At 44.3% G+C, this 66,267-nt stretch overlaps 1 protein-coding gene across 6 annotated transcripts; it reads left to right on the top strand.

Annotated features, from left to right (window-relative positions):
* Window positions 1–6,100: 6,100 nt before the first annotated feature.
* LOC134448884 (platelet-derived growth factor subunit A-like) lies at window positions 6,101–34,638 on the top strand. Of its 6 annotated transcripts, none has more exons than XM_063198582.1 (7): window positions 6,101–6,833; window positions 7,393–7,489; window positions 13,053–13,166; window positions 23,298–23,485; window positions 31,358–31,481; window positions 33,525–33,637; window positions 33,880–34,638. In XM_063198582.1, the coding sequence occupies exons 1-6, from the start codon at window positions 6,768–6,770 to the stop codon at window positions 33,608–33,610; spliced, it is 675 nt and encodes a 224-aa protein (XP_063054652.1). In that variant the 5' UTR covers window positions 6,101–6,767; the 3' UTR covers window positions 33,611–33,637; window positions 33,880–34,638. The 6 variants fall into 6 exon arrangements, with proteins under 6 accessions (XP_063054652.1, XP_063054636.1, XP_063054645.1 ...); XM_063198566.1 differs by lacking the exon at window positions 33,525–33,637 and adding an exon at window positions 32,382–32,540; XM_063198575.1 differs by lacking the exon at window positions 33,880–34,638 and adding an exon at window positions 32,382–32,540 and having other exon boundaries at window positions 33,525–33,610.
* The last annotated feature ends 31,629 nt before the right edge of the window (window positions 34,639–66,267 follow it).

Genomic DNA, 66,267 nt, shown 5'->3' with positions numbered 1-66,267 from the left:
TCATCTTGGTGATCGCACTCCAGAGAGAGAATAAGGTATGTGTGTGTGTGTGAGAGAGAGAGAGAGAGAGAGAGAGAGAGAGAGAGAGAGAGAGAGAGAGAGAGAGAGAGAGAGAGAGAGAGAGAGAGAGAGAGAGAGAGAAACCAAGCCCTAGCTCCTCTCTAATCAAGATCTTCTCCTCAAGTGTAAGCCATTAATTGACTGAGCAGTGAGCAGTGAGCATGTATCCCAAAGTGCAGGTTTCAGGGGGAGAGTTAACTTACAAACTCACTGGCATTTAGCACTCCTTCACCTCCCTCCAAACCAGTGATTCGCAAAGTGTAGTCCGGGGACCACTGGTGGTCCGCGCCAGAGCTCAGGTGGTCCGCAAGGGGATTTCTCCTTTTGCAAGACAAGCTAGCAGTAGGCTATATTTATACAAAATACATTATTACAAAGCCAAACATGTCTGAAGTCACATTTTCACCACAATAAGATGTGAATAAATGTGAATAAAAAGTAAGTGATCTGCATCAAAATTAACAGTGTCGAATTAGCACACCCCAACTGTCAATTCAGTTGACAGGTGGTCCCTGAACATTTTTGGGGGGACAAATTGGTCCTCGGTCTGACAAAGTTTGAGAATCACTGCTCGAAAACACCCCACCCTCCACCCCTCCATGCCTCCCTCTCTTCATCCATCTTCCCAACATCTTGATACCTTGCCTTCAAACCATCCATCAGGGTGAGCACTTTTCTAAACAACCCCTCCTCTCCTCCCAACCACTCTCAAATCTTGATACTTCCCTTCCCCACAGCATTCGGAACTGGAAGTGAGCAATGTTGAAATGACTTTGGGTGGATATTTCTTCAGGTTTCCCCTGCCAGAAATAATTTATGTATACTTGTTTTACTCACCGGCTTTCGCACTGCCAAAGGAAGTGACTATGTAAACACTGAAGGGAGAATTGTACGGACACTATCTTTTAATGTATGTATCCTCAAAGCCTTAATAAAGAAAAAACGACTAAAAAGAACAGGAATTGGAACCACCTTCTGTATGAAAGTGAAAGCTCAACATGAGAAACCAAGGGAATCCTGTTGTCATTCTGACACCGCATTCCACAGCACACAAGTGCATACTGCACAAAATTAAATTGCATTTATGCCCTCACCCATGCAAGGGGGCAGCCCCCAATGGTGCCCCCAATGGAGCAGTGTGGCGGGATAGTACCATGCTCAGGGTACCTCAGTCATGGAGGCGGATGGGGGAGAGCACTGGTTAATTACCCACCAACCTGGTGGGTCGGGAGTCGAACCGACAACCTTTGGGCTACAAGTTTGATGCCCTAACCCCAGGTGGATCTGGCCATTTTAGGGCCCTAGGCGAAATATAAACATGGGGCCCTCAAAAGTCATTCTGTGCCATTAAACACGGCACTAACTGGCATGGAAGGAATGAAGGTGCAATTTTAGTGTTATATACACATAAGCGAGTAATTCAGATCAGGCCTACTTTTGCCTTGATTTGCCAAATGTAAAGTCCGCCTTTGCTAACCCCTTCCCATGACTGCCCTGCTATGGTGTATGCAACCACATCTTGATACTTCCCTTCAAACCCTTCCCATACCTGCCTCCCCATCCTTAGACATATCAATGCTTCTTTTAAACCTATTCCCCACAGTCTGCCTCCCCACCCCACCGTGCCACATCTAGAGACACTCAGCCGTCATAAAGCTGATAACTGAATTACTGAAACGTTGTGGCTATTGTTTGCTACAACAGTTAAACAGATTTGAAATTTGAGTACATACGGTACACCTGAATATAAGCAGATTCATCACATGTCCCTTAAGGGGCATTTACAGTGGCACCTCAACTGAGGTGCAGTACAGAACAGCAGCCACCACGCCCCCCTGTGCAGCGATAAAACAACCCCTGGATGCAGTACACGCATGGTTCTCCCAGGCTGAAATGTCCGTGAGCTGACACTATGCTCTTGGACTGTGATTGGTCAACGTGCTTGCAGCAGTGCAGTGAGTACTTGGCCCTGATAGGTCAGTGGTGTTCTATTATTTTACACTACCGCGGAGGTTTGAATAAGGAAAAGGAAAAACACAATGCGGTTGACTTAGCACGAAATCACTGGAGTTTACTTGACACTAGCTCCTAAAACAGGGTTCGCTAATATCCTGTAGAGTTTGAATGGGTTTGGCTGACAGTTGCATTAGATGTACCTATTGTATTTCAAAACAGCTTTTGTTTGGCATTTTAACCACCTGGACTGTAAAACATGAATAAAGAAAGAATCTTGTATGCTATCATTCATGTCTAATTACGCCACAACTTTTTAAATTAGAAGCAAGAAGCATCTTTGTTAGTGGTAGAATTACGTTTCAGGTGGCTAGTCAACTAGCTTCGTTGTAATAACTGATTTAGCTGGCTAGCTACTTCTAGGCCCCAGGTGTGAATGGCCATTCAGGCTGTCCATTGTCTTTTAAAAAGGCATTTGTTTGGCATTTAATCTCATGGACTGTAATACTTGACTAAAAAGAAACTGATGTTGCATAGGCCTATGGACCAACTTTTAGAAGTAGGCTAGTAGTAGCCAAGAATATTACGATTTAGATGGCCAGCTGGCTAGCTTCGTGATTCATTGAAGGGACTGGGCTCAACTGAATGAGTTAGTTCGCCCCCTGTTGTCACGGAGGTGAATTGACGTCATCGCCGTCTTTGAATTCTCGGCAGGAAAAAAAACACCACGCCCTTTGTCCTGCATTGTAGGACCGCTATGAGGGAATACCCCCCGCTGACAGTACGTCTATGCTTTACCCCGAAGTCAGCACAGTATGACTATGTATTACCCTTTAGTCCTGTTACTATCAAGAAGCCCATGTTTCCACTAAGCCAGGTTCACATCAACATTAGCATCATCTCAACTTTATGTTATACTTTGCCGTAGTCCATTTACAAAAACTCCAATTTAGTTCAATTTTACTAAGGTGTACGTATACCGGTACATGGATTTTAAAACACAGACGTTACACTAAGAGTAACGTGGTATTGCAAATTTCGCTAAGTGTGTGTTAAACATACCAACTGAACTGACCCAGCCATGCAACTTTTCAACGGCATCAGTTTCCATTCAACAAATATGTTGACTTTACAAATTAGTAAGCAGAGAGAGGGCAATATATATCAGCATTTGGAGCAAAAATTATGATGTTGAGCTGAATCATTAGCCTATGGTTAGATAATAGATTTCTTGCATTTAAAGGATTGCTTGACAGCAGCCAAGGTTTCAGCTGAAATTTTACCACCAATACGCCCATGGTGAGAAAGAATACTGACCCATGTACTGAGAATTCTACCAACAATGCTTAGCCTACCTGTAGATAACTGGGCCTATTTATATATGAAGTTTCATTGCATTTTTTTTCCACATTTTATTATATGTCCTATCATCTATGTGTGAATTCATGCCATTCAAATATTTTGAGAACATACTTTTTGAACCTGTTCAAAGGAGAGAGACAGAGAGAGAGAGAGAGAGAGAGAGAGATAGAGAGAGAGAGAGAGAGAGAGAGAGAGAGAGAGAGAGAGAGAGAGAGTTGCACATGCCTAAATTCTTTACAAAGAGTGAATCGAGTCTGGTCCACAAGGTATGGCCTTTGCTGCGTTATCCTCTACAGTAATACAGTACCAGAGAGAGTAGATAAGAGAGAGGTTCCGCTGGCCCATTGTTTCCGGGTTCTACTGTCGCAAGGGGGAGGGGGGGGATCCCCCTTTCGGCAGACCTAAGGACTGTCCTATTCATTCTAGGAGCATTAATGGTGCATTCCAGTCCCGAACCATCCTAGTAGGAGATTGCACTTACCCTACATCCTACTACGAAAAATGCTCTGGAACGCCTGTTGAAGTGGGACATCCAACTAGCGAAGTCGGGGTGACTCGCACTACTCCCACCTCAACAAATTGAAGTCGGATGATAATGGCGGCCCCCATGGAGCCGTTATTTTAAAATGTCAATAAATAGTGAAACTCCATTTCTCTTTTGTGCAGCTGTTCCAAACACAGCCATTTTTACTCAACATAATATTCGTGTTATTACATGATATTGTGTCAGCATAAATGTACCATATGACAGAGTAAAAACTATTACGGCTCTTTTGGCTCGTATCAAAACACTTCGCTAAAGTCAGCTCAACCGCGGCGGTTGCCATGGATGTAGAACTTCCACTAAAATTGTCAGGAACGGCAGCTGAAATATCCAGGTAGGATAAGTGCGATCTCCTACTAGGATGATTTGGGACTGGAATGCACCATATGACATGGCCCTTTAGGCAGACCAGAACCTGGTCACGTTAGGTGCCCATAGAAACCTATTATGTTGGCACATCTCTATATTAAAGAATCTCTGGTAATACTGTGGTGGTGCGGATATTGTCTCTTGTGGAAGAAAGCAATCAAATACAGGAAGTCGCAGAAGGAACAGTGTCAACAAGTAATTATCTGTGAGTGTCAGAGGTTATCTTAATTACCTGAGCAATAAAAGCTGACAGTTTCGGGTCTGTGTGGGCGTATGTTGTTGTATGTTTTTTCAGCCAACAAACCTGACAGACTGTGCAATGCATTGGCCTGCATGCCATGCGGTTAGCCTCAGTAAATATGTCAGGGAAGTGAAAGTAACTTTGCGCATACAATAATGTGCATGCACGCAAACAGACGTACGCACGCGCGCTCACGCACACACACACACACGCATACACACACACGCATACACACAATGCACAAACCCATACACAGTGCATATACCCATACACACAAACAAAAATGTCAAATATGCACACACGCACGCACGCGCACACACACACACACACACACACACACACACACACACACACACACACACACACACACACACACACACACACACACGCGCGTAATACGCATAAACATCTGTCAGATGCATGCAATCCAAACAATACTTTCTGACTGATATGAGATTTTTCAAAACCTCAGTATATTCCTGAGGATTATTTATGACTCTGTCACACCCACACCAATTATATTATATCACCTAATCTCTCTCTCTCTCTCTCTCTCTCTCTCTCTCTCTCTCTCTCTCTCTCTCTCTCTCTCCTCAAGGTGCTAAACAGTTAGAGCTCATGAAGTGATTTCCATCGTAATAAAAATGTAATTGCCGGCGCAATAATGAGGTGCTATCTATCAAAGCATTTATTACAGCTCAGTCATTTACTGTCTGTAACCGATTAACAGCAACTCATAACCCAATAAAGGCTGCCGTTAACACCAACACTGTTGGGATACAGGCAGGGGTGCCGACAGGGGCGAGGGTTCCAAAGGGGAGAGTTGACCCGGGCCCAGGGGAAAAAGGGGGGCCCGCAATCGGTTGCTCATTACATTGTTTATATTGGGTTGGGGGGGCTTTTCAGATTACTTTGTCCTGGGCCCATGCATGGCCAAAACTGCCAGGGGCCCTGGATACAGGGGTTACCGCAGATTCTCCACAGATGACAAATAAGCATAATTTACTTGTGATTCAGGTGTTGAATTCCTCACCACATGTGCTTTCTGCACACACACACACACACACACACACACAGGGCTGTTTCACAGGGCTGCCGTATAACCAGCCCCGGACTTAACCTTCTCTCAGACAAGAAACCCCATGTGTGCATGCAAAGCAGTACTGTAAACCTCCTTGCTTCTTTTCAGTCCATGCCAACTGTAGACTGCAGTAGTGTACACACAGTAAAATCTGCAGTGTTCGATAAACATTTAGAAAGTGTTACCGACAGTGTGAGGTTTACATTCAACTGTGCCAGTGATGAATTGACAGCCAAATTTTATGTGCAGATTTGAGATGGCCCTTAATAATCTGGAGGTATAGCTTAGTACTCTTCCTATGCGCGCTGGGGCGGGGGGGGGCGTTCGTCCTCGTTGCAGCAGCGCACACGTGAAGCAGGCGACATCTGCTCCGCGCGCTCTGTGAATACGCGCTGTGATTTGTTGGAAGATTAGTGTGGGTGTGGGGGACGCTCCCTGCAACGCAACTCGGTCAAGTAAATGCAGTGACTTGTAGCTGCCTCAACTTCATTCAACAGTTTAGTTAGGTCCCACGACGCCGGGGAGTCGGGGCTTGCTTGCGGGTCCCTGCGCTTTCTTTCAATAGCCTGGATTAAGACACGTCAGATTTATAGAACCCGACTTCTTTTTTTACTATCTCCCCTGGGGTACCCAAACGGATATTAATTTTTCTTTCTTTTTTACTTTTTTGTCTTTTCTTCTCTGAAGTTATGATGCTGATGCCAACTGGATCACCTGACTCGTGATTTTTTGTATTATTATTTGAACGGGATTTTCGCAAAATTACGCACCGGCTAAATTGTTCTCCAACACTTTAACGGATTCCAATTTGAAGATACCGTACCAAAAGTTTTTCTCACTTCTGAAATTTCTGTCAGACCTTGTGATACATACTAATTAAGCTTCAAGAGCAAAGTGGTTGGAGATTTTTAATGATGCAACACGCAGTGGCAGAAATATTGCTCACACTGCGTCTAAACTGTCCGGAATACCAGTGTCAAATGTAATTTCTGTAATCGCCGAACAGCAATCTGTCCTTGTTTGAAAAATTACGAGATTGAATGTAGATAAAGCGAGGAATGGTACATGGATCCCACTCGTTTGGGAGCAGAAGAGCCCCAGCTCCAACCGGATGACTGCTGCTTCTTATTCTGGGACAACGAGAGTTGCAAGCGGAGATGATGGCTGCTGCACTTTACCGTTTCCTTATCTGTTCCATGTGCCTGCTTCACACTGTTGCTGAGGTAATTTACTGCGCCATTGAAACTGCTGTGCAGTTCTCCTCTCACCTGCTCTCCCTCACCTGCAGTCCGCTACAATTTAGACAAGTGCGGCTGTAGTTTGGAACGCACTTAGCACTGTGACCGGTCGTAATATCATTTAAGGTTTGTAAACTGACACATTAAGATAGGGATTGCCCTCATTTCTTGATCGCGCCCAAGGGAGATAAGGGTTTATGCATACCTCACACAATTATATTTCCATGTGACTTGGGCTGCTGTGCTAAATGTTATGGTGCTTTAATAGTAGCACAGTAGACTAGAACTACACCTGCTACTCCTTCGCGCTGCTTGTGGTTTGTAAAGCTCTTCAAAGTGAGGCTGTATGTCTGCGACAACGTGCAGCAAATCTGTAACAAGTGCAACAGTAGACATCTGCGCCTAGTGTTTAGTCTCATCCCATTAGCCCAGTGCCATCGACAGAGCCAAGATGTGTGTTTTTTATTATGATATTTGAATGTGTGGCAATATGAGTCATCTCGGAACATTTTGTAACATTTACCTTTACTTTTTTTCTGCCAAGGACGTTCAAATACCACAGGAGCTCATCGACAGACTTTCCAACAGTGAAATACGCAGCATTAGTGACCTCCAGCGGCTATTGGAGATGGATTCCGTAGGTAGGCCTAAAGACAGCGCTCTTTTATCTTCCCTCTCTCCTCTCTTCCTGAAAATGAAAAGTTGCTATCCATTTTACGCAAGGAGGTGCCGTGGAATCACCTTAGGCCCTACACGACCATGGGAACACTATCGTAAATGCGCACGAGACACTCCAGGACATCACATCCGGTTTCTTTTGAATTATTGAAATAATAATGGGTTAGATGAAGAAATCCCCCAATATTTGGTGGTATTACGTCTACAAAGAGATGCGAACTCAAAGGAAATGCTTCTTTTCCATGTGTCCATGTTCACCAAACACGCGTAGCAAAATCAGAGCCCCAGCAAGCAACTTGCAATCAGTCTTCCTGGTGCCAAATTCTTTACCGCCTGTTACTAGGAGACGGGTTTCCCCATTACTCTGCATACTATTTGGCACGTACGCCTTCAACCCCGGTGAACTTGGTGATGAATGACACGGTTTGGCCGATTACACCGATATACTCCCACACTGTTGTGTTATTTTTAGGGAAACGTGGTGCAACCAGACGGGGGAAAGAAAGTTAAACTGTCTCCCAGCATCACGGGATCCGCTTTTTAGTGGTAGGCTATCTCCCAGGAGGCTGATATCCTGCTGTGTGGACAAGGGCATGTGAACGGCAAGACAAGGGTTAGGCTACAAGTGTTTCCCACTTAACAGCTGCTACCGTTAGGAGATTCTTTATCCGTCTTGAACGTATTTATCGTCAAAACTTTCAAGAAGACATTCATTACAGAAATAATTCAGTGTCCGAGGATATAATTGAAATGCAAATAGCTGTGTTCCATGGCTGGCATTTTTAGGTGAGGATGGGGGGGGTCAAGTGGCTAACTTCATTATACTGTTGTCATCCTGGCTATTATGGTGAGAGAGGAGGGTCCTGAAAGGCTGTTATGTTGGTAATGTATAATTCATGTCCGGATTCCAGTTTAGCAGCAGTGAGGTGTGTTTGAGATATGTGCAGTGTTTAGGGCTCGGCCACACTCTTGCAAACACACACATGCACATGCACATGCACACACACACACACACACACGCGCACGCACACACACACACACACACACACACACACACACACACACACACACACACACACACACACACGGACATGTCTGCTCTTTTTTTTTAATTCTTGTCAATTTTGACAAAATTACACACACTCTGACATGCATAACAACCGGTATATACCGCCCACACTACTCTATCTCTCCACACACACACACACACACACACACACACACACACACACACACACACACACACACACACACACACACACACACACACACACACACACACTTTGAAAGAGCCGGGCCGTGCACTACTAAGCATGAGGACACGCTGGTTAAAGCTGAATGGGATGCCACCACTCCTCGGACAGTTCGGGGCCGGTTTCCGGAAAGTTCCATGCACATCACACATCCCCCACCCATGCACACACACACACACACACACACACACACACACACACACACACACACACACACACACACACACACACACACACACACACACACACACACACACACACACACACACACACACATCCGTGCACATACACACATACACAGGCAGGTACACACACAGATACTACCGCACACATTCACTCCCCAACACACACGCTACACTCACACCGCACGCACACACACACACACACACACACACACATACACACACATCCTGAGGGCCATCCAGCTCTGCTTTCATGCCTACCCGCTCTGTAAGAGTCAACCACCAGACTGTGACATGTCCCCCCCATGAGGTCGCTTTCTGCTTTGTGTGTGTGTGTGTGTGTGTGTGTGTGTGTGTGTGTGTGTGTGTGTGTGTGTGTGTATGCAGGGAAGCCGACAGGGTGGGGGGGCAAAGGGGTCACTTGTCCGGTGCCCAGAGAGGAAATTAAATCCTCATTTCATTGGATGTATTGGGTGTGGGGCCTTTTCAGATGTCTTTTTTGTCCAGGGCCTAGACACAGCTGCCAGCGGCCCTGTGTGTGTGTGTGTGTGTGTGTGTGTGTGTGTGTGTGTGTGTGTGTGTGTGTGTGTGTGTGTGTGTGTGTGTGTGTCTGCTTTGTGACTGAGGTTCGTTTAAAAGCAAAAGGGCAGCGCTGCTGCAGACTCAACCCTTAAGAGGTGGCACTGAAGGATTGAATTCACTCGGACCTTGCACCCAAAGATACACAAAGATTGTTGCATTTTGCAGTCAATTGTCTGCACGTAGATTGGGAAAGACAAAAGTAGATGTTGGATTGTAATGATGCAGAGACGCACTGAGGGATTGCATTCACTCCATCTTGCACCCAAAGATGGACAAATAGTGTTGCATTTTGCAGTCAATTGGCCCCAAGTAGATTGGGAAAGACAAAAGTAGACGATGGATTGCAATGATGCAGACCCCACCCCTAAGAGATGGGATCAAATTCACTTTGTCTTGCACCCGAGGACACACAAAGATGCTTGCATTTGTAGTCAGCAGACTGTACACTGTAAAAACTTGCAGCCAGTTAAATTTAAAAAAGCAAGTTGCCCTGCTGCCTTAAGTTTGTAAGTTAAAGGATTTATCCGGAGTTGGAACAAGTTTGCCTCATTTTTGCATGTTTGGGATGAAATACAGTCACTCTAGAGCAAAAGGATGCGTTTTGAGAAAGTTTGATAATATCACGTTAGCCTCGTTAGCCATATCAGCTATGCAATATGATAGGTTTCTCGCCGGTTACACACATTTCAAAAACACAACATTTTAAAGTCTTGCACAGCTCAAAACAACGTCACACGTACCTCGTAATATGTTGAGGGTATCCACACATAAACCGAAGTGTCCAAAGCCCTTCATGTATTCTTGAAAGGTCTGCAGAATGTGTTTTGTGAAGCTACTACCTTGAGAATATCTACAGTTACGGACAAGCCAACTATTTGACACTAAAATCCACAACAGTAGATTGCCGAGTGCGTCGCATCATCAGCTGTGGTTACTCGCTATGGAAATAATCATAGCTAATGATGCGACGCACTCGGCAATCTACTTTTGTGGACTTAAGTATCAAATAGTTGGCTTGACCGTAACTGTAGATATTCTCAAGGTAGTAGCTTCACAAAACATATCCTGCAGACCTTTCAAGAATACATGAAGGGCTTTGGACACTTCGGTTTATGTGTGGATACCCTCAACATATTACGAGGTACGTGTGACGTTGTTTTGAGCTGTGCAAGACTTTAAAATGTTGTGTTTTTGAAATGTGTGTAACCGCCGAGAAACGATGCCCGCAATCTATCATATTGCATAGCTGATATGGCTAACGAGGCTAACGTGATATTATCAAACTTTCTCAAAACGCATCCTTTTGCCTTGATTTTGCTCTAGAGTGACTGTATTTCATCCCAAACATGCAAAAATGAGGCAAACTTGTTCCAACTCAAGATAAATCCTTTAACTCAAGCTGAGTTACCTTACAAGCTTATGCCAGAAGGGAAACTACGCAAATCTTGCCATGTTAGGCAGTGTACTAGGTCAGCCTGATCTCCAAAATTCCATGCTCCTGGACACGTATGTTAAGGAGACGAAATCCGTGTCCAGGAGCACGGATTTTGCCAAAATTCTGTGCTCCTGGACAAGGAAATGTTTTCCGTGATGGGCACACGGAAGTGCTTTCTATATTCCCACAGCACCGTGTTAACTCTATCATTAGAAAATACATACCAAATGCTAATCCTAAACAAAGTAATGCTATAGAAATTTAAGTTGTGCCCTGACCAAAACAATCCCTAACCTTAACCTGACATTAAAGACATATTTTTGAGAAATACCTTTTCCAGTTCGTTGATAGGCTATGAAATTCATATAATGAATGAAAGAATACTAGCTGTGCCCAGACCAAAACAATCTCTAACACTAACCTGTCAGTAATTTTTTTTTTTTTTTGAGAAATGGAATGAGAGTTAGAAAAATCCAGAGAAAACACAAGGTTGTGGAAACATAGAGCTGTTCGAGTATAGAGAGAGCCCTTCTGTGTGTCCATCACGGAAAACAATTCCGTGTCCAGGAGCACGGAATTTTGGCAAAATCCGTGCTGCTGGACACAGATTTCGTGTCCTTAACATCCGTGTCCAGGAGCACGGAATTCTGGAGATCATGTTGACTAGGTAGGTTGAAGAAAGTCAGAATTACTGTAGATGTAAGATTGTACTGCTGCAAACTGAACTCTTGCAAGACAGGACTGGAGAATTCAATTCACTCTCGCTTGCACCCAAAGATGGTTGTGTTTTATAGTCAACTGGCTCTTGAAAGGTTGGGAAAATTCGAGAGAAGATTGGAGACAGTCAAAAGGGAAAGTGGGGTTGGAAAGTAAAGGGTTTCATCTTGCATCACATTACGAGCAAAAATTCTTCCTCTTGAGAATAACTATAATTTTATACTTAGGGGGGTGGGCTATAAACATGGCAAGAGACCGCCCACGGAATGTGGCAAACGGACTTTCCCAGATTTACCAACTCGTCTTTCTTGTTAACTGTGTCTTATTCATTCACACTGTGCCTCAAATCCTCTCCCCGAGGGCTTTTTTCTGTTCGCTTCCTATTGCAGAGGGAGCGCCCCATGGGGCTTTTGCTGAATAGTTCCTAAAGTTAGTTTTGTTAGTGAGCAGCCAGTGATGTCACACAGTGTCCCAATGGTAGGCCTACTTAGTGAGTTACTGCAAACAGTCAGGTGAATGGTCCAAAATGTCCTCCAGAATCATCTATCTTTCTATCTATCTATCTATCTATCTATCTATCTATCTATCTATCTATCTATCTATCTATCTATCTATCTATCTATCTATCTATCTATCTATCTATCTATCTATCTATCTATATCTGCCTATCTATTGTTAGCCAGCTAGCTAGCCAAACTAACGAGAGAGAGAGAGAGAGAGAGAGAGAGAGAGAGAGAGAGAGAGAGAGAGAGAGAGAGAGAGAGAGAGAGAGAGAGAGAGCAAGCATCGGGGGATGGTCACATAGCACTTGCCTGGTGATGCTCCTGACAAATTGTAATGTCACACACTCCCTCTGCATCCTAAATTCCCTCCCCTTTGCTCTAACTCGGCTTATTGTTGAGAAGGTTAGGAGCAGATGAGACAAGATACCAACTGGCAGCTATTATACTAAGGGGCCAATGGCATCTCTCAAACAGGGTTGCCAGATGGTGATTTACAGCCCAAAATCCCTAAAAAGTGCTGATTTGTATGCTCATGTGTCACATCCCAATAGGTAATTTATTTTGTTAGCTGCAGACAATCATTGTAAAACAGTCCAGTTTGGATAGGAAACCACTTCATCTGGCAACCTTGGTCTCAAAGTTTTTCAAGCAAACAATTCTAGAAATGTTACGTGTTATGTAAATATATGTTTTCCCTCTGTTGTTCACCGAAATTCTACACCCACTTATTATTCCCAATGGAAATAGAATATTCATTTATGTATGTATGTATGTATTTATTTATGTATGTATGTATGTGTGTATGTATGTATGTATTTATTTATGTATTTATTTATTTATTTATTTGCTTGCAGAGAATGAGGTCGTTCAGGAGACGAAGAGGAGGTACCACAAAGATGCATATCACGGTTACCATGGCAACGACATGAAGAGCTACCAGATTCTGTCTAGACGCAAGAGAAGTATTGGTAAGTAGCATCATATTCACCAATCTACACATACACTTTCCAGGATTCTCAAACAAACTGGTCCCTAACAGACCTTCAAGGACTGTGGTTCTCTTCATCAACACAAACAAAATGTACTTTTTCAAACACCTTGAAAGACCCAATAAGACCCAAACACAACGTTCTCCCGCACACAACTTTAAGGACCTTTACAAAACCTAGTGCCTTATACTGTGTATATACCATATAGAGAGGATATGGAAATTGTCGATTTTGTCCCTCCCTGGATCAAAGGAACATTTAAAATTGAAGAGATAAGCCTAATTTATGCCGAGAAGCCAAATTGTGTGCGCATTGTCGCAGATGCCTCGCAGAGATTTTGTACCCCGTTGCAGAGACTTTGAGCGCCCCTCCAAAAAAAGGGACAGTCTCTGCAAAGCTTCACTGCAGTTTGGTCCTGTCGACCAGACAAACCTCTCTTCTCTCGAGAGCTAGCAACTGCTTTCTTGTTCTGACCTTCACTGCATTGGAAGATTGTGATAGGAAAATGCTTAGTATTCGTTACCTCCGCCAAGGAGGATATGTTTTCAGTTGCGTTGGTTTGTCTGTCTGTCAATAATATAAAAAAGTTATGAACGGATGAAATTGGTGGTGATCCGAATTTTTAAAAAGATTTCAGTTTCTGACTCCACAAAAACAAGGCAGAAAGACTTGGAAAAAAAACTCAAATGTTCTATCAAACAGCTGCCTTGGTGGAGGTCTGCACTGTCTGAGTGTATTTCTAGTTAAATATCTTGTCCATGCTGTGTCTTGGCGTGTATGTAAATAAATTAACCTGCTTGTTGCAAGCTACAATGCTGAAATTATACTCGTGATTGTTGAACTGAGTCTCTACAGAAACATTCCACTTCATGCAATTGGCATTTTGAACTTTCAATTGTCTTATAGGCTTATAGAGGCTATACTATATATTATGTCTGGGCATTATTGCAACATGCATTTGATTGTGAAGCATTTGAAGATGATCCTGCCAACGTGGACCGCAGTCCGTTGTGACAAAAAACTTTCAAAAAATGTTTTTCAAAAAGGGCCTTTTGTGTCCAGTAGGGCAAAGGGGCAGGTGCTTTAGCACCACCTCTTACAGTACAGTATCTGTGCATGCCTATGGATCAGTCACTTCTTTCTTGCATTATGTAATCTAGTGTGTTCCCGGAAGGCAAAGAGAGCGGTCAAATTGGAAACAAAATGTAACTGTAATAAGGTATAATAAAGGCTTACTACAGCAGTCTACTGGCCGCATATCACAATTTAGCGTAGCTTAGCCATTCTAAGAAAAAATGGCGTTCCAATCTGCATATTGGTGCAATACAGTGTTCGTGTCCTGGTAGGTTGACATCATTGCCATTGCCATTGCCATTGGCCGACTAAGCAATGTGAAATCTGTTCCTTGTTGACACACTTACATTGCCAGATAAGAACTACGCCAGATTGCCAGATACGCTGTTGTTATGGAGGTAGTGTTTATGTAGAGAGGGGAAACTTAGAAAATGATTAATGTTTGGCTTTACTTTGCTGTTTTACAGTAGATTGCCTGTTGTACTGCTTTATCTTCAATAACGTCACTGCTGTGCTCAGAGAGGGTCAATTTCACGGACTCCAAGGTCTACGCTCTCTAGATTAGCATTCTGGTCTTACACAATGCACATGGCATTTTATTCCAATCAACTCTTTTTGTCTATGGTGAAGCTCAATTAGCTGCTGATAGTCAATAATGAATCCAAGATTCAAGATTCAATAAGCTTATTGTTATGTCAACACAGTTTATATGAATTTGCGGCAGTACAATGGACAGAAAAACACAACAACAGGCACATACATAAGGACAGGTAGCCATGCGTACAGAGACATCAATGAACAGTGAAAGTGAAAGCGAAGTGAAAGCCCAACTGGGAAACTCCAAATCCCATTGTCATTGTGACACAGCACTCCACAGCACTCAAGTCAATACTGCACACTACACAATTGCATTTATGCCTCACCCGTGCAAGCGGGCAGCCCCAAATGGCGCCCAAAAGGGAGCAGTGCGGGGTGACGGTACCATGATTAGGGTACCTCAGTCATGGAAGAGGATGGGGGAGAGCACTGGTTAATTACTTTCCCCCACCAACCTGTCGGGTCGGGAGTCGAACCGGCAACCTTTGGGCAACAAGTCTGACGCCCTTACGGCTTACCTGACTGCCCTAACGGTTTACCGATTACTGACATGAACAGTGGGTACCTATAAAGTGCAATTTTCTCAGTCATATTGAATACTTAGAATTTGATGGTGGTGGTAAGTATTTGTTAAAAAGGTAACATTTGTGAATGAGCAGCATGGATTCTGGAAATGAACTACTAAAAATATTACACGGTCCACAATAGCAGGCATTTAGCTGTCGATCGTTAAGAATGTTTCCAGCACTGCTTGACCGAATGAATGACTTTATGACTGGCTGACTGACTGACTGACTATGTCCACATAAGTAGCGTGGTGTACCAGGCCAAGAAGTGGCAACTAAGGACACCGACGCGTGGTAGGCTACACAGTACTGTACATACACGTTGAGGAGGATTCCATACGTACCCATTCCCATGCTGTGGCTTGTCAGACACCTGGTGAGAGAGAGAGAGACAGAGAGAGAGAGAAAGAGACAGAAAGAGACAGACTGATATACAAACAGACATAGAGAGAAAGAAAGAGACATGGACAGTGTGCGTGTGCCTGTGCGTGTGCGTGAGTGCGTCAGAGAGAGAGAGAGAGAGAGAGCTGTGACAGATACCTGGCAAGAGAGAGGAGAAAGTGGGGGGAAGAGAGAGAGAGAGACAGAGAGAGAGAAAGAGAGAGCACTGTGGCTTGTCAGAGACCTGGCAAGAAAGAGGAGACAAAGAGAGAGAGAGTGGGAGGGACGAGAGAGAGATTGGGAGATTGGGAGGGAGGGAGGGAGAGGGGGTGCGACTTCGCCTCATTAGTGCGCCTATTAAGCTGTCGCTCCACAAAATGACAAGGCGGCTGAGTTGAGTTCCACCGTGTGGCAGCAGTTGACTTGAGGTCCCCACAGCCAAGCCCAGCACTCAACGCCAAGACCAGCACCACACACGTGTTACTGAATGAGAGAGAGAGAGAGAGAGAGAGAGAGAGAGAGAGAGAGAGAGAGAGAGTCTAAGGCAACAATAATGAAAGTCAGAAAGCTTGATATGTAAGACTACGGAAGGAGAGTCATAACAATATGTGTGCAGGGCAGACATCATAGAGTACAGTAAATGATACAGTAAATGCAGACATGCACAGCAGAGAGAGAGAGAGAGGGAGAGAGATAAGACATACGACATATGACATATGACATACATCGATCAAGGCTTTGTAAAACACATTGTGTTGCATTATATAACCCCTCACCAGAATTGCAATGACCATTTCGTAATGTATTACTAAAGGCCCTGTGCATTGTCATACTGGTGTAGTACTATGGTAGTGACGTTTTTTCATGTACTATTACAACGTCCCAGTGCCAGAACGGTGTCTGTTAAGGGGCTACGACTCTTGCAAAGTACAGGTCTAAGTCAGCCATAATGATATTCAACGAACAATTGCAAGCGTGCCATAGGAGCTCCGCCTGAGGCCTGAACATTTACAACAACAAGAACAAGAACAAAATTGCACCAGCTGCGTCAAGCCAAGAGTCGACTGGACGGGTTTTTCATGCCTCACAGTATGCGGGAGGTTGGAAATGATAAACAAGTGTTTATAAATGTGTTTATGGGCCAGTGAATGTTCTGTTAAAGGCCACTGTGCCCCAAAGTGGAGGCTAATTGGGTGCACCTCTCGTCAAAGTTTTGTGCAAATTGCTCCTGGTGGTGTTTCTGTGGTGTAGCCTACGGGCTTGGCTCTGTAAAGAGAGGAAAAAAAGGTAATGTGTCTCGGACCGAGTGGTGCACGTATGAAGAGCTGTTTTCCAAAATGCTATCTATACAGGCCATTTAAATTCAAAATGTTTAAAGGTATATTATTTTTTGCTTTGAGCAGGCGTCACTCTTTCTTAAAGGGGTATGCCACTATTTTGGGGCTTAATACAGTTAAAATCGTTGGCTGGGGTTTATAAAGGTGGTAAAGTGTCTTATTTTTCATGTTAAGCTTTGTCTTGCTTTAAGACAAGTTAAAAGAGGGAGTATGTAGCTAAGCTAGTGAAAGTCAATGGATCACTACACGGATCCATTGACTTTCACTAGCTTAGCGACATGCTCCCTCTTTTAACTTGTCTTAAAGCAAGACAACTGCTAACATGAAAAATAAGACACTTTACCACCTTTATAAACCCTGGCCAATGATTTTAACTGTATTAAGCCCCAAAATAGTGGCATATCCCTTTAATTCTTTCAACTCTGAGGGTGCTGGCCCAAATATCCAATTGAGTATTTAAAGAAGGATGCCGCACCTTGCATATGCAGTGTTTTTATTGCATAAACGCGTTTCGGCGTGTGCCTTCTTCAGTGTGCCCTATCTAAAGGCGGATTATGTAATAATTTTGTATAAGTTGACTTCCAAAATGTATGCAAAGTGCCTTGAATGCAATGTTGCGTGTTCCATGTATCCTATAATATGCACTGAACAGTCAGTAAAACACTTAACAGTTTGTTGAAAAAACAATTACTAGTACACTACTACAACATTGCACAGAATGCAGCCTTTTGTCAAGGACAGAGAAATCCTAGCAACTTAGACAAACTCACCTACCATTATAAAATATTTTATACATTTTATGTTATAGTCTGACTTTCCAGGCTATTGGACATTGCTATTCTGTAAACAACAAACGTAACAGGGTCGTGGCAAAACCCATCTTAATCAACACATAGCCCCAGGGCCATAAAAGGGGGAGGTAGGTTAGGGGAGGGGAAGAATGAACAGCCTTTCACCACAATCACACTCCAGACATTTATGGGCAGGGCAGGGCAGGCAGTGATGGAAAAGACAGCAAGAATCAAAGACTTTTTTTAATGTGTTGGGAATGTTGGAAAAAAGCTCACCTGTCTTAAGAGATAAGCAGTTGAAATCAGATAGCTAGGTAGCCTACCTAGACAAATGTCAGTAGGGATAGAAAGCTAAGCGAGAATCAAACCCAGGCCCGGGGGCCACATGCGGCACGCTGAGCCATTTCATGTGGCCCGCAGGGCCTTTACAAGAAAGACAACTTTTAAATCCAAATTCATACCGTCACTCAACGTTCCTAAAATGGCTACCTAAAATAGGGGTCTTGCAAACTCAAGATTAACCAAACACATATGATATATCTAAAACATTTCATTGTAATGTGCAGGAATGGCAAAGCTGACAAGTTATGCAAAATAATTTCCCACTCCTGAATTAGATGATATAATCCATTGCTATCAGAATATTATGTGGTTAAAAAAAGAGCTAGCCATGTTGCTAAAACAGAACTCTATTTCATTCATGTGAAGCCACACCTAGCATCTGTTTTTGTCTCCATAGTCATGGGTAAATGTGTAAGGGATAGATAGCAGTGCTAAGACTACCAGTACTCTCTTTTATGTCTGGGTCAAGTGACCTACATCTAGGGCAGCCTGGTAGCAAGCTGCTACTGAAAGCATCATGAATAAAGAGTGATAACCTTTCATTCTCCTTTACATTGTACCTTTTTTGGCTGCAACCTCTTTTGGCCAAGTTGGACCCCATTTTGTATGGGGCTATCCTGGCCAAAGCATCCCCAACTCAGTAACGTTTTCAAACAGAGAGGCCATTGAGGAGAAAACGGAGCAATGGCATGTAGGCCTACCTGTAGACAGAGAGTAGAATATTGCCAAACCAATGGCTGTATAGGTGCAACATGCAGCGTCTCTCAAATGGGGCACTTTTGTCAGTGCTCTAGCTAGAGATAGGATTTATGGCTCTTTGACGGGATCCGGATCTTAGTGGCTCGTTCCTTTCAAAGAGCCGTTCAAAAAACTGGCTCTTTTGGCTCTTTTTTAAATTATGTATTCAGTGTTAAGAATGTAATATTTTGACTCCTTCTCAAGGTAATTTTGTCCAAACAACAACTGATTATTCTCCAGCTTCTAAAGACCGTTTTTGCCTCTCTTTGAGGTAAACAATTGTGTTTTTTCCCAAATTGAATTACTCTGGTCGAGGTCACGTGCTTAAAATGAATGAAAAATGAACGAAACAACGGTCGAGTGGCTCCCCCAGCTGTGATCCGGTTCCCATCGTTCACTTCAGGGAGCCGTTCAAAAGAACCGGCTCGTTCATGAACGACACACCTCTAGCTCTGGCCTTTCGTGCATAGTGCTCACAGTGCAATGAGGTCATCAGTGCGTAGTGTCCACTAATGTTGTGTCTTTACTGGAAGTGATGGACTAGCGTAGCATTAGCTCGCTAAACTATCATTTGGTTGCTGTTTATTACTACACAGCTTCTGGTGTTTGTATTTACGTGTAGCCTACATATCCTTCACCCCAAATGGTAACTATTTCGCAAAAACTTGGCATGGCATGAAGAGGTTGGTCGCCTCATCAACATAACTTACAGAAACAAGAGACTGTTGACAAAACTCTTCTACTGGACTGAACGTCACATTTCGTCCGTTACATGGACATGGCGACCTTTTAGTGCATATAGTGTACATCGTTCATGCACGGCATTTTTGACCGCTATTAGGGCAGCATCTACAGGTACCCTACCCGCTGAAACGTAGTGCCTGACGTGCACAAGAACGCGATTTGAGACCTTCTGTAACGTGCATTGTCATTGAACGAGATCTCCTGATGAGATTCTATGTTTACAGTTTTCTTGTAGACATAGGATAGAACAGTGATTTTCAACCTATGGGCCGGGGCCCACTGGTGGGCCTTGAAAGTGGGCCTTGAAATCATTTTCTACAAATTATAATCATATTTTGGTGTCTGTTGCTATTGATTTATTTGAGTTTTATTCTTTATTTTGTCAGAAGTGGGCCCTGAACATTTGTGACAATTTCGAGTGGGCCCTACGTTGGAAAAGGTTGGGAATCCCATAGGATAGAACATTAATACAAGTATACATTAATCTATTCAAGATGATATGTTTAGACTTTTCGTTTAGACATAGTACAGAACATTAATCCAATACACATTAATCTCCTGAGACATTCTGGATTAAAAAGTAATGATAGCCTACACAATGTTCTGGAGCCATCAAAGGAATAATGTGTGGAGCTCTGATAAAGCTATTGTTGGAGAGCTCATCTCCTTTACACACACGGCAGAATATTATCCAACCCTTGGCTGTATACAGTATATAGGTATAACATTATGTAATGCACAATCATAGGCTCAGACGGTCTGGAATACAAATAGTGGTACATGAAGTTCTAGAACAATGCAGAGTTCCTAGAACAGATTGCTCAGACAAATCTGCGTGCTGGACATGTCCCAGTCTGGTTCAATGGCACCTTGTTATCTCTTTCCAGTCTCACAGACCAATCTCTCAACCTTTTGCACTGGACCTCTCTGCCCCTCCACCCCCCTTCTCAAGGCAATCCCTCTCTCACCATAGTGATCATGACAAATCCAAATGGGTGTTTGTGTTTGAATGTGAGAGTTTGAGTCATTCATATTCGACAGCCATTGGTCAACAGAGGTCTAACCCCCTCACACGCATGCACTCTCTTCACTCTCCCTTCTTTCTCTGTGTGCTCTGTTGTGTATTTATAGCTGTAAATGTGCTGCCCTTGTCCCTCTCTCTCTCTCTCTCTCTCTCTCTCTCTCTCTCTCTCTCTCTCTCTCTCTCTCTCTCTCTCTCTCTCTCTCTCTCTCTCTCTCTCTGACAGAGTTGCTCGGGGCGCCACTCCATTAGTAACATAATCTGTCAGACTGACATCAGCTTAACGTGCGCTGGAAAACACACTCTGTTTCTCTCTTTGTATTTCTCTGGGTGTGTGTGTGCGTGTGTGTAGAGGGAGAGAGAGATAGATAAAGTGCGAGAGAGATGGTGTGTCTGTCCTGTCCAATACTCATTCTCATCAGAAAGCGTATACCTTGTGTTCTTCTGTCTGTGTCTGTCTGAGTGTTGTAAAATTTGAAGTCTCGCACTGTATTTCTGCAGTTCATTCTCCATTGAAAGTGATCATACTATACAATAATATTGCATCGGTTGCTTCTGTAAGGAAACCTCTAAATACTCTCTGCTGATCTTACTGGTGTTCGGAAGAACAACAAGCTTTTCTAACAGGTTCCTGAGTGGACCTACAGAAGGTGGCACTCTGAAAAAAGCGGAAAGATTCTTTGGGCAGTCTGTATGAGGGGACGTCTAAAAGTTCTTTCAAGGAACCTTGAGGAATTTTCCAAGAGGTCACCTAGATGAAGTTTCCACCACAGTGGCAAACATGGGGTGCATTCCTCGCAACCATTGCTGCTAACTACGTTAGCTACTTTTTTGTTTTTTGCAATGCAATTTTCCAGTAGCAACTACCCAAGTTGCTAACTTACTAACAACTACACTTTCGAGAGACAGACCCATGGTTATTTGAAGAACTTTCAATTTTTCACATTGTAGCTGAACCGTGTTACACAGTGTCAAAACAAAGTGCCTCTAGACTGCAGGCTCAAGTGCACTTCCAGAAAGGCAAAGGAGCTAGATAGATAGACCAGTCTGGACCTGCCCTCCTTGCAGCCATCCTCCACAGGCCGCAATGTCAACAGGCCTATTAGCATAGCAATGTACAGTACACACAGGCCTACCTGTGGATATGTTATTACAGCGTCAAGTGGTTCAGATGACAATACTAGATGAGGAGAATAGAGAGACTATACTCAGGGACGTCGACAGGGGTCAGCTGTCCCGGGCCCAGAGTGAAGTGGCGAGGGGGGGGGCAGATTGGGTGGGGGGCCCATTCAGATGACTTTGTCCTGGGCCTAGCCAAAGCTGTCAGCGGCCCTGACTATACTATACCTCAAGAGCTGTCTCGTTGTCATGTGTTGAGAACTCTTCCGGAAACGTCTAAGGCCCTGTACATACAGTATACAGGCACATGTAGCATACATATACATAATTGAGGTCCATTCTAGGCCCAAGCATTAAGGCTAATGTGAACAAAGGTCGACTAAGTCAGTTCAACCAGCTGCAAAACATTATTTTTCCAGCAGTTTGATTCCCCCTGTATGGAAATTCAATGTGGGTTTTTGCAAGGAGCCCTGAGAGGGAAAGATGTCTGTTCCTTCATAATGAGACTATTCACTCTAATGGTGTTTTCTTACCCTTTTCCCACCTCTCTCTCTATCTCTCTCTGTCTCTGTCTCTCTCTCTGTCTCTGTCTCTCTCTATGTCTGTCTGTCCGTCTCTCTCTCTCTCTCTCTCTCTCTCTCTCTCTCTCTCTCTCTCTCTCTCTCTCTCCCTCCCTCCCTGCATTCAGTTGTGTAAGCTCAACTGTAGCCCACATACCTACATCATCCCATACATGTGTGGGAATAACATTCTTTGATGTCCGCCCGGCACAAACCTTTAAGTGGTCATCCTTGCATCTCTAGCTTTCTTTCTTTGTTTTCTCTCGAATATCACCATGGTTGCCTTTGACTTCTATGGTTCAAAGTTCAATGAAAGCCAATGTGTTTTCAAAGCATTGACCATTGAGTGGCTGTCTCGAAATTATGAATTGACCATATCATTAAAGTTGCATTCTTAGCATTCTGTGCAAAGTTCAATGCAATTTAATGTGTTCTCAAAGTCTTGACTGTTGACTGACTGTCATTCTCTCTCTCTCTCTCTCGACTATTTGACTATGTCATTACATTGCCTTAGACTGCTATTGTCCAAAGTTCAATTCAATGTTCAATTTTCAAAGTATTGACTGTTGAGTAACCGTTATTCCCTCTCTCTCTCTCTCTCTCTCTCTCTCTCTCTCTCTCTCTCTCTCTCTCTCTCTCTCTCTCTCTCTCTCATTCTCTCTCTCTTTCTTTCGCTCCATCTCTGTCTCCCTCTGTCTCCCTCCCTCTCTTCATCTCTCTCTCTCATTCTCTCTCTCTCTTTCTTTCGCTCCATCTCTGTCTCCCTCTGTCTCTCTCTCTCTCTCTCTCTCTCCCTCCCTCTCTCTCTCTCTCTCTCTCTCCCTCTCTCCCTCCCTCCAGAGGAGGCCGTACCGGCGTCGTGCCGGACGCGGACGGTGATCTACGAGATCCCGCGTAGCCAGGTGGACTCCAGCTCGGCCAACTTCCTGGTCTGGCCGCCCTGTGTGGAGGTGAAGCGCTGCACGGGCTGCTGCAACACCAGCAACATGCGCTGCGTCGCCTCGCGCAAACAACACCGCATCGTCAAGGTACACACACACACACACACACACACAGACACACACACAGACACACACACAGACACACAGACACACACACACACACACACACACACACACACACACACACAGACACACACACAGACACACACACAGACACACAGACACACACACACACAGAGGCACATGACAGAGACAGACAGACAGACAGACAGACAGACACACACACACACACACACACACACACACACAGACACAGACACACACACACACACACACACACACACACACACACACACACACACACACAGACACAAGGCTGCTGACAGCTTTTGCCAGGCTCGGGACAACGTCATTTGAAAAGATCATATGCACACAGGCATACACATGTAAAGACACACACGCACACACAAACATTCATACACACACACACACACACACACACACACACACACACACACACACACACACACAGACAGACAGACAGACAGACAGACAGACAGACAGACAGACAGACAGACAGACAGACAGACAGACAGACGCACGCACGCACGCAGGCACACACAGACACAGACACAGAGACACAGACACAAGGCTGCTGACAACTTTTGCCAGGCTCGGGACAACGTCATTTGAAAGATCATATGCACACAGGCATACACATGTAAAGACACACACTCGCACACAAACATTCATACACACACACACAGACACACACAAATATTCATACACACAGACAGACAGACACACACACACACACACACACACACACACACACACACACACACACACACACACACACACACACACACACACACACACACACACACACACACACACACACACAGGGCTGCAGACAGCTTTTGCCAGGCTCTGGACAAACACATCTGAAAGAGCCCCCCTCTCAATATTTACAATGTACTGAGGATCCAATTCCGGGCCCCCATCTTCCAGGGGACAACCGACCCCTTTGCCCCCCTTTGTCAGCTTCCTTGCACAAAGACACACACACACACACACACACACACATGCATACATTACATTACATTACATTACATTGCATTTGGCAGACGCTTTATAACCAAAGCGACTTTCAAAAGAGGACATAATCAAGCCAACATCACAAGCAAATACAAAGTGCACAGGAGATATACAGAACAACAAGTGCAGTTGCAAAGAGGGGTTAGTTTTTTTTTTTAATATAAAGAGTAAATAACGAGTACACACACACACACAAACACACACTCACAAACTAAACTAAACTAAACTAAACATCATGTCAGGAGTCTGCCCTGGGGCAAGGCCAGTTCAAGCATTAGTCTAGTAGATTCTCTCAAAAGAGGAATGTCTTTAGTTGTTTCTTGAAAGCTGCAAGAGATGTGCTCAGTCTTGTTGCCTCTGGGAGACTGTTGCACCACTTGGGTACCACAACGGAGAACAATCTTGACTGGGAGTACCTAGAGCGACTGGATGGCAGAGCCAGACGGCTTGTGTTGGATGAGCGCAGTTCTCTTCCAGCATACACCGCATCATAGCAATACCTGTACGTACAAACACACACTCACATGGGCTGCTTGTGCAAACAGCACCACATCGTCAAGGTAGATTAAACACATATGCACACAGGCACACACACACACACACACACACACACACACACACACACACACACACACACACACACACACACACACACACACACACACACACACACACACACACACACACACACACACACACACACACACACACACACACACAAAGCATGTGGGTGTCTAAGAATGGGCATATTGCCATATTTCATTTGGATCAGAAAACGCAAAAGCAAATAAAAGTCCTGCCATGTACGTACTCTATTCCCTCTGCCTGCGCTCTTAAACACAGTCGATTTAGCTAATTAGCACCGCTACCGGGAGGCTAAATACTTATGGTAATTAGAATCAGCTGCCTCGCTGAATTGCTGGCCTGGAACACCTACAGCACCTGAAAGAACTTTTTTGACTTTCTGAACTTGCTGTGTTTACCTTTGGAAGAAGGGCATTATCCATCCAGAGGATCCATGCATCCATAAATCTGAGGGTTCCTCAAAGGAACCAGTTAGATTGTGGGGAAACCTAAACATTCTCTGAGGAACAGTTCTGGTTCCTTAGAGAACTTTTAGGGGTTATTTTAGAAAAGGATTCCTCAAAGCCCCATTGCAGCCCCAATTACTGGGTTCTCTGAAGAACCTTTAACGTTTAAGTTCTTCCAAGAACCAATGTTTCACATACAGATTTCTCAGAGAACTTCTAGTATCTTTTGAGAACTTCTAGGATCCTCCGAGTACTGTACAGTGGGAAACGTTTAGGTAACTTTTAATACAGTGTATACCTACAGTTTTTAATTGTCAATAGCATTGCATTTTAATTGTCAATAATGTTAAGCATTTTATAGGCCTATGAGTGTCGGTATACATCCACATATATACTGTATGCATGCACACACACACACACACACACACACACACACACACACACACACACACACACACACACACACACACACACACACACACACACACACACACACACACACACACACACACACACACACAGAGGAGTGGGATGAAAAAAAGATAAAAACCTACTGTTCATGTACAGTGGCTGTAGTGCCGTATCCTCTGTGTGCAGATGTGCCCACTAGCGGGCCTGTTCACTCTTTGCTGAAGACTCAAGTACATCATAACAACATTGCCATGACATTTCTGAGAGCCTCAAGTAACATATTAACCCTCTGGTTGTGTTAGAAACATGGTTACGTTCATGGTGTTAACGGTCAAAATTGAGAATTGGTTAAATCATAGTTAACTCTCTCTTAATCATCAGTCATCCATTATTTATTTGTTATTTCTAATTTCTTGATCATAAATAAGTCTCATTTGTTAATTCTTGTGTATTATGGTGAACACATACCATCTTCAGATTATGCAACCTTTCATTCACACACTTACCCTCCACAACCCCCAACCCCTTCACACATGCACACACACCTGCAAGGCGAGTTGCAATGCCAAGCCTTCTTGCACAATCAAAACACTACCAGTAGTGTAAAAAAAGACACAGGCACCTGGATCTTTCATTATTTCAAGCGTTAGCCCAGTCGACTAGAGTTTCACTCAGCCATTCACAGAAATGCCATATAATAATTTCCCACCTCAAGGGGACATATCATAGGTCAGGCTGTACTTCAGCCATCAATAACGGTACCGGCAGAACCACAGACCACAAAAACACATTTTCTTTCCCCCACGTTGAATGAAAATTGGGGGCACTTTTCCTCTGGCTCCGATCGTGGTGACATTAGAAAATAGAAGCTGCTTTCATGTGGTTAAATTTACAATTGACTTGTGTTTTTTGTGTTAGTGCAACACTTACCATTAAAATTCAACACTTAGAGTGTTAATTCAACACTTTGAAATGGGGGAAAAGTTGCTGTGGCTCACCAAACCTTAAATCAAAACTCGATACATTATCACTATCTTGCACTTGCACGGGTGAGGCATACATGCAATTTTGTTGTGTGCAGTGTGCAGTGAACACTTGTGTGCTGTGGAGTGCTGTGTCACAATGACAATGGGATTCAGAGTTTCCCAGTTGGGCTTTAAACCTTCGGTTTTCATTATCAGTACTCTTTTTTCCCCTCAAAAGCAGACTCCTGTCACATCAACTTTCGGTAAAAAGGATACTCAAATAATGTTCAATTGTCGTTTTATTACTTCCCTATTTCATTCAAACGTGTCGCATGCAGGACATTTTTGCACTTTACTGCAATTAAAGTCGCATTTCAAATGTTGAGGATACATTTCTAGGACCTCTCACGGCCCACCTGCTAGCCTACACCGCATTTCACATTATTATGCAAATGACATTTTCCCCACATAATCAATAGAAATGACAGTCGTCATAATTTTCAAGTCATCAGCCATTAGAGTACAATTAAAACGTTTTTGAACGAACCTTCCAGTGATAACGGTATTTTTTTAAATAATAAAAAACTTAAAATGCCCAAAAGTGCTCTGTTCCAAATTATTACGCAAAACAGTTTTGTAGTGTTGTAATCCAAATTTCTTTCTTTTTTCCCATTTACATCAAAACAGTTGGCATTTGGTACCTTCTAAATTACATTTCAATGTTCAAAACTTGGTTATAAGCTGTAACTGGAATGCTGCATTTAACATTGAAGTCAATGGCAGGGCATTGCATGGGAGCTATGGAAGCCCAGATATCCTTGATGCTTTGCTCTCAGCTTTTTCTGTTTGTTTGCTCTGGTGACCCACACTTCACTCTTCAATATACCCGTAGATTTCCATGCCACGTTTAGGTGCTTTGGTGGTATCGACATTCTAACTCACCAGACATATAACTCACATAACATCCCATTAATTTTTATGTCTGGTGAGTTACAATGTCGATACCACCAAAGTTTTTGTATTATTTTAAAAAATACCATTATCATTGGAAGGTTCGTTCAAAAACGTTTTAATTGTACTCTAATGGCTGATGACTTGAAAATTATGACGACTGTCATTTCTATTGACTATTTGGGGAAACAGCGAAAAATGCCATTTGCGTAATAATGTGGAATGCGGTGTATATTACCTCAGCCCACCAGTAGGCCACGACCCACTCTTTGGGAACCACTGCTCTAAGCGTCGACTTAACAATGAGAAAAATTTACTGCGAAGGGAAGAATGGGGCTGTAAATTCATTCAGTCGCACAAAATTCCCAGTTCCCACTTGCTATGTCGTCGTCACCATGGCAAGACGTGCCAGGGGGGGAAAAGTAGCCCCCCGATACAGTATTCCATTCCTTTACCGTGTAATTCGGATTGCCCCAACACAAAGACAGCTTGCATTCTTAACCTCCCCGTTCCTGTTGGAATTCTCCGGACGCTCTTAGCAACGGTTTAGGAAGAGTTACTGTTTGGCACATACGTATAGGGGGGACATTGCATCAGTGTGCAACACAACACATTCTCACATTCACTTCCCCTTTCTTATCCTAGATTAGATGCTGTTCAGTTTCACATGTTTTTCAGGGAGGAATTGCTGAGACAGTAGTTACGGCGGATCTTCTGTTATCAAATTATTTAGAAATCTCTCAAATTTACAGCGCTCTGTGCTTGCTTTCGACGATGTTTATTTTCACACATTTCGGGAGGAGTTGCTGATAGTTGTGTTAGACCTCTTATCAAATTATTTAGAATTCTCTTTAGATAATTTACTGTAATGCTACTATCGGCGTTTACTAGAAATCTGTCAAATTAATGGCTCAGCCTTGAGTAAAAGAATTAGTAAAAGAAGAAGTAGAAGAGGAGTTTCATGTTCAGTTCGGAGGTGTTAATCAGCAGTGAGGCGGAGTGTACATTGTGATCTACAGTGTTGCCACATTCTGGTGGGGTTGCAGGTATGACATCACATTGTGGGAACTCCCCCAGGATTCTAAGGTTCTATATAGACTCCTATGAGCCTGCGGACGGCCAACGTGATGTCATAATAGTATATTTTCTTAAAATGGTTTACCTGCAACCCCACCTTTAACTGTGTTGTTTGATAATGGGCTATTGCACTTCTGAAGGCACCTCAACACACATTCGACACACACAAGCGGACACACACACACACACACATACACACACACACACACACACTGCGTTGTGAAATTAAATCCTGACAGAGCTTGCATCTCCACTTTGGGGTCATACTGGTTCACTTTGGGGTCATACTGTGTGTGTGTGTGTGTGTGTGTGTGTGTGTGTGTGTGTGTGTGTGTGTGTGTGTGTGTGTGTGTGTGTGTGTGTGTGTGTGTGTGTGTGTGTGTGTGTGTGTGTGTGTGTGAGGAGATGTGAGACTAAGGATGCTAAGGAAAGAGTGTGTGTGCAGGGAAGTCGTCAAAGCATTTTGTTCCAACATGTATGGTACAGTACACTGCATGTTATGTGGATGCAGGTAGGCACTGTAACTTACACAACTGAATGCTCGAATGCCACTGAAAGTGTTTGGAAGACAGAGTAGAGAGTGTGTGTGTTTGAGGAGAGAGAGAGAGAGAGAGAGAGAGAGAGAGAGAGAGAGAGAGAGAGAGAGAGAGAGAGAGAGAGAGAGAGAGAGAGAGAGAGAGAGAGAGAGAGAGAGAGAGAGAGAGAGAGAGAGAGAGAGAGAGAAAAGGAATGAAATGGAGCATTCATAAAGTACATTCCATCTATTCATTCCATCTGATACCATGCAATGAGATCTCTCTCTCTCTCTCTCTCTCTCTCTCTCTCTCTCTCTCTCTCTCTCCTTTCTCACTATTTCTCTGCTTGCTGCTTGCTCCTTCTCTCTTTTTTACACACTTTCTGTCTCTCACAGTGTGAGCACACGTGTGTGTATGTTTAAGGCGCTTCACAAACACATATCCTCATATTGTCGCCGCTACAGTATTTGTGTCATCTCTGGTGTAGCATGTGGGGACGGCCCTCTTGCTCCATTGGGCACACTGTGTATGTGGCTCTCTCTTTCTCTCTCACTCTCCAGAGGGTGTCTGTTTTTGCACTCTCTTAGCCCCAAATGGTAGCACCTAATCCTGACCCTAACCCTAACCCAGTGGTGTAGTCAACGTAGAATGCGGGTATACGGAGTATACCCACTTCTAAATTTCAGGGATTTCAGTACACCCACTTAAAATTGATTGATCCATTATTTTGAATGGCACAAATATATACAGTATACCCACTTCAAAAAATGCTCAAATATACAGTATACCCACCATAAAAAAGTAGACTACACCACTGCCCTAACCCTAAAAACAACCCGTTCTCGCTATGGTGCAGCAGTGTACTTGGAAGCAGCGGGGAACATATAAGTGCCCTGGTAGCGGGGAACATAGGACCCGGGGAACATGGGGATGACCCCCTACCTCAGTGGTTCTTAACCTGGGGTGCGGGCACCCCCTGGGGGTGTGCCAGACATTTTAAAGGGTGCGCGGAATTTTGTTTGTGTTGAGGTTGTGACCAAAATTCTGCTTCCAAACGTTATAATTAGGCCAAATCAAGACCAAATTAAAACGTGTTTTGGTCCCCATATAAAGTCATTAAAGTATTGATTAATGTCTAAAGCTAGAATTATTGTAATGAATCACTCAAGTATTTTTTTTGTGCATATACACGCGTAGACGCTTAGGTTGGGGGTGCGCGGCTTGTCTTGGGCACAGGTTAGGGGGTGCTTCAAGAAAAAAAGGTTAAGAACCACTGCCCTACCTAAGCCCTTTATACTATAACTCCTCCCTGTAACGATGCAGTTTCTCCCATGTGTGTGTCTCTGCAGGTGGCCAAGATGGAGTACGTGCGGAGGGTGTCTCTTGTTGCTCTCTCTTTCTCATATAATCTCTAATATAGAGTGCGCTGCAATATGCGACCTTGCCTCCTCCACTTGCCTCCTACACTTGCTTGTCTCCTCGTACCAGGAAGTAATATGTCATGATGACATCACTGACAACAGCATTATATTTCAATATCTTGCAAAAGCTCAATTGTAGAGTCTTTTTTCTCATTTGCAATTGCGATGGTGAATGAAAAACAGTCCCTCAAAAGTTGTTGTGGCTAGGCTGACAGCTACGAAACTTTATTGTTTTCTCCACGGAGGAGGGGTCAGAAGGCGGGACGAGGAAACAAGCACAAGTGGAGGAGGCAAGGTCGCATATTGGAATGCACCCATAATCACTTAACCCAGACGCCATTGCTCCTGTCTCTGTCCTCTGTCGTGCAGGTGGCCAAGGTGGAGTACGTGCGGAGGGTGTCTCTTGTAGCTCTCTCTTTCTCATATAATCTCTAATATAATCACTTAACCCCGACGCGATTTGCTCCTGTCTCTGTCCTCTGTCGTGCAGGTGGCCAAGGTGGAGTACGTGCGGAGAGTGCGGAAGCCCAAGCTGCGCGAGGTGCAGGTGAAGCTGGAGGATCACCTGGAGTGCGTGTGCACCTCGCGGCACCTCAGCTCCCACTCCGACTCAGGTGAGCACTGGGCACAAGGTGGTGGAGGTGTGCGTGCGTGCGTGCGTGCGTGTGTGTGTGTGTCTGTGTGTCTCTGTCTGTGTGTGTGTGTGTGTGTGTGTGTGTGTGTGTGTGTGTGTGTGTGTGTGTGTGTGTGTGTGTGTGTGTGTGTGTGTGTGTGTGTGTGTGTGTGTGTGTGTGTGTGTGTGTCTGTCTCTGTCTGTGTGTCTATGTGTTTGTGTGTCTGTGTGTCTCTGTCTGTGTGTGTCTGTGTGTCTGTGTGTGTGTGTTTGTGTGTGCGTGTGTGAACTAAAAATACAGTGTTACACTGCACTATAGAAGATGTTAAATGAACTATCCAAATGTTTAACAGTGCATTTGTAGTGTGTGTGTATGTGTGCGTGTGCGTGTGTGTACGTTTGGACACATTTGCAATATGGGTACATATGGATGGGGCAAAAAAAAGACCCCACTTACCTGTGAGTGCCCATGCCCATCTGAACCCGGGATTGACACATCGGTCTGTGTGTATCCACAGAGGAACATTTAAATGCTTTTTTAGTCTTTTTGTGTAAGGATGCCACAGAAATTGCCCAACATCGGAAGCATTAAGCAAGTGTGGTCACAGGCTGCTGAACACCGCCCAAATGCTCAAAAACTTGAAAAAATCTTGAATGGACTGATTGAGTGTGAAGAACTGCAATGAGATCCAAGTCCAGACAAATGGGCAAATTTTAATGATCTGAGTACTGGCGTAATGCAACTAGCAACATCTGTTATTTGAAGTCCTTCTCCAAAGTGTTTCCGTTAGGAAGTGGTGGTGTCGGTTTTGCATGTTCTTCAAAAACTTGCTTCCTCATAGCAACAAAGTCATATTTGTCTCTATTTTGTATTTTTTGTTTTGTTTTGTTTTTTTCAAAGACTCCTCTCCTCTGACTCAACCTCCTACCGCTATTCCAGTCCAAAGACGCGGCAGAAAAGGGAGAAGTAGAAAGCAAGGGAGTGAAAGAAAACAGAGAAATCAGAACAGTTCCTCAAAAGCAGCTATCGTGAATTCGCACAATCGTTGATCAAGTGACAGTAAGTTGTGAGAAGAACGAAAAGCCGGGTCTTGGGCAATCAACATGTGATGTCAACTTCTGTTCTGAGAACATTGTTCCCAAGAACACTTGTCAAATTGTATTAGGGTTCAATAACACATATTAACCCATTGATGGCAGACTCTGTAAAGTGCAACCTTGACCCTAATGCTGGGAGCTGCATGTACAGCTTTAGGCTCTTGAAATTTTAAGATTTTTGAAACTAATAAAGTTGGTATGTTAGAGCTGAATGAACATGTTCCAATGCAAGATTAGGGTCATGTCTTCATATGCTTCAGAGGTCGAGATGTTTAGGTTTTTATAAGGATACAGTACCTTTTCCCAAAACAGTCATTTAACAGGCGTTTTTGCAGATGTTTTAAGCATCTATGGGTTAAGTTGTGTTTTTTAAGCCAAAGCTGTCCTTAAAGTGATACTGTCCCATTTTTGGAAATAAGCTAATTTTACACATCCCCTTGAGTTAAATAATAGGGTTTTACCGTTCTCCTGTACTTGCAACCGTTCTCTGGGTATGGCAGTGCAAATTTTACCTCCATGCTAGCAGTTAACATTGAGTCCTATGAGACCAGCTCGTGGCTAACTGGTCTCATAGGACTCAATGTTAACTGTTAACTTGGAGGTAAAATGTGCACTGCCATAACTTGAAAATGGTTGCAAGTACAGGGGAACGGTAGAAGCCTATTATTTAACTCAAGGGAAGGTGTAAAATAAGCTTATTTCCAAAAATGGGACAGTATCACCAGAGATATTCTATAGAGATATGCCAACATAATAGGTTTCTATGGGCACCTAACGCGACCAGGTTCCGGTCTGCCTAAAGGGGCGTGTCATAATGCTCCTACAATGAATAGAACAGTCCTTAGGTCTGCCTAGGTCTGCCTAAGGGGGGCCATAATACCTAGAACCAGGAAACAATGGGCCAATGGAACTTCTCTCTCTCTACTCTCTCTGGTATCACTTTAAGGCTGGCGGCATGTGGGGCTTCTCCTGCTATCGTTGCTCCTATGGGATGAGATCAAGGCAGAATGGACCGTGGTGGACAGATCTTAGAACTCCAGCTGAATTGAACTGATAAAAGCAAGTTAAAATCAAAACAAAATCTCAAACCTTTTTTGATTTCAATTTTCAACTCAACGGTGAAGGTAACCGTGTCAAATCGGGTTTGGTTGGTGATTTGAGTGTGGTGGGGGGATAGTCATAAATGAAAACTGTGACCCTAATGTAGTTCTCTCTCTCTTCATCTCTCTCTCTCTCTCTCTCTCTCTCTCTCTCTCTCTCTCTCTCTCTCTCTCTTTCTCCATCTGTCTCTGTCCCAATAGATGCATGGTGAGACCAGAAGATAGACCATGACTTGTGGACGTGGATGTCGTGGAAAAAAAAACAGCCAAGCATCATTTTTCATGGTGATTTATAGCTAAGACTTTTCTTGACCACGGATGACTGCATCTCCCAATATGAACAATGGATACTCTCACACGTATTAGAGGACTCATCTGAACGCGGGATCACGTGCTGTGCTGTACTGTATGTGTATCCCCCAAAGACATTGCCAGCACAGACGGGAAAAGGATATGAACTCTAGAGATGATGGACCAGGTGATGAACACTGCAGAAAGAGACTGGGAGGTAGCATACCCCTCACCAACTACTGATCTGTTGGGTCACAGGAGGACCACAATGGATTGGAAGTATACATGGGTTCACAGTGTTTGTAAACACGATGTTTGGAGGAGGGGCCAGGCACTCTGGCAGCCAACCACGTGAGCTAATTTTTTGACCGACAGCGGTTTCCAACAATCAGAGGTTGAGTTGTGCGCAGCTAGCTTCGCGCAACCAGGGGAAAACAAAAATTGAGAACCCATGTATAGGCTTTCAAGAACTGTAAACTTGGGCTTTGACGAAGGACACGCAAAAAAATAAAACAAGCAAGGATTGTGATGACGAAAAGGTTGTTTTTCAAGGTTGTTCCCCAAAAGGGGGAGAGTGATGGACATCTGTGCGAAACAAGAAAGTGACTTGCTGGGGATGAATGTTGAGCTATAAGTAATTTCTTTTGAAATAAATGAATGATATGCCTATATTTTGTTTGCAGTTGTTATCTGATGGAAATATGCTAAGGCCCGGCACACTATGCTGAAAACCCCGTTTTTGCTGGACGTCTAACTGTTTTGACAATATATGTAAATATCTATATATTTTCTTTGTGAGAAACCTCTATATCTTCTTATTTTTGTAACCCAATTTTTTCTATCATGAATCTTCTCTTGGATGTGTGTATCAAGTAACAAAACACATTACAACATCCACAACACCAGTAATTGCCACTAATAAATTATTTATGTGTCTTTCTGACTTCAGTTGGGGAGTAGTTGTACTGTTCAGTTATATATATATATATATATATATATATATATATATATATATATATATATATATATATATATATATATCCACAAGCACACCCGTGTGTTTACTTATCAAAAGTATGCATGCAGATAAGAGTGGCGGGGATTGGATTCATTTCTCAGGAACATCTCCGACCTCCACTGATGAGGGTCAGTGGTCACGAGAGCTCCCACTTGTCCAATTACCAACCCAACCCCCCCTAACCCCAATCATCTCTCTCTCCTCTGGTACAGGATGAAGAATATTTAGTCTCCAACAAAAGCACACATTTAGGCATACTTGGCAGAGGTACTGGACAAATATTACCATTAAATGAATGAGGACCCTTTAATAACACTAGAATGTGGACACCTCTGAAGAAAGACATGAGCCATGTAACAGTGGAGTGAGCGAACGAAAAGCAAACAGCAACATAATTTATCCCTTTTATCCTAACTGGAGGGGGGTCTGGACATTACCACAGACCCATAACCTCTAATTTGACTCTGTCGTGTAATAAAAAACGGATACCAAAACTCTGCTAAACAGAGGCCTCAAGTGTTAAACCGAAGTGTGAGTTTCATAACCCGCATCAAAGGCGATCTGTGGACCACAAGAGCTAAACAAAAGGAGCCCTCGCCCACAGCAGCAGGGGCCTCTTCCAGTCTCAATAGGGCTGCTCTGAATGTCTGGTTTTAAAAGAAACAGTCGTTTTGAAAAGCCTGGTACTTGGCCGTGTTGCCAATTGCAGAGGCCCAACAGAGTACACTGTCGAGTGTCGACCGCAGACTGTTGACTATACTTATCAAGTGAAACCCAAACAGTTCCTCCAATCACACTTCCCAGGGCGCTAGTCGTGCCAAGTCATTTGGTTAGCATTAGCTCTTGATGGCAACTGACTGACTGACTGGGCCCGCCGCACTGACGGCAGCCACTATCCATTAGGCCTGCTGCAACGTTTTAGTCAAAATGTCATCCGGGGGCCTGCTCCTATGACACACAAAGAACAAAACAAATGTTTGTTACGTACAGTGTGTGTGTGGTTTTTACTTTTTTGAGAGCAAGTGGAAGGAGGGTGGGAGGAAGAGGGTGAATGGATGGACAGCACAGCAGAGGTCTAAGTTAAAATGACTTCACTGCTGCCGCTTGTCCGTGGGTTTGTTCGTTCATTCGTATGTACGTACATTCGTTCACTCGCTCTCCTGTTCTAGACTAGGGAGCCAATATTACGTAACCATGTGTGCCACTCACTCTTGACCGGGTGCCAGCTTCCCCCGTCAGACGGCGCGGTACAAATGGTTAAGCAAGCTGCGGTCGCTCTGAAGCGCAAGAGTGTGGCATGGCCCTAGGCCACTGTGGTTTGAGCATACCTTGGCCTTGCTCCCCTCCACACACACAAGCTCGCCGCGGTACATAAACCTTGTAATTTAATTGAGATCTTTTTTTCCTCGTCGTCCTCCTCCTTCTTCTTCTTGAGAGGAGCAATACAATGGCACCAGTGTAGTGTGTTTGGGATTGTTTTATAGTAAAAAAAAAAACATGAAGCTGTGTCAGCAATAATACCTTCCTGGATCTTCTCTCAGTTCCTCCATTGTGAAGGGGTTTAGGGGAGGAAGTGTTGAGTAGGGAGGCGGAGGTGGGGTTTTTTTTGCTCGTGGATGACAGCTCTGTGGCTGTGTTTCGGGATGACTGAGCCAAGGGGTTTTAGGAGCCGAGCTGAGGGAGACATCTGAAAGTGAGACGGTAGTAGCTTACGCTCACCGACCATGTGGCCCATCAGGGAAACCACTTCTTGATTCTTGATTGCAGGCACCACGCTGATTGTTGAACACAAAAGCTCATGAAAATGAATTGAAGCCGTTCGTTGCATAATTGGAGTTTATTTCAGCCCTCTCTCTCTCTCTCTCTCTCTCTCTCTCTCTCTCTCTCTCTCTCTCTCTCTCTCTCTCTCGCTCTTACTGTTTTTATTAGATGTGCTGTTTTTTAATGTTTCCTGGTTTCAGTTAACAGATATTGGATTGTGTGAGTTACCGAAGTAAAGAGGAGGCTAAGTATTGTTAGCGTTGTCAGGGCAAGCAAGCAGAGAAGCAGACAGGGGTATCTAACACAGCAGTTGTCCCAAGCCGAAGGGGGAGAGAGGGGGGCCCAGAATTGGGTCCTGATTACATTGTAAGCATTGGAATTGCGGTGGGGTGGGGGGTCCTGATTATATTGTAAGCATTGGAATTGGGGTGGGGTGGGGGGGTCTATCAGGTGGCTTTAACCTGCTCTCAGCAGGCCTGCACACAAGTCCTCCTGCACTACACTTCAAGGAAGGAATGGAAATGCAAGGTTTTATTTTTCAGAAACTGCAACCAGAGACGGCGAAAAGGCCAAGAACCTAGAAAATCTTTCCTGTAGCCTTTATCTTGCATAACAGTTTGGACCTTTAATACAACAAAAAAAGACACTTTAATAGCTTCCAGAGTGCGATATGAAGGGCCTTTCAGTGGCAGCAATGATAGATTCATAATACACGCAGTAACAAATCAGTGAACACACTGCTGCATTGTTTTTACACTCACCACCTTATCCATCAAGATGTACTCCTCCATTGTTTGGGGTCGGGCTTTTGGCCAAATTAAGATCCAAATCATCTCTGCGGAGGACCCCCGTCCTCTCCATCATTAGCAGATAAAGGCTTGTATGAGTCACGCTCGCTAAAGCAAGAACAGTATGAATCACAGTGTAAAAGAGGTACATTGTGACTAATAAACAACGCAAAATACATTTATCGCTAATGATCACATGCATGATAAACTCTTGAACGCTGGCATATAATTATCGATTCCAGGTTTTCCGTCTTTACAATATGTGAAGAGCTGAGTGTGCTGGCATCGGAACCGAATTGAAAGTTGTTTTTTTGTTTATATTTTGACTCATAGCTCTCATGACTTTTCGCTCTTCTGGGCATTTGAGCAAGCTTTGCTGTGGATTCGGTTCTGGTTTGTGAGTCTTTTCCAACCTGGTAGCCAAGCCTGGCAATTACAAGCTGTTTTTTTCCCTCTTTTTCTCCTAAAGAGCGTCTTAATTTTTATGTGGATTTTGGCTCTTTGTAATTACAGAGGGAGTGAGGAAAACAGAGTGGGGGAAGGGGGGAGGGGGGGGAGGGGGGAAGGGGGTGTGGGACGGGGCGAGCTGGGTTGGATGTGAGGACCAAATATCATCATTCTTAAGTATTCTTGGATACGCCATTCGACATGTGTTTCATTTTTTTCTACCCAAGCCAACATTTCCACTTTTACATGTCAGGACAGATATCAGCGATTGACCCAGTTTGAAAACTGCCCTGATGTTATGTTTGCTTTTCCCTCACAGCTCTCTATGAATCATCACGTTGTATGTGTATGTCTGATTCGAATCCTCTTGCAGAGTCCAGCCAGAGAGAGTAAAGAGAGAGAGGTTCCATTGGCCCATTGTTTCCGGGTTCTATTATTGGGGGGGAAATCCCCCTTTAGGCAGACCTAGGCAGACCTGAGGACTATTCAATGCTAGGAGCATTATGACACGCCCCTTTAGGCAGACCGGAACCTGGTCATGTTGGGTGCAGTGTTAATTTCGTCAACCATGACTATGACTAAAATATTTCGTCAAAGCCCTTTTTTGATTTTCGTCATTGTGACTAAGACTAAGACTAAATTTTAAAAAGCTGACTAAATTAATACTGGTGTCAAATAAAATAGAGAAAAAGAGAACCAGTGTGTGAAGACGTTTCATTCTGCACAGTGTGATATATGTTAAAAAGAGAAGCAGTGTGCGGATAAGGTTTATTCTGTACAGTCAATGATATATGTTAAAAAGAGAAGCAGTGTGTGGAGAAGTTCTATTATGTACAGTGTTGACTAAAATGACTAAAATGACTAAAAAATGACTAAGACTAAAATTGATTTTCGTCATTTAGACAAAAACTAAGACTAAATTGGGAAGGCAATGACTAAAATATGACTAAGACTAAAATTGATTTTCGTCATTGTGACTAAGACTACGACTAAATAAAAAAAAGCTGACAAAAGGAACACTGGTTGGGTGCCCATAGAAACCTATTATGTTGGCATATCTCTATACTTAAAGAATCTCTGGTCCAGCATCAAATGTACTGTATGCTGAAATATCAGGATTTCCTCACCCACTACAGGATTCACTCTTTCATCAATTACATGTAATGTTTTCTTTCTCTATTTCTTGTTTTCTTTATTCCTTTCCTTTTATTCTCCGCGAAGCACATTGAACTTCATCTGTGTATGAAATGCGCTATAGAAAATAAACATACCTTGCCTTATTAAAAAAAAAAAAACGAGTGAATAGCAAACCATAATGACAGCTGACAGCGTATGCACATATCATTGACAGCCGTTTCCACAAGCTCAGAAGCAATAAGAGAACGTCTGAAGGGGCATGCAGTATAAAAGTAAAACAAAACATCTCTGAGGTTCAGTATGATCTCCATGTTTCCTGCATTCTGCCAATCCCAACATTCCCTGTCTGTGTCTGAAGACAAAAAAGAAAAAGAAGAAAAAGGAAAGGAAGAAGATGAGAAGCAGGTATAGATTGATACACTATATCACCACTTGGCCCTCACAGCAACAGGTTTCCTCACCTGCCCAGGGACTGCAGATGGAAATTAGCTGGTAAATTATACACGTAATCTGGTGCATGTCATCTCTTTACTTCTGTAGCTAATGTACTTTGCACATGGTCCCTGTTGAAATAAGCAAAATAAACTAAAACTAAACTAAGGAGACAGTTGCCCCCGGCCCAAGGAAAGTTGGGCCCAGAATTGGGCCCTCATTGCATTGTATTTGTTGGGCGGAGGGGACTTTTCAGATGACTTTGTTCTGGGCATGACCAAAGCTGTCAGAAGAACCCCTGAGGCACCCACAACTTCTGTGGAATAAACAACCAGGTTGTTCTCGTTCCTGTCAATGTTTTGTTCTCTCCCTCTCTCTCTCTCTCTCTCTCTCTCTCTCTCTCTCTCTCTCTCTCTCTCTCTCTCTCTCTCTCTCTCTCTCTCTCTCTCTCTCTCTCTCTCGTGTGTGTGTGTCTGTGTGTGTGTGTGAGTGCGTGGGTGTGTGTGTGTGTGAGTTTTTTTTCACCTGCCGATTTGGCAACTGAGCTTCCTGTTAATGCTCTTTGATTTTGAACAGGAGCAGGAGGCTGACAGAAGCTGTTAGCCTGGGTTGTTGCAGGGCACAAGATGAAAAGCATGATGGCTAGCAGACACACACGGGCACGACACGGCACGGCGCTGCGCTGCTTTGCTTTATTGTGAAGTTGTGAAATTGAGGATGTGTCTGGAAATAAAGAAGTTGTGCAGCCTTAGGAAAATGATACACAGGGGCAACTTTTTGAGCACTGTGTTACCAGGCAACATTATGATTGGCTATAGGCTATGCATTTTCTGATGGAGTGGTTGAAAAAAAATTGTGTGCTGCTAATCCAAGTTCTCCAAATAAAAATATTATATGATAAACAGTCTGAGAAATGTCTTATAGTATCATTACCCAGACAGATTGCTCAGAAAGTTGCCCTGTGTATCATCACCTTGAGATGACCTTGCAGACTAAGGTGTAAACCGATCATCAAAAGGAAATTGTTCAATTATATTTGTACCAAATTGAACAAGTCCATTATGATGATAATTTTAATGATCGTTTAGGAGTTGGTGGTGCATGGTTGGTGGATGGTGGTGGTTGCGAGAAGGATCCTGGACTTAAAGGGTGCCTGTTGACCAGTATCACAGGGGTTAAGAAGGGTTAGTGGGGGTGTGCTGCTGCTGATGATGGTGGTGGTCGCGAGAACAGTCCTGGATTTGGCTGAGCTTTATTTTGTAAGTGCCTGTTGACCAGTAGATGGTAAGAAAGAGACAGAAACAGATGGAGAGCGAGGAGTTACTACAAAGGGTTAGTTTGTAGTGGCGGAGGTGGCTCAGATGGTAGAGGAACTGTTCGGGAACCCCAAGGTTGTAGATTCGAGCCCCGCTCTGCCTGACCCCTTCGATGTGTCCTTGAGCAAGATACTTAACCCCAAAATGCTGCTGGTGGCAGGGTGGTACCCGGCGAGGCTGCCACTGGTCTGTGAATGAATGAATGTGAGGATTTGTGATGGAGTGACCATCACCAGGGTTGTGAGTGTGTCCTTTGTTGTAGTGGCCAGAGCCCCAGTTTACTACCTCAGAAGATCCGGGGGTAACACTTTATAATAATGGATGCAAAAAAGCATTATAAAGACTTGATAAATAATTAACTATTGATGAACAAAACATTAACAAATGTTTGTAAATGACTAGGAAATGTTTACAAATGTTTGTAAATGACTAGGAAATGTTATGTTAATATCTTGTATTTATCAAACATTTACAAATTGCTTGTAAATGAATAAAATACTCTGTTATAAGGTATGTAAAATCTTGTATATATTATTTGTAGATATTTTATAAATGTGTTAATGTTTAGTTCATCATTAGTAAATTATTTACTAAATCTTTACTAAGCAGACATTATTATAAAGTGTTTGAGTCCTGCCTGGGCAGTTCTACTCCCCTTCACTACAGGTATACAATGTAAAGTGCTTTGACTGCTCAAAGGAGTGGAAAGAAAGGCGCTATATGAATGCAGTCCATTTAGCATTAGTTTAACCCTATCCAGACTGGGGGGGGGGGGGGGGGTAAAAGTGCCCGCACCAACTTTGATGTCGTATAATTCCTTAACGACTTAAGCTATGACTACGAAACTTGGTGACTTTTCCTAAAATTTTGTTGGCTACAGTTAAGTATCAAAAGATTATGTTTATCATTTTTGCCGTTGCCATGGCAACGGTTTTCTGACAGGTATGTCTGACCAAAAATCACTAATCTAAGTCTCATTATTGTTCCTTTTTCATATTTTTTTGTTATTTCCATTAGCATCAGACAACTTTGTGAGCATTAAAGTGGTCTGAAGCATATAGTCATTACAATTTAAGTGCATCACCTAAATTTGATGGAAAATACATTATGGCGATATTTTAGGCATTATAATCATATGATGTCATAATGACGTCATAATACCAGATAATGACACAAAAAATATTTCAGTCATAGATGTCCATATGTAGATCATCTCCCCAAAGTTTGGTGGTCATACCGTATTCCCTTCATGAGTTATGAGGAGGGGGTCAAAAGAGCCCCCCCCCAGGCCCAGGAATGCCAAAAAAGCCCAGTCTGAATAGGGTTAAGGGATAACACACTGATGATGTGGACGGAGAAGATGGTGGAGGAGGTGCAAAGGGTCCCGGACCTAGGAGAGCTCTATATTGAAGCTGTAACTTTGGGGTTGGTGGGGGTGTGATGATATACAGGTATGTGCCTAAAAGTGCCCGCACCAACTTTGATGTCGTATAACTCCGGAATAACTAAAGCTATGAAAACGAAACTTGGTGACTTTTCCTAAAATGAAGTTTGCTACAATGTGATTCCAAAAGATTAGGTTTATCATTTTTGTTTTTGCCATGGCAACAGTTTTCTGATTGGTATGGCTGACCAAAAATTTCTTCTTTTTATTTCTCATTGCTTGAGGGCTGACTGTTTGCGGCAATGTTACAAGAAATTGACGGCGCTTTGCCATATCTATGACGTGATTTTGTCATGTAATTTTTCACATTTTTTCACATTTTCATTAGCATCAGAAACCCTTGTGAACATTTGAAGCGGTCTGATGCACATAACAACTAAAATTGATGTGCATTACCCAAGTTAGATGGAAAATACATTAAGGTGGCATTTTGGGCAATAAAATCCGGAAATTATGTCATAATAACGTCATAATATCCAATAATGACACCTAACTGATGTCAAACATAGATTTTTGGCTGAAGATCATCTCTTCCAATTTTGGTGGTCATACGCCATTCGGTTCCTGAGTTATGAGGGGGGGGGGGGTCAAAAGATATTTTGAAGGAGCCTGTTGGCCATATCACAGGGCTTAAAAGAGGTGTTGGGAGGGGATGGTTGGTGGGGTTTGGATATGGTGGTCGCGAGAAGGGTCCCGGACCTTAACGCCGCTTTATTTTGAAGGAGCCTGTTGACCGGTAATCACCGGGGTTAAGAGGAGCTGGGAAGGGGGATGGCGCTGGTTGGAGTGGGGGATGGATGAGATGGGAGGTGGCGAGCACAGGGGTCCTGGTGCTGGGCTTATAGGGGAGAGAGCTTGTGTCTGGAGGGGGGATCCCCAGCCTGTTGACTGGTATCAAATGAGCCCTCCAGGGGTGCTGCTAAGAGAGTTACCCCCATCAACCCCTGCTCCCCAATATCCCCCCCCCCCCGGCCGTACCCCCTTTCACTCCTCTTTTCTGTCACGCCACCAGCCCAAATCCCCTACACCGTTGGCTCCTCCATCCTAAAGCTATTACCCTTACCAGACAATGGCCTAACTCCAGCATCCACCCCCCACCCACCCCCCCCCAACTCCTATACTTCACTTCTCCATTAGCGACATCCAGCACCATACCCAATCCCCGCCAATCACTCTCCCCCAGCACAACAGCCTTTGTCTGGGGTAGAAGGGAGAGTGGAGTGGGGCCTAGGGGGTGGAGAGTGGTGGGTGGTGGGTGGTGACTTGTGGGTGTTTGTTTTTTGGACTGGTGGTTAAACACACAGAGAAGTGTGCGTGCGTGCGTGCGTGTGTGTGTGTGTGCGTGTGTGTGTGTGCGTGCCTGCGTGCATGCGTGTGTGTGTGTGTGTGTATGCCTGTCAGTGTGCGTGCGTGCGTGTGTGTGTGTGTGCGTGTGTTACAACAATGGATGTAAGTGTCTTCAAATTGTATGTACGTAAGTGTGTGTGTGTGCGTGTGTACGTGTGTGTGTGTCTGATGTACTGATGCATATACATGCACGTGTGTGTAGGCAGGACAGAGTGACGACGTCAGCAATAACACTGTGACAGTGTGTCTGTGGAGAGAGAGAGATAGAGAGAGATAGAGAGATACAGAGAGAGATGAAGAGAGAGAGGGAGACAGAGGGAGATAGAAATGGAGCGAAAGAGAGAGAGAGAGAATGAGAGAGAGAGACAGAGAGAGAGAGATGAAGAGAGAGATGAAGAGAGGGAGGGAGACAGAGATGGAGCGAGAGAGAGAGAGAGAGAGAATGAGAGAGAGAGACAGAGAGAGAGAGAGAGAGAGAGAGAGAGAGAGAGAGAGAGATGAAGAGAGAGACGAAGAGAGAGAGGGAGACTGAGGGAGACAGAGATGGAGCGAAAGAGAGAGAGAGAGAATGAGAGAGAGAGAGAGAGAGAGAGAGAGAGAGAGAGATGAAGAGAGAGATGAAGAGAGGGGTGGGGACAGAGGGAGACAGAGATGGAGCGAAAGAGAGAGAGAGAGAGAATGAGAGAGAGAGAGAGAGAGATGAAGAGAGGGATGAAGAGAGGGGTGGGGACTGGGACAAGCTGAGTGCAGGCATTTGGTAGACATTAAGGCCAGATGTGAACATTCTGTGACAGTTACATATTCCTCGTGATTACATTAATGTACACGACGCTGCAGGGTACGAGAGTGGGGCAGAGGGTGAGTGTGTGTGTGTGTGTGTGTGTGTGTGTGTGACCCTGCATAAAATGATTCTCTGTGTGGTGTGTGTGTGTGTGTGTGTGTGTGTGTGTGTGTGTGTGTGTGTGTGTGTGTGTGTGTGTGTGTGTGTGTGTGTGTGTGTGTGTGTGTGTGTGTGTGTGTGTGTGTGTGTGTGTGTGTGTGTGTGTGTGTGTGTGTGTGACCCTGCATTAAATCATTCTGTGTGTGTGTGTGTGTGTGTGTGTGTGTGTGTGTGTGTGTGTGTGTGTGTGTGTGTGTGTGTGTGTGTGTGTGAGAGAGAGAGAGAGAGAGAGAGAGAGAGAGAGAGACACATGACTGGCGTCACTAATGTGCAAACGTCACGGCTGACACCATGACACACTTACACTGTCTGAGAGGGAGGGTGCGGCTGTAAGTGTGTGTGTCTGTGCACATGTATGTATGTATGTACAGTACGTGAGTCTACTTGTGCGTGTGTGTGTGTGTGTGTGTGTGTGTGTGTGTGTGTGTGTGTGTGTGTGCGTGCGTGCGTGCGTGCGTGCGTGCGTGCGCGTGTGTGTGTGTGTGTGTGACTCTGCACAGAAGGTTGTAGGTGAGGGAGGAAGGGAGTCAGGTTCGTTACCCCCAACCCCCCCCCCCCCACACACACACACACACACATACACCATACACACCCTCTCCAGTCTCCACACAGAAGAGTGAATGTAAGGGACTCCTATCTCCAACCTCCCTGCCCATCATTGGATGCGTTGGGCCGCCGACCTGTCCGCCTGACTAACAGGGTTGCCAGATGAGGCTGAAGATTTCCAGCCCAAAACATGTTCAAAAGCCACCTGGAAGCACTAAATCCCACACAATTCTATTGATTTCTATGGCCAAAAATTGGGGGGGGTTTTCTGCTAAATGGCATTTTTACCCGCAGACGGCCATCCTAAGCAGCCCAATTAGGCGGGAAACCGCCCAATCTGGCAACACTGCTGCCTACCCGCCTCCCTGCATGTCCGTCCACTCTGTAATCCCCCGCAGGGTATTTTCATTAACCTCAAAGCCATTAGGAGTCAGTGTGACGCCAGGCAGAACTGAAGCATTTACCATGTGGAGCCAATGCTGGACTGGTAATATGGCATACAGGGCATTTTTCCGGAGGGCCGACAGTCCCCAGGGGCCGCTGCAGTTGTTGTTAGGTTTTTTTTTTCCTGGGAAGTGGCCCATCCCCAATATAGACAGTGCATTCAGCCAGTCAAGATATAGAGGTATGAAAGTGGCTTGTGGATGTGTTAGGGGCCAGTCAATGCCAAAAATGCCCGGGTCATATTTTCATTATACACATACACACACCCGCACACGCACACGCACCCACACCCACACAAAAGCAGATTAAAACTTAAAACTAGTGTGTTACTGTACAGTATGCAGATGACCTAAAGACCCAGATTCGACAGAGAGCAGAGGTCATGGTTACATGAATCCACAACAGAACTATTAATGCCTGCGCTTTTGTCTGGAGCCCGTCTGTCATTCTCTTGTCTACGTAGTAGGAATATAACAGATTTCATATAATATATCAAACAATATGTAAAAAAAAATATTAGTAGGCTAGTATTTGCAACTGCTACAAAAATCAAATGGCCCTCTTTTGCTCTCTTGCACATTATTTGACATCGCTGAAGTTATAGAGTATGACTGTTCATCTAATGGAGTCTTGTTGTCCATAAGTTTTTCAGTATCTCTGATTCAGGCAGTGGCGGAACAATTGAAGAGTTCAGATGCAAAACCCCCTAACTCCATTTCTGAAGACCTGCACTTCTATATTTTTAGAGAACCCCATTGTTGGTTTACATTTATGTACTTGATAATACACGTAAATAGTTATATTACATAAGTAAAATAAAAAAATATGCTATTTTGATAGCTTTGTATTAAATAAAAATGAATTGAGATTAATTTCTGAAAAGGCACTTAGGGGGTGTTGCATCTGAGCTCTTCAATTGCACACAGGGACCTAGGGCAAAACACTGATAAGGCTCCCATACGCCATACCAAGGTCTCAGCAGCCCACCCACGACCAACACACAAGGTCCCAGAGGCCAGGAGCAATTAACCTGCTCTGCTCCTGTCATTTTGCTTCATTTGCCCAGCAGAAATCTTAGATTAGAGGGTGAATTTCTCTCTCAAGCAAAGGGTGGATTACTGCATGGGCTTAACGGGCCCAGGCCCAGGGGCCCAAGAACTAAGAGGGCCCTGAGACTCAAGTCTCTGTATTTCCATTCTCATATTGTGTTAAATTAGTGGCGGAACAATTGCACACATGGCCCCAGGGAAAAACGCTGATGGCCCCCCCCATATGGCTTCCAAAATTTCATAATAGGGCCCCCACTACCAATACGGGGAGGCCCTGGGCCCAGGGGCAAATGTCCTGCTTGCCCTCCCTATAGCTCTGCCTCTGCATTAAATATTGCACTTTTAACAACTTTTGCGCCTATCTTTTTCAGGGGACGAAGCCCGTAAACCCAAGAGAGCATAAGCTCTCATACCTGGCCTAAAACACTGAATCGTTTTGTAAACTAGCAAGATCCATTCAGGGGGGGGCTTTCTTGTTGTCTGTCCCAGGGGCCCATGGAGTCATAATCCATCCCTGTCTCCTAGCCGGCTTTGCTTTGTGCTGGATCTGTGATCGCTGTCTCCGCCACAGTGGCTTTAGATAAAGAGTGTAAATCACAGCACAGAAGACACACCAGAAACTCCCCGCACAGGCTAACCAATGCTCTCACACTCCCCTTATACACTCTTTAAGAGACACATGCACACCCTTACACACGCATGCAGTACACATATGCGCATGCACAAGCGCACATGGACACACCCCCCCTCCCGTTTCTCTCTCTCTTTCTATCTCTCCCTCTGTCTCTGTCTCTGTTTCTCTCTCCCTCTGTCTCTCTGTCTCTGTCTCTCTGTCTCTGTCTCTGTCTCTCTCTCTCTCTCTCTCTCTCTCTCTTTCTGTCTTACGTGCGCACGCTAGTGCTCATTCACACACACAAATCATACAGGCACTCAAACCACTCTATCTTTCTGCCATTCACACGTATACGTACAAGAGAGACTGGGAGAAAGCAAGAGGAACAAAGAGAGAGAGAGAGAGAGAGAGAGAGAGAGAGAGAGAGAGAGAGAGAGAGAGAGAGAGAGAGAGAGAGAGAAAGAGAAAGAGAAAGAGTGAGTTGGTCCAACTCGAGAGTGAGGGTGTGCGTGCGTGTGTGCCATAGTGTTGGGTGGGGGCTGGGAACTGCAGTTCACCCGTGGGGCTGCAGGCCTTTCCCTACTTGAGTGAGTTATATGGCCTTAAAGAGACACTATGCAACTTTTTCATAGTCATGACATGGCTTGGTACTCATGATTTTGCTTGACTGACCAGTAATGGGGAAAATGGCAATATTTCCATCACCGCCTAGTGCTCCTGCTCCGAAACAGCACTTGCAGTTTTGCCTGGCGGCGCCGCGCCTTTTGTTGTTGTGCAATTTGTGGCCGCTAGGGGCGTCTAGATTTCTATGCTGTATGAGCGGAGCGTGACCTATTCCTTCGTTTGCTAAGCAGCAGCCAAGGAGGTCTACATAAGGCAGCAGCTTGCTGAAAGCTGGCTACTGGCTACTGGCTAGCTGATTGTAAAATATCACGCTGGCATGCAGTGAAAACAACGAATGGGACTGCAAATAAATCACGAGATAATTGAGATGAAAGGTTTGGACAGGCAAATAAATAGCTTGTGTGAACATTGGAAAAGGGCTTCAAACCGGAGAGACACGAACGCCAAAAGATGGGGATTTATCATTCATTCACTACACTGGGATGTATGCATTAGCATTCTCAAAACCCACGCCACCTTGTTTAGTTTACAAAGATACACAAATGTATACGAGTTGAAATCTGATGTCGCACATTTTATTTGATGTCAAAGGACACAATCAGTCGAGCGAGGCTAAAAATATATGTTGTTGCCGATCAAGAGGAGACGAAACGTGATCTCTAGTCGGCATATGGATGTCCACTTTCACTTTCAACACCACAGGAGATAAAACCGCGTCTTGTCACCTCGACTTCGAAATCGTTATTATGACAACAAAATAGCCGTTTGTTTCCTCGTTCTTCTAATGTAGGCTACAGGTACTATATAGTTACTGGAAATGTGAAATAAAGACGGGGATATCTGCCGAGAACAAGTGGATCAAATAATATCCATCTGAGGGAAGTGCAAACATGATTGCAGTTGTGTGAAGTGAATTACGAAGCAGCCAACTCATAAGCAAGGGGGGAATCTCACATATAAAGCCCCTTAGAAGTGGAGAGAACTGAATGCAAGGAAGGGAATCTGGTTAATTACAGAAGACGACGAAATTTAATTTGCACATAATCTCGAAGCCAATGTCTGTCTAATTTAGTTCAATGCACATTTTCGGCAGAACCACTAGAGGCCGCTATAAAGTTGTTTATATCTATGTGTTTATGTCAAAGTTGCATAGGATCGCTTTAAGAGGTTAAGCCCTTCACAATGGGCAGGTTGGAGATGCTTTAAGACCTTAAGAGAAGGAATCAGAGCAAGGAAATAGGAAGAGGAAGGGAATGATGATGAGGATAAAACCAAAGAGATGGATCCACTACAAGTATGGAAAATTAATGTATACTTCCGGGAAGCATTTTCTCCCGGAAAAAAATGGCGCCTGTAGTGAAACCTGCTCGAAATACATAGAGAATGTATTGTGAGATATACTTAATTTCCACGTAAAATACTAAGAAATATATTTCTGCAACAACGGAAATCTCTTCAGTTACTTTGGTTTATACCAAATCGTGCATTTTTCTGTAGTGAAGTTGGTTTAAGAAATTTAAGTTGAATTTAGAGTAGGAGTGAATGACGACCGGAAACCAAAAAACGTCCTTCCCAAAAAACACCCTATTGTCCCGTCTTGGGTATCTATGTCTTTGATAAAAAACCCTTGCACCACCTTTGTCATGCCTTCATACACTATACTTCATGAAGTGTATGAAGACCCCAAAAATGAAAGAAGGCAAATCCAGAACCTTGAGTTCTTGAATTTATTGTCAAAAGGAAATATTATGCTTCTAGAATATGGTGCAGGGACTTAACACATACATTGCAGCGGTTCTCAGACTGTTTGAACAACCACCCCCTTGACCTCATCATGAGCCTTATATTCAAAAATAAAATACACTAAGGCCTTCTATTTGCAACTGAGCCCCCCGTCCATCTCTTAGTTTTTCAACGCCCTCCCTATACACACCTTGGGGGGCTATGTAGCCCCCGTTTAGAAACACTAGAATAGTTAAAGGGTTTGAGTTTTCAGAGCAAGAGATGGAAGTTTGCACCAAGTTTGCCATGCCGGCATACTCTATTGCCTCTTTTCCACTGCCGGTTTTCTGGTAGGCCTACAGTACAGGTCGACACAGCAGGCACGACACAGCTCAATAGTAAAGAAAAAAATGGCGGCTGAGTCGCGCCGTGTCGAGCTGTAGGCCTACCAGAAAACCGACAGTGGAAAAGAGGCACAAGACTCCCTAGTACATCGCTCTGCACACAAAATCTGAAGAGAAGACACCGGAGCAGCACAGATGAGATGCTATTCTTTTTTAATCAAATGCACAACATATTAGGGACTAACGTTGGACTCTGATGAAGATGGTTTCCCATCGAAATATGTTGTGCACTTGATTAAAAAAGAAATGGGAGCTTGCGTAAATTCTACCAGGGAGACTCGAATTTCTCGGCTGTCAAACTTACTAGGCTAACCATCCAATCTCCCTTTTGACAGATCATACATGCGTCATCATTGCCCAGGATCGTCAACCAATCACAACGCGAGATTGGGGATTTCCCCGTTACACATCACTCAGGCATCGTTCCCTCTCAGCCAATGGATCGCATTCACGTTTGTTTAAAAATCAGTCACTCATTCTGATCTCTGCTTTCCAGTTAAGCCGACTTTGAAGTGGCTGTCCGGCGTTTTCGTTATCAAACATTCTGTTTATTTTCTACCTGGTTATCCTCACCTTACCGCTGCTGGGATGGAATTTCCAACCGCTCAAACGCGTGGCACGCAATCGGTGCTTTCTTATAGCCTAATATTTTCCTCGCAAGGCTTCAATCAATTTGCTTGGCACGCCGCTCCCTGATTTCCCGACGCTCGTGGATTTGCTTTTGAACTAGCCTGCCTGTGGATGGATTTCCCCGAACTGGTGTAATTCGTGAGTAACCTGGCGGCTTTCCCTTCACTTATCCTGCGGACCAAAGGAACGTTTATCTCAGCGAATGACTGTTTTTGCGGGGGAGTTGTCCAGGCAAGTCGCCTCTCATGCCTCATACTCGGCTTGTTGCAATGTCTCGGATATCAGTCTCGTCTGGCGCTGGTTGACTGACGGCCTACGTTTCGTTTGCTGTCATTTGGGATAATTCCATGAACTGATTGGAGTGACTTTTGGATCATTCGCTGGGGAAGGGCGGATTCGAAGTAACTGGGCCCGCGGTGCTCTCTCGTTGCGCCTCGCTCACTTAGCCCGGCATATCTGCTCAGCACATTGGTTTTACGGAGGCGTTATGGGTACTGCGAGTCACCATTTACTTGGTCGTCGTCGGCCTCTCTGCTGCGGATGGACTGGTGATTCGCTAGCCAACATTATAGAGCATTTCATGAACCGGTTGGTGTGGCTTTTTTGGAACGTCACTGGGGGTAGGCCTTCAGATTTAAATGGGCTAATTATATCTCGAAGCGCCTCGCCCGCACCCATAACCCGACGTTAACCTTCTGTGTTCGTGCTGCCTGTCGCGACACCGGACGGAGGACATTGCAGAGCCATGTACTCGTAATCGTCAAACGTATTGTTACAAACGTACTTCCTCCGGAGCGATGTTGCAAGGACCTCAGCCTACGGGCCGTAGCACCGCCTACAGTTTTTCATTCATGTGGATTCCGGTCGTGCGTTCATCAGTTTGCACCCGCCTATTTTCAATGTTCCGCTCAGTAGCCTATGCCCACAACACAAGCTATTTTACGTTTTCGTTTGCATGGACTGGCCCATGTGGCGCAGGAGTGGCGGTGTCGTTGACTTTTTAGAGTTATGGCTTCGGTTCGTAGGCCTAGAGCAGGGGTCAGGAACCTTTTTGGTGGAGAGAGCCATAAAAGCCAAATTTTTAAAAAGACATATTTGTGAGAGCCATACCATTTCAACACTGAATACAATTAAGTGAAAGTGAAAAAAGCGTGAAAGTTAAGAGCATGTATTTCAATTATGCCCAACAATTGTAGAGCGTACTGTCAAGTTAAGTTTTATTGATAACAGGTAGGGTTGACAACTGTCAACTTCATTATAGAAGGGGGTGTGGGGGTCCTCCCCCCCCGTATAAATTGTATTTCTTAGATGTAATTTCCAACATTTTAATGCATTTTAACGTCCCGTGTCCAGTTTCTGCTCAATAAGGAACACATTATTTTATTTATAAATACGGGATGATTCTGTATTTCAAGGGACTGTTGGCAAGCCTAGGCAGTTCCCAAAAGAGCCCAATATGGCTCCCGAGCCATAGGTTCCTGACCCCTGGCCTAGACTGCTGGCTCGCACATTAAGCTATGCGCGCTTGCCAATCATCACCTCATGTCATCGCACTGCCTGCAGTTTGTATTGATAGAAGTGTACCTTGCTTCCTCACTCCCGCTTCAAGCCATTCAGGGCTGGATTTAGTTAAAGGGACACTGTGATTTTAGTTGTTTATTTCCAGAATTCATGCTGCAACTTCACTAATGTTACTTTTTTCATGAATACTTGCCCCCACCATCAAATTCTAAGTATTTCTTATGACTGGAAAATTGCACTTTTCTTACATGAAAGGGGGGATCTTCTCCATGGTCCGCCATTTTTGAATTGAAAAAAAAAAAAAAAAAAAAGAAAAAAAACTTTACTTGGACCGTACTAGAAAATATTGTTTATTACATGGTAAACTTTCATGTAAGACCAAATTTGGCAATAGGCAGCTCAGTTTCAATAAGCAGCAAAGTTGCAGTAGGCCTACCTTTTTTGACCATTTCCTGCACAGTGTACCTTTTAGAGATCACGCGGGGCTTTCGGCCCGCGCCCGGTCGCCGAGCATCAAGGGACATAGTAGCCTGTCGCAATGCCTTGTCTATTTCGAGTTATTTTGATCACAATGGGCTACATGTACACCGTCCAAATATAAGTAAATAAATGAGTGATATCCGTGGAAATGTAAATCGATGATGACAGTTAATAATCATAATTAAATTATACATGAAACTCGGCCCATGGAGTCCTGTCAGGGTTCTGATCACACCCCATTGATAGCCGTCCATGGGCTAACCCTCTCACTCTGTACACCACTCGTGCCCTTAGGCTTCATTGGAATCGTCAGGTCGCTCGGACTGTGTGTCGGATTGTGTTTGTTTTCTCATATCTGGTGATGGTGGTCTCTGCTGCTTTCCCGTACACTTTCACATACACGTGCATCTGCTGCTCCACGTAGGGCATACGCTACGTAATGCACTGGCCATCGGCCCCAACGTCGGACTGGGCATCGGCCCCAACGTCGGACTGGGCTCTGGCCCCGACGATGGACTGGGCTCTGGCCCCGACGATGGACTGGGCTCTGGCCCCGACGATGGACTGGGCTCTGGCCCCGACGATGGACTGGGCTCTGGCCCCGACGATGGACTGGGCTCTGGCCCCGACGATGGACTGGGCTCTGGCCCCGACGATGGACTGGGCTCTGGCCCCGACGAAGGACTGGGCTCTGGCCCCGACGACGGACTGGGCATCGGCCCCGACGTCACCCTGGGCCGGCGACTCCACATCACCCTGGGCCGGCGACTCCGCGTCGCCCTGGGCCGGCGACTCCGCGTCGCCCTGGGCCGGCGACTCCGCGTCGCCCTGGGCCGGCGACTCCGCGTCGCCCTGGGCCGGCGACTCCGCATCACCCTGGGCCGGCGACTCCGCATCACCCTGGGCCGGGGACTCCGCATCACCCTGGGCCGGGGACTCAACATCACCCTGGGCCGGCGCCTCAGGGCTCGTGCTTTAACGGCGCACCTCAGCATTGCCCTGGGCTGTCTCACCTCAACACCACGGCTCAACACCACGGCTCAAAATCACAACTCGGCATCACAATGGGCCATCGCCTCAGCATCGCACTGGGCTGTCGCCCCAACTTTAGCGCCAGTCACCTGCTTGTATCGGTATCCTCATCCATCCTGCATGACAAACTTATCACAGCTACCCACTGGTAGCGAGTAGGAGTTTATGTCTATTTTGATATGCCATTTTTGTTCCGGTGCCGTTATTCAGTGATTTTTCAGCTTTCTGCTCTGTCCCTCTCAGGTCTCGATAACCGGCTCTCCAACTCTCCTCTGTCGTAAGCTCGCACTTTCTGCATTCCCCTGATTAAGGTGCCCCCCTTTTTTTTATTGCTAGTCTACTCATGCAGTTACCGCAAGTTGTCTCTCTCAACCAACCAGGGCATCCGCCCCACTGCCTGTGTCAATGCCTGCTTTGCACAAGCATTCACCGCGCCACACCGCGTAGGTGTTTATCATAATTGACATGGGGTTATTATTTCCTTGGTCGAGATGTTTTCTTGGTGTTTTATTCATTGTTTGTTTCAGCTACAAGCTCTGCTATCTCCCTCTCTTAGGTCGTGATTACCAGTTGTCTGCCGATTCTCCTCTGTTTAACCTGACCTTCCTGCTTATCCTGGCCGAGGTGCTTGTCTTTAATGTTAGCTACTCATGCTTTGTCTCAAGCTGTCTCTCTCATCACTCTGGCAGACGCCCGCATAGTGCGGGCTTTCAAGGCAATGGGCTGCCGGTTGTCCGACGCATGTGCGTGTTGCATTTGGCTCATTCCTCGCTTTGTCATCTTGCTCAGCGTGCTGTTTCTGTTCTGTTAACTCTGTTTCCTTCTTCTCATTCCTCGCCCAAGAGGTATACAGCACGCTCGTTCAGAATCGGCGTGGCCACCACGGCCACTAAGCGGGGTCTGTCCTCTACTGCGATCAAGGCGCTGGGTCGTTGGTCGTCTGGCGCATGCGCTTCCTGCATTTGCCTCACTCCTCATCACGTAATTGAAGCATGCTATATCTGGTCTGTATCTTTATGTTTTCTATTCTCATTTCTGGTGACGGTGGTATTTTGCTGCGTCGGCGGCATTCACTCTATCTCTTGGGGGGCTATCGCTCCGGTCACCCGGTCATGTCTGTATTCTATCCTTCTCTCATCTATCAGATTGATTTTATAGTGGTCCGTAAGCCTGTTATCTCCATATTTTGTAACATCGAACCAGCCTGGCTAGTTGCAGTGGTTGTTTATCCGTGATGTCAACTATCATACCATATTACATTATATTATAGCCTACGTTCATTCATTCATCCATTCATTCATTTACTCATTCATCACCATGTTCTACTCTCTCCCTTAGGTCACGATTCCGGCTCCCTACCTACTGTCATAATCTAAGTTTTCAGCGCTCTCCTGACCAAGGTGCATCTATCAATCAAATCATAACGCTCTACTGCCTCTCTGCTCTCAGAGCATCTGCGCCATCGCCCGTTAACATAGCATCATCATCATCATCTTCATAGTCATCATCACAGGGCTCCAGCCTCTGCCGGGCCGCCGCCCATAGTTTAAGCCTCCACTTCTCTTGACCAAGGTCACGGTTCTGGCTCTCCACCTACTCCCGTCACAATCTAAGTTCACAGCGCTCTCCTGCCCAAGGTGCATCTCTCAAGCATAACCTACCGCCGTGCTGTCTCTGTTCTCAGCGCATCCGCGCCGTGTCTTCTTGCATAGCCAAAGATACCGACATCATCATCATCACCATCATCACAGGCTTCATGCCTCGGCTAGACTGCCGCCCATAGCTTAAGCCTCAGAACATCCCTATCATTTATAATCTCATTTAATCTATCATCATTCGTCTTCCAACCTATCACCTATCACCCATCATCATTGTCATCATTGTCATCATTGTCATCATTGTCATCATTATCATCATTATCATTATCATCATCATCATCATCATCATCATCATCACCTATCGTCCTTCATTTTCCGTCTATCAATCAATCATCTAACTAACTTTTCATGTCTTTCAGATGGTGTCTCCTTGTAAGCTGTAGGTGAGTTCACTTCTAATCTCTATTTTTGGGGCAGGCTACGCCCGCCTCCATCTCCGCTGGAGGATATGCCGTCCTACCCTGGAGTTCAACGCGAAGACGGGAACCTTCGCCAAACAGATTCATGCATTTTATATCAAGTGTAAATTGTTCGCCAAACGGATTCATGCATTTTTGTATCATGTCTATTATTCAATAAATGTTAATAACGTTCAATTGCCTCTCGAGTCTTCATGGTAGAAATGGGAGCTTGCGTAAATTCTACCAGGGAGACTCGAATTTCTCGGCTGTCAAACTTACTAGGCTAACCATCCAATCTCCCTTTTGACAGATCATACATGCGTCATCATTGCCCAGGATCGTCAACCAATCACAACGCGAGATTGGGGATTTCCCCGTTACACATCACTCAGGCATCGTTCCCTCTCAGCCAATGGATCGCATTCACGTTTGTTTAAAAATCAGTCACTCATTCTGATCTCTGCTTTCCAGTTAAGCCGACTTTGAAGCCACCACCACCCCTCCGTCCACCGTCACCAGTGGTTCCCGTCTGCAGGCCCGTTGCGTTAAGGTACGCAATGTAGGCAGTTGCCTAGGGCCCCCGAGTAGGTGGGGCCCCCAAGGACGACAGGTTATGGACCCAACAGCAACGAAGATTTGAAATAGCTTTATAATAAGGCAATGCCATCTTTATGAAGGGCTCTGCTGCGAGGGAAGCAACAGCGCCTCCCTAATACCCCCTGCTCGAGGGGGCCCCCCTTCCAATAGGTTTGCATCAGCGACAGCGACGTGAAAATGTCAATTGCCAAAAGGTGCAACGACAAATGTAGTCAAAGTACCCCCATCTCGAGGGGGCCCCCCTTCCAATTTGTTCAACCGTCAAAACCAGCGCAAATACAAACTGAAGATGAAGCTACATAATCTCTCACTGGATGTTGCGCATACGCCAGTTTATATTACATTTTTGGCTCAAGACAGTTGCTTTTAAAATAAAAGTTAATCTTGAAGGCGACATATTAGGCTACTCTCTGTACTGAAACCAAACTGTCCCAGGCCAGTTGACATCGCACAGACAGCGAGATGCTTCATTTAGGCTACAGTGTTATGTTTTCAAAAACATCCGTGAAGCATTATCCATGTGCTGTAACAAGCACTGGGCAAACGTCGATTGTTCAATAACGCACCTTTTTTCGACACGGAACTGTTTTGAATGTGGACAAACGCAAGAAGAAACGAATGAACAATGTGTATATGCATATGCATATGACCAATATTTCGGATAACACGAGTCACACTGCACTGGGATAGCTACATTGTAGCCCACTTTCTTGCTATTATATGGATTACACATTGAAATTTGGGACCATGATTCTGGAACTTGTGGATTACAGTGAGAGGTTGGGATACATTCTGCGGTCAAGACAACTCAAGGTTAGGGCACCGGAGTAGGCCTATCGGTCCCCTATAATTGACACAGCTGTCAACCACGGAGTAACGTAGGTGGTTGTTCAGTGATCCTTGGTCGCTATAGAGTAGCCTATTTGTGTGTGCTGCGGTATTACTAACAACTTTGGATTGTATTTTCAAATGCGTGGTGGATGGATGCAATACGAAAAAAAAATCTCGTCGGGGAGACCCCCCCTGGCTTGGTAAGAATTCTTGCTACCAATATCACATCCCCCCAAACCCCCCACTGTGCCTGCTCATTCGTTTTTCAGCCTTGAGTTTCTGGACTAGGCCTATTGTTTTATGAGTCAATAGTTGGTTTTGCACAAATGGAGCACCCTTGGTTAGATTTTAAAAGTGGTTGGAAAGATTAGACCTTTCTTTATTTGTGATTGGCAATGCAGATCATGATTTTCGTGGTAGGGTCAAAAAATCTGATTGGGCCATATAGGCATACTCTCATGTGAGACAGGCCAGGTTAAACTGAATTCAATTAGCCTACTTCATGAGCGGAGCCTACTGAATGGAATGGGCTATATTTGCCCAGGTCTTTCTTCATAAAGTTTCATAAAATGNACTGTAGGGACTACTAGATTGCATTTCCTCACAGGAAATGCTGGTGTATGCTTGCTCTTTATGCATTCATTGCCCTTCATGCATGTGTTGCCCTGCCACAACACTGTCTATAAGGTGACTTCTTGTTTGTTCCATTAGATTTCTATGGTTTCTGTGACATTGTGTTGTAATGGTAGGCTATGTGACAATGACTAAAGTGCCATCCAAAAATTGTCTGGCCCATCCGAAACCCGAAACAGAAGTGCTGGCGCCGTGGCTACTCTGTCAGGTGCCCCCCCACCCCGCTTCAAAAAACAACGCCCTAGGGCCCCGACAACCCCTTTGCCTAGGGCCCCCAAAATCCTAGAAACGGGCCTGCCCGTCTGTTAGGGGGCAGGCTACGCCCGCCTCCATCTCCGCTGGAGGATATGCCGTCCTACCCTGGAGTTCAACGCGAAGACGGGAACCTTCGCCAAACAGATTCATGCATTTTATATCAAGTGTAAATTGTTCGCCAAACGGATTCATGCATTTTTGTATCATGTCTATTATTCAATAAATGTTAATAACGTTCAATTGCCTCTCGAGTCTTCATGGTAGAAAAGCATTTCATCTGTGCTGCTCTGGTGTCTTCTCTTCATTCAACAATACTTATCCACTTTGTGTATTGCTCTCTACGTACATCCTATCTTGTAAGTTGCTTTGGATAAAAATGTCTGCTAAATAAAAGAGAAGGAAAGGAAAGGAAAAAGAAAGAGGGAAGTGAAAAAAATTAGAACTAGAATCATGATTTGGCAGAATTAGAAGGGAGGGAATCATTTAGACGTAAAAGAAAAAAAGGGAAAATGAAAACAAGCACAACTAGACTCATGATTTTGCAGAACCAGAGAGGAGGGAATCATAAAGAAGAAAAATAAAAAAAGGAAACAAGTAGAACTAGAAGCACTCAGAGAGTGCAGACCTCCGCCAAGTAAGCTGCTTGATACATTTGACTATGTTGCACAAAGTCTTTCTGCCGTCTTTTTGTGGAGTCCCCGCAATTCAATTTCTGGTCACTAGGGGCATCTAGATATATAGACCTGCAATGGTGAAGTCCTGGTTCCGGTTCGTGATCCAGATCACCACCAGAATTTAATCACTTGTTCATTGGGTCATTACTAACAACTCCACAAAGTTTTGTCCAAATCAGTTGATTAGTTTTTAAGTTATCCTGTTGACAGAAACTTTTAAAAAGTCCTGGTTCCGGTTCGTGATCTGGATCACCATCATCATTAGTTTTTGAGTTATGCTGCTGACAAACAGACAGACAGACAGACAAACAGACAAACCAACCCGACCAAAAACTTTACCTCCTTGGCGGAGGTAACTAAAAGTCAAGTCAAGTCAGCTTTTATTGTCAGTTTCTTCATATGCACAGATCATACAAGGAAATTGAGACTAAAACCCATGATTTGGCAGAGACAGAAGTGAAAGTGGGAAGAAGCTTTCTTGTGATGGAAATTTTAGGTGGTACCCTGTTGCCTGGGGCAACCATGATGGGAATGAGATGCTGATGCTTTGCAGTTTAGTAAAAAAACAAAAAAGCAGAAACACATGCATTCACACACACATGCATATTCACGCACACACACGCATGCACGCACGCACACACACACACACACGTGTGTGCAGACACGTTCACGCACACACACACACACACACAAATGTATGCACAATAGCATGATAGTCCTCCAATAATGATAAATCAACAAAATCAGTTACATTAGGATAGAAATAAAATGTACGCAATCGCACTACCAGTTATAAAACGCACACACACACATACACACACACGCGCGCACGCGCACACACACACACACACACACACACACACACACACACACACACACACACACACACACACACACACACACAGTTCATATCTCATTTCCTTCTGGCAGCCATTCTCTTCTCTTCAGTGACTCCATCCAATGCCTCAATCCAGGGTCCACCCAGGGCAGCTAAGCCGAATGCCTCCCAGCAACACTCTCACTAATATGAGGAACCAGCCACGATCACCATGATTACCTACGCTAAGGAAGTTGGTTGTGTTTCCACCAAGCTTTGTTTGTTGGTTATCAAAAATGAAAGAAAAAAAATGAAGGGTTTCGTTGCAAAACGGTGTATCCACTATTTTTGACTTTTGCATAGTATTATTGGAAATTACTATTTAGAGGTCCTACCACGTTTGTGTGAATTCTTGCCATTCAAATATTTTGGGAACATACTTTTTAAACATAGATAAAATGCATTTTGCAATGCAATGCAATGGGATGCCCAATACAAAATGTCTATTTCCCAAAACATTCTACAAAATGGAGATACACAGTTTTGCAAATAAACCCTTCAAATACTTGCTCCTTGCTTCAGTTGATTTGGGTCATTCTACGATTCGACTGCGCTTTTTAAGGAACATTTCAGCCATTTTGGCAAGATATCTTATCTGATTCTGGCCAAGGGATAATGGCTAAAGGGGACCCTGCGAGACATGTTCATGCGCACTGCGCAAAGTTGTTCAATTGCGCTGTTTTCAGCTGTTTTCAATAAAAGCAGGAGGCAGCGGGCATAGATTTCACCTTCTATGAAGCTTTTAGCATGTATCAAAATGCTTCATAGTGAATTGGCTTGCTGTTTGGGCACATACAACGAACCCCAATTGGTAATCTTAGCATTAGCTATCACAGGCATGATACATTTGGAGATATCAGAACTGGCACACCTACCTCTCTCCACTTCCGTCTTCCACAGACGTCCTTAGAAATTGATTGCAGAAGTCATACATTATGGTAATTCATTTTCTTTTTGTCCACCAAACCGACCCTACAACATTATTGACATAAGCACTTTCAAACGTATGTTGTTTCAACTCTGTAGTATTTTTATATATGTTTGAAATGACATAGTATTTGTCCAAAACACTGTTGACAAAATAATCAAGCAAATATAAGAGTATTTATCAAATGATATAAGATTAAGCTTGGCAATTTGTTGAAACTTAAACTTAAATGAAACTTAAATGTATACACTATGGAAACATCTAGGTCATTTATTTGAATTTTTTTTTTTACTGATAATTGACATTTTGCGTTTGCCAAAAGCGCACTCGAAACGTAGAACCAGTATTAAACAGTCAAAGTAAAAAGCAATCTTAATTTTGTGGGCTAATGGATTTCAAAATTATCAACGTGCCGTGCTGTAGGGCCGATTTGCTGAACATTGCACCCTCCAAGAGCACCAGTTGAGTTTGAGGGATTCTAGTGCTCCACCTACTCTTCTTTTGTTTGTTGGTTTTTTGGTTAGTCTCCAAAATCCTTTTGGGATAAATCAATAAATATCTCTAAATCACCTCACTGACCCATGATCTGACCATTACCATACATCATCAGAACTGGCTTGTTGGATGTCTGCGCTCTACGAGTGCTTTTGTGCCTCTTTTCCACTGTCGGTTTTCTGGTAGGCCTACAGCTCGACACAGCGCAACTCGGCCACCACTTTTTGCTTTAGGATTGAGCTGCGTCATGCCAATTCGAAAAGCAAAAAGTGGCGTCCGAGTCACACTTTGTCGAGTTGTAGGCCTACTGTACCAGAAAACCGGCAGTGGAAAAGAGGCATTGCTTTTTTCGTTCTTTCTCAGATCGAGACGGGCTGGTGCAGCAAGGCAGACTAGTGCCATACTTTCATGCTCCACTTCAAGTGAATTTATTCGAGAGGAGCAGAGACGCAGAACGCACAGTATAATTGGAGAAATATGCAAGAACAGACTGGCTGGGACCCGGGCAAAACATCAGGATTAAATCACGTTTCTGATCAGGATCGCTTGGTTGGGTTGTGTCGTGTGTGTGTGTGTGTGTGTGTGTGTGTGTGTGTGTGTGTGTGTGTGTGTGTGTGTATCTGTGTGTGTGTGTGTGTGTGTGTGTGTGTGTGTGTGTGTGTGTGTGTGTATCTGTGTGTGTGTGTGTGTGTGTGTGTGTGTGTGTGTGTGTGTGTGTGTGTGTGTGTGTGTGTGTGTGTGTGTGTGTCTCTCTCTCTCTCTCTCTCTCTATCTGTGTTTCTGTGTGCGACCCTCAGCAATATTTGATGTGAGAGCATATTGTACTACTTTTAAGATATTAAAGCTATGTGGAGAATTGAGCCTGCAGGCGACGGATGTCTGTAATCAAAATTATTTTGGAGGGGAATAAAAAACCTGTGGCAATTAAAACTTGGCACAGACCCTGATGAAAGCAGGCGAGAGAACACAGCAGTGTTGCCAGATTGGGCGGTTTCCCATCCAATTGGGCTGTTTAGAATGGCCATCTGCAGGTAAAAAATGGCATTTAGCAGAAAAAAACGCCAATTTTTTTATTTGATTGATTTGATTTGATTCTTTATTGTCCACAGGTGTGGAAACTTGTCTTCAGTTTCACCATTGTAAGACATACAGTTACACATTACACATTCAAAGACATTACACATTTAAGACAGACACCCTATTCTACGCAAGAACAATCCCGAAAACCACTCCAGTAAATGGATGATTAAATAGGTGAGATCTAACAATGTCAGAAAATGAAATAAGATATTACAAGGAGTGGCAAGTAAATAAATAGATAACCACATACCACTCCAATAAATAGATGTTTACATAAAATACTAGTCATAATGCAACGGGCCATAGAAATCAATAGAATTGGGCGGGATTTAGTGTTTCCAGGCTGGTTTAGAGTATTTTTTGGTCAGCCTCATCTGGCAACCCTGGAAGAGAGGGATGTGATGGTGGAGAGGTGATGGAGGTTATGGAGCAGAACTTCAGACAAGGGATCACTGTAAAAAATGAAGGTAAGAGCAGAGGCAATCTGAGATTTGAGAAAAATATGAAAAAACCTTTAAAGCAGTGATTCTCAAAGTGTGGTCCGGGGACCACTAGTGGTCTGCGACAAAGCTCAGGTGGTCCGTGAGGGGATTGCTACTTGTCCAAAGACAAGCTAGAAGTAGGCTATATTCATGAAATTATTGCAAAGCTAAATATAGCTAGACATATTTTCACCACAATAAGAAAAGCTTGTAAATGTGAACAACAAAAAAGGGATCTGTATTGAAATTAGCACCGGTCAACTGTCAATTCAGTTGACAGGTGGTCCCTGAACATTTTTGGGGGGACAAAGTGGTCCTTGGTCAGAAAAAGTTTGAGAAAACACTGTGTAGCTACCTCCGCTGATAGATGGTCTAGTCGGCTCAAAAACTGGTGTCAAAGCGGTATTTATTAAAATCAAACCGAAGTAAACATATCCGCATAAACTTTACACATACATAAACTTAGTAGTAGTACACATTTAACAAAAATAACGCTCAACAAAGTAAGAGCTTTGTGCCCTATCAGCGAGGTATTCAAAACCTTTCTTTCTTCTCAGTCCGTGGCTTTGCCTCAATAAGTCCTTTTTCCTCTGAGCAGTCCAGTGCAAGGCACGTTATCAAAATAAAAGTCCTTTCGGTAATGCAAAGAAGATCAGTAAAAGTCCATCTTTAAATGCATAAAATGTCCATGAATAAATCAGATGAAGTCCATTTCTGTGATTCAAATAATGATATGACTCAAAATAAACAAACGGATGGGTGAGTTAGACAGGGTCATCTACACTCCCACCAAATCATGAGTGCAGGTTACAACAGGAATGAATGATTTCACAAGAAAATGACCCTGAGAGAGTGTTCCTTAACAAGATAACATTCAAATACACATCAAGTACAGACCCTTTTAAATCAACAGTTGCACATGAACAACTTAAAGCATTGATCTCCTTGTCAAAAAATCACATTAACCGTGTACAAAGCATTTAACCACCCTTTTAAATCATAGAATGACCTATAAATCCATGTAGCATGAAATTACCCTTTTAACAGTAAACCTTTAACCTTGTAAATCACAAAGTAACCTTTCAAACAATTAGATCATATTTAGATCACCATGAATGTATTTTAACCCATTAATGTTTAAGCCTGAGTAGTAAAATCTTAGTAGTCTTCTAGTAACAAAACTAGTTTCTGTATAGGGCGCTCAATTATTGAAGGTTTACCAACACGCTCACCCTTGTGGTTCAAGTGTTTGTCCCCCAGTTTGACTTTGACCTTTCTAACTAGCCCATCCTTGCTTGCATTAGTGTCCATGACTCGTCCGAGTCGCCACTCATTTCTTGGTAAATCCTCCTCCTTAACCATTACTATGTCACCTATTTGCAGAATTCTCTTGGGGACATGCCAGCGCTGTCTGAGGGCAATATTGGCAACATACTCTTTGCGCCAACGGCTCCAAAACTGCTCAGTTAGAAACTGTACGTGACGCCATCTTTTGCGTGTATAAAGATCGTTTCTGGTAAACTTGCCTGGCGGGGGTAAGGCTACTGTGGACTTGAGTGTCAGCAAGTGGTTCGGCGTAAGGGGGTCAAGGCTATTTGGATCACTGATATTCTCAACAGTGAGGGGCCTGTTATTTACTATGGCCATTGCCTCATAAAAGAAGGCACGAAGAGATGGATCGTCTAAACGACCTGGTGAGAGTGAGAGCGTGGAATTCAGAACAGCCTTAATCGTCCTAATTTGGCGCTCCCACACTCCGCCAGCATGACTTGAATGAGGTGCGTTCATGACGAAGTCACACTGTTTGTTTGACAGGAAAGCGGCTATCCGTTCATGGTCAACTTCCTTTAGTGCTTCCCGGAATTCATTTCGAGCTCCAATGAAATTACTTCCTTGATCTGATTTATTTGCATAACAGCGCCTCGTATTGAGATAAAGCACCGCAGCCCATTGATAAAGGAATCTGTGGATAAGTCAGTCAGCATCTCAATGTGTACGGCACGGGAACAGAAGCATGTGAAAAGGAGGCCATACCTCTTGTGAGTGCTACGCCCTTGCTGAACAAGATAAGGGCCAAAACAGTCCATTCCACAATAGCTGAACGGTGGTGAGGGGTCTACTCTTGATGTTGGAAGATCAGCCATTCTCTGCTCTTCAGTGGGCCTCCTCTGTTTCCTGCAAATAACACACTGCTGAATGGAAGACGCCACTACCTTGTTCAAGCCTGGTATCCAGAATCCATTTGATCTTATCTCATTCATTGTGAATCCTTTGCCTTGATGTTTGACCTTTTCATGACAGTCCGCAATAATCATTTTGGTTATAGGGTGACTCTTAGGCAATACCATGGGGTGTTTGAAGGTATATGAAGAAGAGGAGTTGTCCAGCCTCCCTCCCACCATGAGCACGCCATCTTCACCTATGAAGGGGTCAAGGGTATACAGCTCATTGTTTTGGGGCACATTCTTTCCTTGGCTTATTATGCTCATTTCATCCTCATAGGCCTCTCTTTGTACGGCCTTGACTATGACACGCTCTGCCTTCCTTCTTTCAGTAACAGTGGTGAGGTAGTTTCCTTTGTTTTTGTTTATCCATCTCAGGAGACGGGCGACAGCTCTGGTGGCGCGGGACCAAGAGGAAAATTTGGACAACCGGTCAGGTAAACTAGACTGATCAGTAGGCCTACTGTTTACGCTTAGGACTCGAGCTACCTTTACCTCTGGATCGCCAACTGACAATTCTGGCGGGGTGTCAGCAGGGAAATCAATCTGCTCCTTCCACAGAAATGTGGGTCCAGAGAACCAGTTGGAGGCCAACATCTCTTTAACTGACAAGCCCCTGGAAGCGTGATCCGCTGGATTCTCATCTGTGGGGATGTATTTCCATTGATGTGGTTTTGAGCTAAGGTGTATTCTTTCCACTCTGTTTGCGACGAACACATGGAAGCGTCGTGCATCATTATTGACATATCCAAGCACTACTTTGGAGTCTGTCCAGAAAATTTCATCTGCAATTTCATATTCTAACTCAGATTTAAGCAATGTGCTTGCCTTGACAGAGGTGACTGCGGCTGTTAGCTCTAATCTGGGAATAGTAGTCACTTTCAGGGGGGCTACTCTAGATTTCGCAAAGACAAGAGCGCAGTGGATTTTCCCCCTTTTGTTGCTGAGTCTTAAATATGAGCATTGACCGTATCCTATTGTGCTCGCGTCTGAGAAATGGTGCAATTCTGCTCTCACAATTTCTCCGAAATCAGCAGGTGCGTAGCAGCGGGGTATACTAATGTCCTGTAAGTTGGTGAGATCCCCTTTCCAAAGCTCCCACCGAGGCGTGAGTGCAAAAGGTAAGGGTTCATCCCAGTTGGCGCCATTCTTACACATTTCTTGCAGGATTCGTTTGCCATTTAACAGTACAGGTGCAATAAACCCGAGGGGGTCATACACAGAAGCTACTGTCGACAGAATGTTGCGTCTCGTAGCTGACTGTTCTTGAACATGGATTCTGAACTTGAAGTTGTCAGATTTTCTTTGCCACTGGATACCCAAAGTTCGATCTAAGAGAATGTCATCAGAGGCAAAGTCAACATTCTTTACTTCAGCTCGCTCCGACGGAGGGAGGCTCTCCATAACAGCAGCGTCGTTGGACATGAACTTATGCAGTCGAAGACCACCCTTGGCACAGAGCATTCTTGC

Source organism: Engraulis encrasicolus, chromosome 1 (genome assembly GCF_034702125.1).
Source record: "Engraulis encrasicolus isolate BLACKSEA-1 chromosome 1, IST_EnEncr_1.0, whole genome shotgun sequence".
Lineage (NCBI taxonomy): Eukaryota > Metazoa > Chordata > Actinopteri > Clupeiformes > Engraulidae > Engraulis > Engraulis encrasicolus.
This window is presented reverse-complemented; position numbering and strand designations above follow the sequence as displayed.

Coding starts and splice junctions, on each gene's coding strand:
- LOC134448884 (XM_063198566.1), top strand. CDS start 6,768: ATGATGGCTGCTGCACTTTACCGTTTCCTTATCTGTTCCATGTGCCTG. Junction 7,490..13,052: donor ATTGGAGATGGATTCCGTAG/GTAGGCCTAAAG, acceptor ATTTGCTTGCAG/AGAATGAGGTCGTTCAGGAG. Junction 13,167..23,297: donor TAGACGCAAGAGAAGTATTG/GTAAGTAGCATC, acceptor CCCTCCCTCCAG/AGGAGGCCGTACCGGCGTCG.